The 72089-nt window shown below is 38.9% G+C and overlaps 2 protein-coding genes and 1 non-coding gene across 4 annotated transcripts in view; 1 reads left to right on the top strand and 2 right to left on the bottom strand.

The window, feature by feature from the left end:
- Positions 1-1733, top strand: part of LOC131002917 (2-C-methyl-D-erythritol 4-phosphate cytidylyltransferase, chloroplastic-like) — a 5605-nt gene extending 3872 nt beyond the window's left edge. For both annotated transcript variants that reach the window (XM_057929409.1, XM_057929410.1), the window contains 4 exons: positions 877-945; positions 1031-1077; positions 1331-1421; positions 1527-1733. In XM_057929409.1, coding sequence (XP_057785392.1) covers positions 877-945; positions 1031-1077; positions 1331-1421; positions 1527-1583 — 264 coding nt within the window. In that variant the 3' untranslated portion in view covers positions 1584-1733. The remainder of the gene's footprint in view (positions 1-876; positions 946-1030; positions 1078-1330; positions 1422-1526) is intronic.
- A 17189-nt stretch (positions 1734-18922) lies between these two features.
- Positions 18923-19540, bottom strand: LOC131002956 (amino acid transporter AVT3A-like). Its single transcript, XM_057929445.1, has one exon. It carries the CDS (start codon positions 19538-19540, stop codon positions 18923-18925), a length of 618 nt encoding a protein of 205 aa, XP_057785428.1.
- A 26922-nt stretch (positions 19541-46462) lies between these two features.
- On the bottom strand, positions 46463-46569 carry LOC131002973 (small nucleolar RNA R71). The gene has a single exon (XR_009094490.1). It is a non-coding gene; the product is annotated as a small nucleolar RNA R71 (small nucleolar RNA).
- Between the last annotated feature and the right edge of the window lie 25520 nt (positions 46570-72089).

Genomic DNA, 72089 nt, shown 5'->3' with positions numbered 1-72089 from the left:
ATTAAGAAATCAATAGTTGCTCATGGTTGGTTATTTATTTCTAATAGAATTTACACGGAGATTTGTTTTCTCGATAGTCTTAGCTCTTAGAAGTTTGACCTAAAGAGTTTCTACTCCTTTATTTTAGGCTCGACTATGGTGAAGGTTTTATCCTTTCTAATTGTATTTACTATACCAACTAAAAAGATGTTCAATTAGTATGGTAGCTAGATATTCAACTTCACCAGGAGACAATCATTGATATCAATGGAACAAGGATACTTGATTGGAGGGTTTTTCAAGATTATTTATAGTGTCAGGTCCACTATCAGATATTATATGTGTAAAACATATTACTGATTCCAACATTTTTTGTATATAAATATGAAGGAAACATGCTCTATTTGACTCTCGAGAAGTCTATATTTTGGTTAATTGGACTGTAGTCACCAGTTATTTTGCTTTCATGGCTGCCTGATATTTTTGTCAAGCATGATCTCTTAACATTAGGACAAGAGAATGATAATTAGACTTGTTTTTCTCTCTTTTCTGTTGTTGGTTTTCACTTGTACTGTCTCCATCTGCTTTGCTATTCAAATATGGATGGTATTTGTCCCGTCTTAGTATAGTACAACCTTGGAAAGATTTTGAGTGAAAGTAAAAATCAGGAATGACTACAGATAAAGGATTGTGGCCATTGTTGGTTGCTTCTTCTACCAAATGTAAAATGTTTGTATCCTATAATCAGTTGCTAAGATTCAATGATGTGGATTGATTAAAAAAAGTTTTAACAAATTGTACAATAGAAAGACAGATTTTAATCTCAAGTAAATCGTGTTGCTTTTGCATATTCTGAAGAAGAATATTTTTACGTTTCCCCTCGTTTGACTGATTCAGGCAAATAGTGAGTCTTTTGTGGTAAAAACACTGGACAGGAAGACGCTATGGGAAATGCAAACCCCACAGGTTCATAGCCTTGCATTAAAACATCATTCGAGCATGTGCAGAACATGGATTTTCTAAACTATTCTACATGTCTTTTTGTGTACAGGTTATCGAGCCAGACTTGCTTAAGAAAGGTTTCGAATATGTCAATAGGTGATTCTTTATCCTCGCTAAACTAATCTTCTATATTTCTATTTTATATGAAAATCCGTAAGGGATGTTAAAAATAAAAATAAAGATAAAAGTGAATGGAGATAATTCTAACTAAACCAATACCCAATTTTGTATAGCGATGCTTAAACACAACAGATAAATGTATGAATTGTTTGTCATTGTAAAGATGATTTCTGAATAGGCAAAATCACCCAAACTTGATAGTTTTCTTGGTCTCCTGTGATTTCTGCAGAGAAGGTCTCGAAGTTACCGATGACGTCTCGATAGTGGAGCACCTTAAACATCCGGTGTACATTACTGAGGGATCTTACACCAACATCAAGGTTTATGTTTAATTTTGTTTGAAATCTTTCTAACACTCATCTGCCTTTGGATCAATGAGCAAACCATAATCTCTGAAAGAGAAACTAATATGAATGACGTTGCAGGTTACGACCCCAGACGATTTATTGCTTGCTGAGAGAATATTGAACCCTGAAGATTAAGATTCTTACGGTGATTCCTTCGTTGGAGGTTAAATCATTTTTTTGCTATGTCAATGCTCTTGAGGTCATTACTAATAAATGCTACACATCTTGTTGTAAGGACAATCGTCGGTCGCAATTTTGGAAGAATAAAAATATGCATATAATTCACTAGGGTGAATTATATATAGTATCACTTATTGTCTCAACTGCAAATCAGCGAAAATGTTCCTACGTAACCATAGTTGCAAACAAAGTATTCAGCATTTAAAATAAAAATCAGATTTGTGTTCTAACAATTATTTTTTGGCGTTTGAAAGATGACGTGTCTTATTAGAAAGCACAATGAGGTGGATTTGTATATTTGATTTTTGATTTTTATACTTCCCCCGTTCCATTACAAATATTTCACTTTCTATAATGAGATGTTCTATTATAAATGTCAAATTATTTTTTTGGCAACATATTTTCTCTCTATACCTAATATTTAAATAATTTTCATCAATTTACTTTATTTACTAATTACACATTTTTTTAATTTTGTGCCCAAAGTAATGAGACATTTGTAATAGAACAAATGGAGTATACATGTTTCATATACAAAACGATGTCGTTTATAAGGGGATTAAGTTTATAATTTTTTTTTATTTTTTATTTTAATTATAAGACATCCACATTAAATTTTTAGGTCAAGTTAGATATGCCACATGTGTTACAGACCAAATGTGATGAGATATGCGAATGAATTTTGAAATGTTGAATATTCAAATTCCAAGGTTGATATTAATTTATTCAAATTTACCGTGTAAAAACATAACAAATAAGCCAATATAAATCTACGAATAAGATTTATCCATGCATTACAATCTAATGAAAATTTCACCATATTAATTGAATACGCTATTTGTGTATTACAATCAACTATTCGTAGATTTATATAGGGTTGGGTTTCGATAGTACCGTGTCCTTAGTTAGTATGTAATACCAAATCTAGACCATTAGATTAATAAAATCGGCTTAATAGGATGTTGCCACGTGTTTTTACGCGGACCCTGCTCTGGTTTGACGGGTCGACCTGTTTCATTTTTTTTAGTTAACTTGCAAGGGGTAGCGGTTTATTTCACGACATAGTAAATGATTGGATGTTCACTGTAAAAATTAATTACACCGTCAACCCTCTTCATTTTTATCCATTTTCATCGGGATACAAACAGTTTCTTGTCGAGATTCCAATTTTCTTCTCCGTCTCCCAATTTCTTCTTATTCTCTCACCGATTTTCTCTACATTTATCTACAATGACGTTGTGAATAAAAAAACCAGCAAAGAAGATATCATCTAAGCATGTTGATGGTTAGTTAATAGAGTTTCATCTACTAGGTTTTTCCATTTACTTCGGCATAATTATGCATTTAAGATTTTATACATGTAAATCACACAAAAAGCGTAGATCAACTAATTTCAGAGTTCAAAGAAGCATAACTTTGTTATTTATCCGATCAGGAAACCCTAATTTTACTATTTATGAAATCGAATAAAAAGAACACCCTCGTCGGGTGTCATTCATTGTCCCCGAGTTGCTGCGTCAATTAGTGGTGCCAAGGGCTAACCGGAACCGGCGGTTCGGCCCTGAACCGGCCCGCCGGTCAACGGTCCGGGCCCGGACCGTTGACCGGAGGGCCGGTTCAGGGCTGAACCGCCGGTAGTGCCGGTCCGGTTTAGGTTCACGAGAAAGCTGGCCCGCGGACCGCCGGTTCGGCCCTGAACCGCCGGGCCCGGCGTAGCAGCCAGCTGGGCAGCTGGTGGGTGGGGTGCTCAGCAGACAGCAGGGGGCAGGGGGCTAGGGGGTAGGAGTGATTGAATGAATTTGACCGGCTGAGCTCCCTCTCTCTTCTCTTTTGCTTTCAATTCAAAATTTCAAACATTTCAATTTTCTTTTTTATTTTATTTTGTCAAATTTTCAAAATTATAATTATACTTTTTCCCACATAATTTTATCTAATTCACATTTTCCCCCACCCAATTTTATCTATAAATACCCCCTTCTTCCACCTTCAAAATCACTCCATTGTATTAACAATTCTACACTCTCCTCTCTTCTACTTCTAATTCTCCTCCATTCTTTATGTGCTATTGCTCTTGTTAAATTGCTCTTGCTCTATAATTCTTTAGCTATTCTCTTGCTTATTCAATTGCTTTACTTTATTGTTCTTGCTTTACATTATACTCCCTCCGTCCACGAAATGAGTACCCATATTTCCTTTTTCGTCCGTCCACGAAATGAGTACCCATTTCCCTTTTTGGCAAGTGTACCCCACACATCTCTTTAATTAATACACTCAAAAAAGTGGGACCCTTAAACTATTCACACTATACTCCATACATTTCTTAAAACCCGTGCCGTCCACAAATGGGTACTCATTTCGTGGACGGAGGGAGTATTACTACTAGTACTACTACTAAGTACTAAATATTATACTATACTATATATTTCAATTACACTATCACTACACTCACTTGCTCATTTATTTTATTGTTCTTGCTTTACATTATATTACTACTAGTACTACTACTAAGTACTAAATACTATACTATACTATATATTTCAATTACACTATCACTACACTCACTTGCTCATTTACTTTATTGTTCTTGCTTTACATTATATTACTACTAGTACTACTACTAAGTACTAAATACTATACTATATTATATATTTCAATTACACTATCACTACACTCACTTGCTCATTTTCTTTATTGTTCTTGCTTATTATTCTCTAACCTCTATTATCTATATTATCTTCTGTACTTGTTTATTTGTTATCATGTCTCATGGTCGTGGTAACCATGGCAAGTCTATCAATGTCGACCCCGAAGAAGATATTGATAGCACTCCCACTTCTCACGAGTTTACTCAAAATGTTCAAGTTCCATCATCATCCTCTAGGAGAAGGGTGAAAATGCCAGTTGAACGAGGACCTTTTGGCGCACGCCGGGAGGCTGCCGATTTGGCGGGTGAAGCATATGCTAGACAACTTCAAGAAGCGGAGGATGAAGAATATGCACGTACTTTGCATAACGAAGAGGCGAAGGAGGAAGCTGAGCAAGCATGTCACAACGTTGAGGAGGAAATCCCTCCCACTAGAGGTAAGGGCAAGGGTAAGAGTAAATTACTTTCTTCTAATATTTTCACTAAACATTTTAGGAGGGAACCCGCTCCTAAAAATCCAAATGATGGTCCAAATGCTCCCGAGAGGTTCATTGCCTATTGCAACTATTGCAACGCTACTTATCAATGGAAAGCGGGAGGGGGTTATGGCACCCTCGCAAGGCACATGGAGAAACAACACACTGTCGAGTATGGAATCCATACAACTCAAACTCAACTACATCCCGAAGCTTTCCAACGCCAAGGTAATGAACAAGGTAATGTTTTATGGAAATTTGATCAACTAAATGCTCGAGATTACATGGCTCGTTATGTTTCAATGGAGCATTTGCCTTTTAGACATGCCGATAAATTTACTTTTGAACATACTATGAAAAATGCTTATAATCCGGCCGCCAAAAAAATTGGTCGAACTTCTATGTGCAAAAGTATTCGGCGACAAGCCGAAGAAAGAAAACGCGATTTACGAAAATATTTTAAGAATTTAAATCAAAATTTTTCTATATGTTCCGACATATGGATTGATTCTTTCCAAAGATATTCTTATATGGGTATTACTTGTCATTGGGTTGACGAATGTTGGTTAATTCAAAAACGTTTAATTGCATTTAGAGATTTTAATGAAATACATAATGCTACTAATATTGCTCAATTGATTATTTCTGTTTTAAATGAGTATCGCATTTTAAACAAGATATTTTCTGTTGGATTTGATAATGCATCCGCCAACACCGCCTCCATTCCCGAGTAAGTTGCCGCGTACGCACCCTCATTTGAAGGTAGGTATATTCATGCTCGTTGTATTTGTCATATTTTAAATAGATGTGTACAAGATGCTTATTCTCTTAGTAATAATGCTGTTGATCTCATTAGACAAGCCGTTAATATGTTGCATAGAAAAGCCGCTATTGGCAAAAAATGGCAAAAATATTGTCGTCACAAAAAAATTCGATATACAAATTTTGTTAATGATGTTTCTACACATTGGAATTCTACATTTGGCATGCTTGCATCTACCATGGAACATGTTGAACATTTATGTGATTTTTTAGAGCAACTCCCGAGGCTAACTTGCTTTTATTGCCCTCTTATTGGAAACAATGTGGTAGTTTATTTCAACTTTTAAAGGTTTTTCAAAATGCTACTACGGATTTATCCGGTGTTTATTATTGTACTAGTATTAAAGTTTTAGAACATTGCATGTTTATTGGTATTGCTTTAAATGATTGTTATAAAAAAATGATTTGAAGGATGTATCATATCAAATGATCATTAAGTGGCTTAAATATTTTCTTGAAATTCCCGATGTTTTTTTAATTGCTAAGATTTTAGATCCTACAATGAAAATTAGCGGTGTTTATCGTCTGTTAGAAATTTATTATGGTACCTTTAGAGATATTTATGAGTCAAGATTAAGAAATAATGAAATGCTAGAATGGTACCTTCCAAACTTAGATGATATTAAACATAGAATAGATAACACACTTAGAGCTTTGTTTAATGACTATGAACAAAAATATATGCTTGCAAACCCCTCATACTCTTCAAGTGGCACTACTAGTTCACAAGGTCAATATGGCTCCTCCACCTTAGGAAGTAGTTTTGATCAAAACGAATGGGCTCAAGCCGCTTATTCATTTATGAATACACAAAGGAGCTATACTACTAACGAGCTAGATATATATTTGTCTAGTACATTTGCTTTCAAAAATGTAGGTGGTATACAATTTGACGTCTTGAGATGGTGGTCCACGCATGAGAGGGAATATCCCATACTCGCCACCATGGCCAAGGAGTTATTCGCGGTCCCGGCCTCCACGGTCTCCGTCGAGCAAGCATTTAGCGTTGGTGGGCTTGTCTTGGACGAAAGAAGAAGCAACATGGATCCTCGAAACATGGAGGCCACCATGTTGCTTGATGATTGGTCCAAAGCCGAGTTGCGACAACAAGAGAATGAATGGGATCAAGTCGACGAGAGCCCAAACGATGAATTCACCGAGTCCGAATGATCCGAGCCCGACGAAGACTACGATTAGGTAAGTTAAGGTAAAAGAACTACGTGGGCTTTGATTCTTCATTATTCAATGAAGATACGTAGGCCACTCAATTTTAATATTTATATTAAAATTGAGCTCAAGCCCTTAATTTTTTTTCCCCTGTTAGACAACTCTCTTTCGGAATTTATTGTAAACTTGTAATGAATTAGTTATTTAGTTAGTGTTAGTTTGTTTACTTATTCAATTTTGAAGATTGTAATTTGTATCCTTATAATATTTTTTGTATACATAGAATAAATTCAATTTTTATGCATTATTTTGATTGTCAATGTGTTAGAATTATTGTACTTTTATTGTATTTCAATTTTCAACACAAGTCATTTAATAAATAAAAAAAAAAACACAAGCATTACTTAAGAATTAAGATGACATAACAAAATATTATGTTAAAAATATATTAATTGTCATGTTTATAAAATATAAATTTTCAACAAGTCATTTAATTTAAAAATATGACATAAAAGATATTACATGTTTATATTTTCGATTTCAACACATGTTTATATTTTATATTGTAAGTTGAATTAAAATTTTGAAATTTCATCACAAATCATTTAATTTCATAAAATATACATTTCAACACAAGTAATATAATTTAAAAATATGACATAAAAACTATTACATGTTTATATTTTTTCGATTTCAACACATGTTTATACTTTATATTTAAAATTGAATTAAAATTTGGAAATTTCATCACAAATTCACAATCATTTAATTTCATAAAATATAAATTTTCAACACAAGTCATTTAATTTTAAAATATGACAGAAAACATTTAATTGCGTAAAAGGAAAAAAAAAATGACATAAATCATTTAATTTCATCACAATCATTAAATTTTCTACACAAATCATTTATATTATATATTATAAGATTTAAGTTGAATTCGAATTTTAAAATTTCATCACGAATCATTTAATTTCATAAAAAAGAATACAAAAAAAAATTAAAAAAAAAGGAAAAAGCCCGGAACCGCCGGTTTTCGGCCCTTGAACCGCCGGTTCAGGGTCAGAAAACCGGCCCTTTACATTTCATCCGGGCCGGTTCAGGTTCGCCGGATTCCCGACCCTGAACCGCCGGTTCGGGCCCGGAACCGGCGGCAACACTAGCGTCAATCACACGTTGGGGTTTAGGGATTCGTTCGCCTAGATCATTTCGTGGATTAGATTTAGAGGTTTTGGGATATCCATCTTTTATCTTCGTTAATCTTTATTTACCCAGTTTCGTTCTTAAATCTTCCACATAGCGTGTTTGTTTGTGAACGGTCCGGCAAGGTTAATACCATTACTGGCGAGGTTCATATCAGAGTGTGAGTTAAGTTTTCAAGAATTGAAGACGAGACTTATTACTGCCCCGGTGCTAGCTATACCAAGGGTAGATAACGAGTATGCTGTCTATATGGATGCATTGAAAAAGAGTCTAAGATGTGTATTTATGCAAGATGGAAGAGTGCTAGCTTATGCTTCACGACAATTCAGAACGCGCGAGATGAGTTATCCGACATATGATTTAGAATTAGCAGCGGGAGTTCACGCTTGGAAAATCCAGAGACACCATTTCTACAGAGTACGGTGCGAGATATATACAAATCATAAGAGTCTCAAATATTTTTTTTGAGCAAAAAGATTATAATAAGTGACAGAGAAGATGGTCAAGTTAGTAAAATATTATGATCTAGAATAAATTACCACCTTGAGAAGGCCAATGTCGTAGCTGATGCGTTGAGTAGAAAGAATCAGTACAGTTAGGATTTCTCCTTAACCAAGATAAGGACCTGATCAGAGAATTCGAGTGGATGAACTTGGAGGTAGTAATATCGCCTCAAACGACGGAGATTATAATTGTTATGCTGAGCATCTCACCTAAATTGCGATTAAAGATTATCACAACGCAATGAGAGGATGAGAAGTTTGAGGAGATGCGATCGAAGATTCGAACCGAGAAGGTAGAATGTTACAAAGAAGCTTACGTGTACCTGATAGGGAAGATTATGTGTACCTGATAGGGAAGAGTTGAAGAATGAAATTATGAGCGAAGCTTATGATGCACCCTATACCGTACATCGACGAAGCACAATTAGAAAACGTTCTCATGAGAAGATATGAAGCGAAAAATAACGTCTTTAGTAGAAAGATGTTTGACGTATCAACAAGTGAATAAAAAGATGTTTGACGTATCAACAAGTGAAGGCGTTGTATCAACTACCTTATGGCAATTTACGTTCGCTAGAGATTTCAGAATGAAAGTGAGATCACATAGCTATAGACTTTGTCACCGGATTGCCAAAGTCGAGAAGTGGAAATACAGCTACTTGGGTAATTATTAATAGACTGACAAAGATAGACTTAGGAAGAGTGCATTTTTCATACCGATTTCAATTACCTATGGATCTGACAAGCTAGCTCAGATCTACGTTCACAAGATAGTGCGATGACATTGAGTATCAATGACGATTTCATCTGATAGAGATTCCAAATGAGTATGCAGAAGGAGTTAGGTACTAAATTGAATTTTAGTACAGTCTTTCATTCGTAGATAGAGAAATCGATAGTCCAAGAGGACTAAACAAGTTCTGGAAATTATGATCCGAACTATTGTGTTAGATAGAGAGAACCAATGGGAGCAAGTTTTGCCTCTAATTAAGTTTGCATATTTGATAGTTTTCGATCAACTATCAATATGAACCCATATAAAATCCTCTACAGAATGAAGTGCAGATCCTCGCTTGATTAGAATGAAGTTATAGAGAGAAAGTTACTTAGACCCGAAGTGGTAGAAGAGATGATCACTACTGTTCGACATATTCGACAAAGAATCAAAGAAGCATGAGACCACCAAAAATCTTGCGTGGATACCAGAAGGACGAAGATTCAATTCGATGTGGGAGATAAAAGTCTTTCTGAAAGTTTTCCCATCTCGAGGAGTGCATCGATTTGGAGTCAAAGGAAAGCTCAAACCGAGATACATAGAACTGTAAGGTATACTAGAGAAACTAGGCCCTGTTGCCTACAGACTTGCGTTGCCTTCGAGCCTTGCGAACGACCACGACGTTTTACACGTGTCTCAACTAAGAAAATACGTGTCTGATCCAAAACACGTCATTCACCAAGAAGAAGTATCCCTTGAACCAGACTTGAGCTATGAGAAGAGACCAGAAGTTATTCTGGACAGGAAGATACAACAATTGCGAAATAAATCAATTGCTTTGGTGAAGATCCAATGGAAACATCATGGCCAAGAAGAAGCAACTTGGGAACTTGAGAAAAAGATGAAAGAGAAGTACTTTGAGTTTTTTTTTTCCGAAGCTGAGTAACTCCAATTTCGGGACGATTTTTTTTAAGGGGGGTAGGATGTAACACCCCGTATTTTTACCCTATGATTGATAGGATTGAGACACTTTTATGAGTACTGAGTTTTTAGCAGCTCTGGAAACTGAGCAGTCTCTGCTCTGGTACCAGAGCTGAATCTGCTCTAGTTCCCGAGCTAAATCTGCTCTGGCATCCGAGTTATCTCTGCTCTGATAGCAGAGCTGAAATTCGAGTTGTCTCTGCTCTGGTAGCAGAGCTGAAATCTGAGTTATCTCTGCTCTGGTAGCAGAGCTGAAGCCGAGTTGTCTCTGCTCTGGTAGCAGAGCTGAAACCGAGTTGTCTCTGCTCTGGTAGTAGAGCTGAAGCTGAGTTGTCTCTGCTCTGGTAGCAGAGCTGAAAGCCGAGTTGTCTCTGCTCTGGTAGTAGAGCTGAAGTCGAGCTGTCTCTGCTCTGGACCCAGAACTGAATCAGAGTTGATTCTGCTCTGGCGTCCGGGCTGTCTCTGCTCTGGACCCAGAGCTGAATCAGAGTCGATTCTGCTCTGGAGTCCGAGATGTCTCTGCTCTGGTCCCAGAGCTGAACCAGAGCTGAAGTTGCTTTGGTATCCGAGATGTTTTTGGTCTGTTCCCAGAGCTAAACCAGAGCTGAAGTTGCTCTGCTATCTGAGATGTTTTTGCTTTGTTCCCAGAGCTGAACTAGAGCTGATGCTGCTCTGTCTACCGAGCTCATCCTGCTCTGGCGTCCGAGCTGAAGCTGCTCTGTCTGCCGAGCTTTCACAGCTCTGGCCACCAAGACTAGTGTGCGAGACTGACTTTAGAGAGGAGAGTCAATGCAAATGGATAAGATATTAGATTAAACTATAATATTTTTGTTTTACTTGGAGGCTAAGTTTACCACTTAATTAAAGCATGTAAGTCTTCATTCGTCCCCCCATAGTAGCCGGCACGCTCTCTCTCTTCTCTCCCAACCTTCGTCATCTCCGCCATTGTTGAGGAAGGAGAAGTTGCACAAGCTACTTCTACACCATAATCACCTTTTAGATCATGCTAAAAACATCCATAAATCCTTACAACAAAAGCTGGGTTAAGAGTTTGAGCTTGGAGTCGAGAAGATGAAGCTCTATTTTTCTCCACAAAAATCATAAGAGTAAGCTTCTAATCACATGAATCTACTTATGGCTGAGCTATATAAGCATGAATATGGATGATTAAAGCATGAAAACAACTTCTCCTTCAAGTTTGTAATTCTAAAAAATTTAGGGTTGGAAGCCTTAAAAAATTTTATCTTCTAATCTTTAAGTGAGGCCATATTTATGCTATTGGGAGTCTATTTAATCATCTTTTATATGCAAAGCATGAATTTATTTTGATATATGAATTTTTGAAGGTGTTAGTTTATATGATTTTGGGAAGTATGAAGTTCATGGATGGATTGATAATTTGATTATGGGTATGAGCTTGTGAGTTTGTTGGGATGATATTTGATCGACGAAAATGATGATTAAGAGGTGATTGATGAAGATTCCAATGAATTAGTTTGATGAGAAATAGGGTATAGTTGGCTATATGCTTAAGTTGGCAAATTGATGAGTTCATGTGACAACTTGGAAAAGCTACTGACTTCATAATTTTCGACGGGATTTTTTATACCCAAAAATCTTAAATGTTTTTTGGTGCGTATATAAAAGTGTTATGAACGTACTTGTAAAATTTCATGTCTTTTCGACATCGTTTACTACCATTTTAAAATGCAAAACACTAACTGCAACTTTCTACCGAAGATTTCGAAGAACAGACCTTAGAGTCACCCTTCTCAATAGTTTCCCCCTAGGTTTTGCTTTCCAAATTTTTATATTAAGGATATGAATATGTTATCTAGCTACCCACAAAATTTCAAGTCATTTCGGAAAGATTTACTATTTTTCAAAATTCAAAACTTCCAGTTGCACAAAACTGCCGAAAATGGTAGGCTGTGGGAGAATGGTCATATCTCTTAAACCACTTGGAGTTTTTCAACCTACTTTTTTTAAATGAAACTACACTCAAAGGGGTTTCCCGTGGTGTGAGTCTCGAACCCAGGAAAGGTCCAAAGAGAAACAATTTATTCTCTTAAGTGAAGGCAGTGCAGAAAGAAAGATTGAATAAGATTTTGATTTTGATTTTGAGATAAGATAGAAGTTAAATATCAATATATGTGGCTTTGTGATAATAAAATGAGTTGTGTATATGATTGCTATGTGCTTTTGGATTGTACATTTATGAGTTGTTCCTTAACAGAGTTTAGACCTAAATTAGGAGATAAGTCGATAGTAAAATAGTGATTCCTTAGAAAGTGTTTACGATATGAGATCGAGTGAGACGGAGTGTAGAAATGAGAAGTGATGGAATATTACTAAGCTAGAATGATATTCTTAGTAAGGAAGTTTCTGAACGATTCCTTTTGTTTTACCCCATGGACTTTATCCGACATTGATGATATCTGAAGATACGAGCAGAGGACGGAAGTGAGTCCACCCCGAGCGCTACGACAGTAAGCTAAGACATCAGGTTGATATTATTTTTACTACGTATATAGAGATCCCCTGCGTATCGTAGGCCTCTTATACGAAATGAAGTAAATGATGTGATTTAACTGTCAATTTCAGTTTGATGAAAATTATTACTGATGATGATGTTTGTGAGTTTGATAAATAATTTGAGATTTATTGATGTTGAACTAATTGACTTGCCAATTTTGATGATGATGAACCTGTATGTCACCCTCTATGATGAGATGAATCCGGATCCTGCCAAAAGAAGGATTGTGTACAAAGAGGTGACCGTGAGCTGTATACCGGGTTGGCCGGTCAGAAATGACTGTAAGCTGACTGTCGGGATGACCGGTTACGGTGCTTGAGAAGGAGGCCTACTTCTCAGTACCTTGACAATGATGAGTTGTAGATGTGGTACATACATGATGAGTATTTTGATAGCGCTATCGTTTATTTATGATGTTTATGATTTAGCTGCTTACACGGGTTCTTTTGAGTAAAATCCCCGTGTATTGCTTATGTGGCAAGTTCAATTTATAGCTCTAAGAGTGAGTTTTCACTGATTTTCGGTATATGTCCGCTGAGTATTTTATACTCAGCCCTGCATGTATTTCTAAACGTGCAGGATAAGCGAGGAGAGAGATTGGACTGGTGCTGGTGGGGATTTTGTTTCGGATGGTTTCTCTTTTACTGTATTCATATTTCTTGCGGTAACATCAAGATGTTGAACTTTAGTTTAGACTTAATCAAGAAATTTACTCTCGGTTATATGTCTTCATACATATAGTCTGTTCGCATTTTGTTGCGATACTCTGTATATACTGAGTCTTTGTGAGTAATTAATTATGGTCTCTTTGTAAATGTTGACGAGAATCCCGATATTTTTGAAGTTATGAAGCCAATAATATTTTTATTGATGATGATGTCATCTTTCTTGATTTTAGCACATTTCAATATTGCTTCCACTCGACGTTCAATCTAGTTTTCTCTTTTTACATTATTAATTTATTTAGTCGTATCGATACCCGGTCTACACTATCACTGGCTAGGCGTCAGGCTGCGACAGATATAGTTCAGAAGGTCAGAGCTGGAGTCTTTCAATTCAATCATCGACAGCCTCTACATACAATTCATAAGTAAGTGGTTCTAACTCCTATGTGTAGCACTTAAATTCATAGGAGCATGTTAGGAATTAATCGTTGTATGGTGAATTATGATATCCAAGAAACGATCCCTTCGGGGCTAAAATCCTTCAATTGGTATCAGAGCCTGGATTGCTTTTCTCGGCTCTGTGAGTTAATTCGCGTACAATTAATAATATGCGTTGAGTTTGGCTTGCTGCTGCTGCTGTTCTTCATGGTCTGTTGATTCGTGGGGTACGTCGTTTTGACGTTGTAATCGTTTTTTTACCACGAGAAAATTTGTGGTTAGATTAGAATTTCAAATTATTTTTTGTTTTTCGGCTGTAATCTGTAATTATGGTAAAACGAGATGAAGACGACGACGATCAGACGAAGAATAGAGAACAGGTTTTTGGAGTGGATGACCGGGCAGGGCTGCGCTGTGTAGTCGAGTGCTTTCGTGCAGGACTGCGCTGTTCCGTGTGCCTCAGGGCTGCTCTGCGCTGACCAGCGCTCTAGAGCAGAGCTGCACTGATCAGCGCTTCGTAGCAGAGCTGTGCTGAGCAGAGCTGCGCTAAGTAGAGCTGTGCTGAGCAGAGCTGTCCTAAGCAGAGCTGCGCTGAGCAGCGCTCCAGAGCAGAGCTTCGCTGAGCAGGGCTGCATTCCCAGACAGGGCTGCGCTCCCAGGCAGAGCTGCGCACTCCCAGGCAGGGCTACTCTGAGCAGAGCTTCCACGGCGGTGCACGTTTTTCGAGGCAAACCCTAGGGGTTCCAAACCCTAGTTTTCAAAGACGGGCCTGATGGAGCAGTTTCGGGCCGAGTTTTCATTTTTTTTTAGTATTTCTTTTCTATTTTAAATGTAATAGATTAGACTGGGGATTCCACGAATGGGTCACGAAGAGCTTTATTTCTTTTATTCTATTCTTTGCATGTCGTGGTGTTAATCCTTTATGCTCTTTGCATGCTGTTTTTGTTCTATGTGTGGCTAGAATCCCTTTTTCCCAGGGTTTAGGGAGTAGACATGATTTGAATTTCTGACTGCTTGATTCAATTAATTGAGATTGTTATTCCTTTTTATGTTCTTGATATAATTGTTTGCTTTATTGCTTGATCACCAATTTAGCATAATCATAGGTTTTAATTTGAGATCGGGAGATGATGATTATTACCTGAAATAAGAACATAGACCACATTTATTTTAATTCTAAAGGGAATTGATAATTGTGAGGGCATTAATCCTAGGAACTTTTAGGAGTTACATGTCAGAAGTGTGATCCAGGGATCGTAGCCTTGCATGTAATTAACGGTTTGTATGCCACGAGAGTGGGTATGAACTAGCTTAGAGATTGCCTTAGGAATCATCTTATTAATTGAGTTGAACATGTTAGTTAGGAGAATCTGTTGAAACCTTTGCCTTGGAAAATCTTCTCTTATCTGTTTCTCTGTTTCGCAGCTTGATTTATTTTGTTTCCTCTTATTTATTTATTTATTTAGTTTTAAAATCAAAACACTTAATTTCGTTTGTCCAGATAGAGTAGAATAATTTAGGATAGGAATTGGTTAATTCAGTCTCTGTGGAATACGACCTTGCTTGCTACTGTACACAAGTGCACCCGTACACTTGCGGCGTGTCAAATAAATTAGCGAACAGTCATCTTATATTTTTATGCGTTTCATATTTGGATGTATTCAACATTCGAAATGAGTATGGTAGGTGAGCTCAATTACTTTCTTGAATTGCTTAAACAAAGCAAGGATAAGATATTCATCAGCCAAAGCAAATATGTCAAGAACCTCGTCTAAAGGTTCGAGCTCGAAAATGCAAAGCATATGCGAACATCGATGGGGAAAACATAAAAAATGACCAAAGACAGTAATGGTGAAGACATTGATCCAACATTGTACTGATCAATAATTGACAGTTGTCTCTATCTCACCGCAAGTCGCCGGATATCATGTATAGTGTGTGTTTGTGCAAGATATCAAGCACAACCTAAAACCTCACACTTGAAGGTTGTCAAGAGGGTAATTCACTATGTGGCCGACATTATGTAAGTACTCTTAATGGAAAGAGAATTGTGAAGCTTGATTATGTAAGTATTCTTGATCAAATTTCTGATATCTTCACCAAACCTCTTGACTTTGAGAGATTTTCAAGCCCTCGAAAATCTCTTAGTTTTTGTTCTTTAGACTGATGTTGTCTGGAACAAGGAAATAGAAAAAAAAAACAATGTGATAGAACGTGTGTTTATGGTTAGATTTTGTGCAAGCTTTGTGTCTATATATACTTAGATCATTATCCATGTGACTTGTCCAATTTATTAATTCAATGTGTGATTAATCCATAAAAATTTAAAATGAATAAAAAAATATCAAAGTAGCTTGGGGGCTCGACGTTCATAGCGACGATGCTACCTTACAAAATGATATGAAATCATGATTGCTTCTGAACAATTCAGATTTTATGCGATTATGTATTAATTATTGTTATTAGTGGATTAACAGCAATGTTGAATCAAGATGTTGGAACATGTCACTGAACAATGAAAAAGATATATCTTATATCCTCAAATCTTTTCATCCCATTTTTCTTCTTAAGAGCTCCAACGGTTTTTAAAATTCTTTCCTTAAAATTTTAAGTTCTTGATGAAAAGTCTTTTTAATATCTTGGTCAAACTTTTTCCATATATTTCCTTCAAGATTTGATATTAAAAATATTATGTCTTTCATATCACAAAACCTTCTCACCTTCTCTTTTTCATGCACGTTTCCACATACTCTTCATCTAGAGCTAAACAGACACAGAAAATGAGCTCAAACATAGGCTCATCATGGTATTCTAGCGAGTACAACAAGAGGCAGTCAAGATGAACAAGGGCATTCTTCCATATCCCTCTCTCATTTACATGGCATTGGAGCACTAAGGCTTTATGATGGATAAGGATGACATTCTATCCCATCCTCAAAATGTGTTCAAGCTTTCAAGCATGCACCTTGTTGCGGCTTATGTGAAAGACCTTCCTTGTGTCGATCCCTGCAACACCTGTGGTACCAGATGTTCTCACATGCGGTCCAAACATTGCCAACCCTTGTTGCCTTCCTAATGCAGGAACTGAAGGAAAATGAACGCCAAGTGAGATTATTTGAATCTCATATTGCCAAGGCCAAGAAGAAGGTAGAGCTCTTAAAGATTTGACTTTCTTCTCAAAAAGGGAGAGATGGTGCTCGCACAATTGGTGGAGCTACCGAAGAGGAAGAGGAGGAAGATGACGTCTGAAAAATTTCTATGGGCATTTCTGATGGGTGCATATGTTGCGATGGATGCATTTTTGATTGAATCAAAATACCTAACCTTTTTCCAAAATTTGGTTTTTTGACAATCTTTTTAATTGTAGCAAAAATTTCAACGAGCTTTCAATTTATTGCAATGTCCGTCCGGGAAAAATTTTCGGCCAAATTAAATATGAGTTGGTAGTCAGAATGCCAACATGGCATCAGAAATGCCAAATTACACCCCCCTCTCCCTCCCATGTCACGCCCCACGTCGCCCTGTCTCTCTCTCTTCCCCCTCTTCCTCCTACGTCACCTTCTCTCTCTCTCTTCTCCATCCCCCTTCCCAGTTCTCCCTTAATTCCCCCTAATTCCCCCGGATCTCATCCCCCACCATGGCTACGATCATCTCCCCATCCCCCCCGACGACATCCCCACCACCACGCTAGCCTTCCCCCGCCGTGCTGGAGCTCCGAGGAGACCGTCGCCCTTATCGACGCCTACAAGGATAAGTGGTACTCCCTCCGCCGTGGCAACCACTGGCAGGAGGTCGCCGATGACGTGGAGTCGCGGTGCCCCGCCTTCCCGCCCAAGACCTCCGTCCAGTGCCTCCACAAGATGGAAAAGCTCTGCAAGCGGTACTGCGCCGAGATCTAGAGATCCAGCAGCGGCGCCCGCTGATCCGCCTCCTCTTGGGCCCACTTCCACAACATGCACTCCATGGAGAAGGGCTCCGACCCCACCCCCCCACCCTCCTCCGATGACGACGACGAAGATGAAAACACCAAGACCAACAGCGTCAAGCGCATCAACGATCTCTACAACCGCCACACCAACGGATCCGAATCCACATCCACGCCTGGGGTTCGGATCAAGATGCCCGGAGCAGCATCCGCCAAACCTAATCCTAACCCTAGAATTATTCCCCCCAATTCGAGCTCCGGTAGTAAGTCTGTGGTGGAAGCGATCCAGGCGCTGCGAGAAGGATTCATGAGAATGGAGAAGATGAAGATGGAGATGGCGCAAAAGATCGAGGAGATGCGGATGGAGATGGAGGAAGTGAGAGAGAGGGTGAGAGTCGACATGGAAAGGGGAAACTGGGAAGGCGGATTGAGAAGATAGAGAGAGAAGGTGACGTGGGAGGAGGAGGGGGAAAGAAAGATAGAAAGGGCGACGTGGGGGGTGACGTGGGAGGGGGAAGGGGTGTGATTTGGCATTTCTAATGCCACGTTGGCATTCTGACTGCCAACTCATATTTAATTGGGCCGGAAATTTTTTCCAGACGGACATTGCAATAAATTGAAAGCTCGTTGAAATTTTTGCTACAATTAAAAAGATTGTCAAAAAACTAAATTTTGGAAAAAGGTCAGGTATTTTGATGCAATTAACCAATTTTAGTATTGTATTACTTGGATAAATGCGGTCCAGAAGGAGTATTGGAACTATGGGTATTTTCTATAAGTTTGAGAGGGAGATATATTTCTTTGGGAAAAGGTACAAATTCACCCCTATAGTAGAGGCCCCTATAGCGTATTGCTCTCCATAGTCAACACTTGATCAAATAGGCCCCCGAAGTTCCAAAATTCAAGTAATTAAACCCACCTTACAAACAACCATTAACTTTCGTTATTTTTTAAATTTTTTTAAACCCAAATCTCCTATGCTGGACACTAATCTCCTTCTTCTTCGACCACAATTCCTCTTTCCCTTTCTCTCTCTACTTCTCCACCGAGACCGCAAAGCAGCCATTAAACGCCGCCGCAGTCTCCCAATTCCTAATAAAAGTGAGGACCACTTCTCCCCTGCCACCGCCGCACAGATCGCGTCCCTATCCGGCTCGAGAAGCCAACAAACCACCGACGTGGTCCTCTCATTCCTCAAGAAAACCGGTTTCTCCAACGCTCAATTGAGAGAAGATCCTGAAAACGACACTGCGGATAGTCTCGGCGAGGGGATCGAATTCAATGCCAATTCGAAGGGGAAGCATCTCCAAATGTATAAGCTCTTAGCTGAAATCCTCCAAATCATAGGGGTTGCGGCGAGCGCCGGGGAGGAGGTGAACAAATTGGCGAGGGTGTCACCGATGAATATTAGGTAACAGATGTAGAATCCGGCTTGGGAGAGGACGATCATCAGATCGACGGTGGATCTGCCGATGCATCCGCACATGATGAACCCTAAATCGCCGAAGGATGCAATTTTGGTGGAGGAGGAGCAGCGGGTGGATTCCTCGATCCTCCTGCGGGTGTGGATGAGAAACATCATGTCGTGGTAGGTGAGGATGGAGACGACGAAGACCATGATGAGGTTGGTGAGCCAGCTGATGTGCATGAATGTGTACGCGAGTCTGAGCGTGCCGGCGCCGACGATGGCGATGAAGACATTGGCGAATGTTTTCGGTTGAGATGAGAGGACGACGGGCTTGCCGCCGCTGCCGTGGCCAAACAAGAGCGGGGTCTCTACTCGCGGCAGTGAGTGCGAGGATGAACTGCCGTTGTCGTTCAACTTTTTGATCCCCATTTCAATGTGAGTGGATTTTTCCTTCTTCTCGAAATGGTCGATTAGGGTTACCTAATTGCACATAAAAAGAGAAAGCTGAAAATGATTTGGAGAAACCGGCTGGTTGAGTGAGGTGAGATGGGATGACTGTGTGGAGTTGGGATTCAAAACCTAGCGACCAGCCGGGAAAGCTTCAGCGAAGGGGGGCAGAATCGCCGGTAGAACGCTCCCATTTTTGAAATATTATTTTTTTAAATAGTAACAAAAGTTAACGACCGTTTGTGAGGAGGGGTTTAATTGCTTGAATTTTGGAACTTCGGGGACCTATTTGATCCAATGTTGACTATGGAGAGCAATACACTATAAGGGCCTCTACTATAGGGATGGATCTGTACCTTTTCGCTATTTCTTTAGATTATTGATTAAGGGGAAAATACATATATATAAATATTAATAAATTCTATTATTAAGAATATTTAATGAAGAAGATAAAACTAAGGTATTAATTCATAAATTGAATAAATAAATAAATAATTCGAGTTAAAATAACTCTAACGATCTCCCCATTTTTATCTTTCTTCATCAAAACCCAAACTCCCTTGTAGTAAAAAATCCCCTTAGGATAATCTCCCCCTCAAATAGAGATATCAATTAAGAATGAAAGAAATAAATCTTGTGGAGCTGCCAAAGAAGAAGAGGAGAAGAAGGACGTCTATAAAATTTCAAATGATGAAGTTGATGGAGGTTGCTGGAGGATGAAGTTTAAACATGATGGTTGTTGTGTTTAAATTTTGAACTCCATTTTAAATGATTTTTGTTGGTTAAAATGCTCAAACATTTCATGGAGCATTTCTGTTTTGTGATGATTTGCGATGAACATATAATTTTTGTTTTTCTCATATATATCATTTTGGCTTGCGATATTTTACTATCTTGGTATTATATTTGCCTATATGCAGTCTAGAGGGAGCATTTGATTTTTTTTTTTTTGGACAAAGGGATACATATTTTCTTCGTTTGATATTTGATTAAGGGGAATGTTTCTTTCTTTCTAGATGGATATCTCTATTCGAGGGGGAGATGATCCTTAAGGGGAATTTCTCATTAAGGGGGAGTCTAGTATTGATATTGATATTGAGTTATATATATTAATTCTCTTCGGCAATTTTAGTTTTGATGAAGAAAGATAAAAATGGGCAGATTGTTAGAGTTATTTTAATTATAATAATTATTTATTTACTTCTAAATAAATTTCTTGGTTTTATCTTCTTCATTAATTATTTTAAGAGAATTAATATGACCGTATATTTACGTATACTCAAATATCGTATAGTATGGAGGAAATAGAATTAAATCTACATTGATTTAATTGGGACATTTTGTATACTATAAAATATGAAGAAGAAGATTAAATTGATGACTTAGTCATGGAAGAATCGGCTACCAAAGAGTAGAAAAGAATAAAAAAGACTTAGTCTTCCTTAGTGTTGGGAACTTAAAGGAATATCATAATCCTTGTTTTGATGATACCAAAATCCATAGGCTTTGTTTGTAATAGATTAGAACTGTTCGAACTCAAATGTTAGAGTTCTTTTCTAGTTTAGTTCCGGTTCTGAAGACTGAAGACTGAAGTTGCCGACTGAAGCAACAGTCGAAGAATCAGTCTTGAACTGATTACTTAATCGTGCCATGTGGAATCAGCGGACTGATACTAAAGTCAAGTATCAGTTAAACATTCTTCCTCAGACTGAACCTCCAACGTACAAAGGAAGCCACGTACTCCAAAAGTACAACCGCATTAAATGCAGAGATCTCAGGATCATCCTTTCTCTGCGGAGGTCATTCCTATTTGGTGTTTACTTTATCAGAGCGTCGCATCTCCTGCTCTTCAACATAGCCGTTCTCACCAAACAAGGAACCTCGAAGATTGAAGCCTCAGCCCAAATTCAAAATACTCTCCAACTGAAGAAATCTTGAAGACCTTCTTCGCCAACAGATCTATTCAAGACTTCGCCTATAAATAGCGCTCAAGGATCACTTCAATCTTCACCGATTCAACAACATCAGCTGAAACTCTGCCAAAATTGTTTCTCAGCCAAAAGCTTAACCTCTCCAAAGCTTGAATCGAATAAGAGAATTCCAAAGCCAAAAATCAGTCACTGTTGATTACTTATATTCTCTTAGACCTTAGGCAAACCTTTGTTTACCCAAAAGCCTAGGTCAAACTAGCTCCAAAGAACTTGTTCTTTGAAGTTTAGTTGGCAAGATTTCAAACCTCCCTTCGACCGACAGAATCGAGTGTTTGAGTTGCAAAGGAGTTCAGGAAGGTACTCTGACTCCGTGAGATCCTAGTGCCAGTTCGTGCTAGGAGTGAGAAATCCAACAAGGTGTGTTGGTACTGAAGATTGGATCTTCAGTTGATTCGGTTGTGTGCACCCGCAAGCACACAGATTTGGTTTGCTGTGCACCCGTAAGAACTAGCATTGGTTTGCAGTGCACCCGTAAGCACTTACAGAGTGAAGTTGTTGGTTTGATTAACCGACCGTGGATGTAAGAAGTGTTTTTCGAACCACGTAAAAATCTCTGTGTTATTTACAGCTTTCAGCTTTACTTTCATACTTGTGTTCTTACATTTGATAAACTGAAAACTCACTAAGTGCAAAGAGAAACCTAAGACTAACAATGTGCTCAACAAAGGCTATTGCGAAACAAAAGTATTTCTGCTGCGCATGTTATCAGTCTGGCTGATCTATCATCTGATAGTCAGGAAGATTTATAACATCTCTGTTTTATCAAACTCGACTGAAGCCTTACGTGGATTAGTTAAGGACTCTGGACTTTACTGATAACTCCTTACTGAAGAGTCTTTCAGTATCAGTCATCAACCCTGTTTTGGTCAAAACTCTTTTCAGTAAACATGTGTCTGAGTTTGTGTGTAAACTTTCGTTTTCATTTAGATTGAAATAAAAAAATAGCTATAGGTGTATTCCCCCTCCCCCATACACCTATTCGAGACCCGCCTGCTCAAGACAATGCTCAACGAATCAGAACCATTCTGACTGAAGAACCTCCACCATCACCAGAAGAGATCAAGAAGTATCGAAGATGGTTTGAACTCCACTCAAAGGAGAACATCATTAGAGAACCATCAGACGGTGTAAAGACTCGAAGATCAATGTGCAACCTCATCTTTGATATCAACCAGAATTGCATCAACGAAGATAAGAATTTCAGTTGTTTCTTATCATCTACAGAGCCCAAGGATGTCGAAGAAGCTCTGAAGTGCACTCAATGGGTCATCGCAATGCAAGAAGAACTTAATGAATTCAACCGGAATTCAGTTTGGGAGCTTGTGGATCGACCAGACGATGCTAAGGTGATTGGTTTGACATGGATTTTCAAAAACAAGAAAGACGAAGAAGGAAATGTTGTGAGAAACAAAGCAAGGCTAGTAGCAAAAGGTTACAATCAAGAAGAAGGAATCGACTACGATGAAACTTTTGCTCTAGTTGCCAGATTGGAAACAGTCAGGCTCTTCTTAGCCTTCGCAGCTCACAAAGGATTCAAGGTACACCAAATAGACGTGAAATGTGCATTTCTCAATGGAGTGCTCGCAGTTGAAGTCTATGTGGAACAACCTCCAGGCTTTGAGGTTGCAGGACCAGAAAAGGTGTACAAGCTGAAGAAAGCGCTCTATGGATTGAAACAAGCACCTAGAGCATGGTATGATACTCTTTCTGAGTATCTTGTTGAACAAGGTTTCAAGAAAGGATCAGTGGACAGAACGTTGTTCACTCTTAAAGAAGAAGAAGATCTCCTACTTGTTCAGATTTATGTCGATGACATAATCTTCGGATTCAAATCCGAACGCATGTGCAAGAAGTTTGTAGATATCATGACTAACAAGTTTCAGATGTCCATGATGGGAGAAATGAATTTCTTTCTCGGATTACAAGTCAAGTAGACCAGCGAAGGAATACTGATCAATCAGTCAAAGTTTGCCAAAGAACTGATCTCCAAGTTCAGTATTCAGCACATGAAATCAGTCAAGATCCCAATGAACACAAACTGGAAAGTTGATCCAGGATCAGAAGGAAAATCTGTATCTTCAACTAAATACAGAGAAATCATTGGATCATTGCTGTATTTGACTGAGAGCAGACCAGACATCGCGTATGCAGTTGGGGTTTGTGCAAGATATCAATCGAATCCAAAAGAAGCTCATATGGATGCTGCAAAATGAATTTTGCGATATCTCAAAGGCACACCCAACTTAGGCTTGTGGTACCCAACAAACGATGACTTCAAGCTCACCGGATATTCACACTCAGATTTTGCAGGATGCAAAATTGATCGCAAATCAACCTCCGGAACCTGTCAATTCCTAGGCAACAAGCTCATCTCATGGTTTTCAAATAAGCAGACTTCAGTTGCCACCTCCACAATTGAAGCTGAATATGTTGCTGCGAGAAGCTGATGTTCACAACTCCTATGGTTAGTCCAACAACTGAAGGACTATGGGATCGAAGAAAAGGATGTCCCAATCTATTGCGACAGCTCCAGTGCTATTGCAATCTCGCATAATCCAGTTCATCACACCAGAGTCAAGCATATTGCTATTCGACATCACTTCATTCGTGATCACGTCGAAAAGAAGGATATCTCTGTTGAATGGATTCCGACCGTAGTTCAGAGAGCAGACTTGCTGACTAAAGCTCTTTCTGAAGAAAGGTTCAACGATTTGTGTGGAAGGATCAGCCTTATCAACCCAGAATAGTGATGCTGCGTTTGAAGATCTCCTCGAATAGTCATGATGACTGATGGTCAACCAACTGATGCTCTACGACCGTTGACGTGGAAAGCAATGAAGACAAGTCTTCCTCTGAAGAAAACTCATCCTGATAAGTCAACCAGGATCAGTGGTATCGACTGACTACGATGATCAGTCGATCAGTAAGTATTTTCAACTTACTATTTAAAAATTAGTTATTTCAGTTATGAGTATTCATGTTAGATTTCAAAAGTTTTCTCTAACTGATCAGTTTGTTTCAAAATCTTTAACTGATTGTTGGAAAATGGAATATCCAAGAAGGACAAATACTTTTAAAAGGGAAAATCTCATTTGATTTAACTTGTCCTGATCTTTTCTCAAAATCTTTCCAACCTTTTGCCTCTGAAAATGGAAATCTTGAGAATCTCATTGATTTGACAAAATGCAATGATCTTTCTCACCTTTTGTAGCTTCTATCCTCTGCAGTGACGGCGGACGTGAAATATTCCTTCAAAAACATTTTTAGGCACAATTTTCGAAAAACTTTTTCATCTCCTTACTTGGTTAAATTGTTTATTTATACCTTGATGTCTTCACTAGTTTTCTGCATCAACTAACAACTCTCCACAACCTTCACTGTGAGAAAAATCTCAATTCTTTCAAAGATTGCAGCGAATTTTTTTTCCGACAAAAGGAGAAATCAATGACTGCAAAGTCAAGAAGTGGGAGAATGACACTCACATACTTGGTCTTCACTGGACCCTTCCACTGGATCTCAACGCCTCTCCAACGTCAAGCTTGCGTCTACCCTCACTTGTATTCAGCGAAGTGAGTGTCTTCCATCCTCATGCCTGGCGCCAAGAAGCTTCAAATCTTCCGGAGGATATCTACTTTATTTCAAATATCTTGTACACCTCAGTGGCATGCAACAACAATGAGCAGGACCTCGTTGTGAGCCGGCGCAACATAGACAGTGTCTGTCCTCACGACTGTCACTGGTTCGATTTTCCTTTCCTACATACTTCTCAACCTACTCTCCTCTATCTCCTTTGGTTTGCATGATGGCCGTTCTTTCTTTCTATCTCTCAGAGCCATGCAAACCAACCCCTGCCCCTTTCTTCGTCTCCCCCATTCACTTTCATCACTCTCTTATTTCACTTTCTTTTTCTAAACCTTCATATTCTCCACCTCCATCACACCCTCGACATCTTTCTCTGGACCCTCCTGCGAGCTACCTTCGCATGGTCTTAGCTTCATCCTTCAGTCAATTCTACCTTTTTGATGTTGCCAAAAAGGGGGAAAGTCAAAAGACTGAAGCTGATTAAGCAAAATGATCATCAAGATGATCATGAGGAAGATTAACCAGGCAGACCTCAACTCAACGGAAAATAAGTGTGAGTGGAACAAGCTTAGGAACATGAAGACTGAAGATGAAGATCAAGAAGTTCAAGGCGCAGCCAAGCAGACTGCTGGAGTCCATGGGTTTCCCCATGTGTTTTGTTTTGTTATTTTGCAACTCCCTTGTAAGTCTTGCTCTGTACCTCGACTGATGTCTCATCAGTCTTTTAAATGAAAAAGAACTTCTTTTGATCTCAACCTGAAGACAATGACTCTTTGTCCAGGCTCTGATTAATGTTTTTCTGTCTTCATCTCGTTCTATGTTTGAACTGTTATGTTCTTTCTCTAAGTACAAGTTTTTAGGTTCTATTGTTAAGGGGAAATAGTATTCACCCTGTTTTAGAACTTGTACTCTGAGTTCAGTCTTGTTTTTGCCTAGAACTGTTGTGTGGTTTCGGCATCATCAAAAAGGGGAAAATTGTTGGGAACTTAATGGAATATCCTAATCCTTGTTTTGATGATATCAAAATCCATAGGCTTTGTTTGTAATAGATGAGAACTGTTCAAACTCAAATGTTAGAGTTCTTTTCTAGTTTAGTTTCGGTTCTGAAGACTGAATACTGAAGAATGAAGGACTGAAGACTGAAGACTGAAGTTGCCGACTGAAGCAACAGTCGAAGAATTAGTCTTGAACTGATTACTTAATGCGTGCCACGTGGAATCAGCGGATTGATACTAAAGTCAAGTATCAGTTAAACATTCTTCCTCAGACTGAACCTCCAACGTTCAAAGGAAGCCACGTACTCCAAAAGTACAGCTGCATTAAATGCAGAGATCTCAGGATCATACTTTCTCTGTAGAGATCATTCCTATTTGGTGTCTACTTTATCAGAGACGTCGCATCTCCTACTCTTCAACATAGCCGTTCTCACCAAACAAGGAACCTCGAAGATTGAAGCCTCAGCCCAAATTCAAAATACTCTCCAACGGAAGAAATCTTGAAGACCTTCTCCGCCAACGGATCTATTCAAGACTTCGCCTATAAATAGCGCTCGAGGATCACTTCAATCTTCACCGATTCAACAACATAAGCTGAAACTCTGCCAAAATTATTTCTTAGCCAAAAGCTTAACCTCTCCAAAGCTTGAATCGAAGAATAGAATTCCAAAGCCAAAAATCAGTCACTGCTGATTACTTATATTCTCTTAGACCTTAGGCAAACATCCGTTTACCCAGAAGCCTAGGTCAAACTAGCTCCAAAGAACTTGTTCTTTGAAGTTTAGTTGGCAAGATTTCAAACCTCCCTTCGACCGACAGAATCGAGTGTTTGAGTTGCAAAGGAGTTCAGGAAGGTACTCTGACTCCGTGAGATCCTAGTTCCAGTTCGTGCTAGGAGTGAGAAATCCAACAAGGTATGTTGGTACTGAAGATTGGATCTTCAGTTGATTCGGTTGTGTGCATCCGCGAGCACATGGATTCGATTTGCTGTGCACCCGTAAGTACTAGCATCGGTTTGCAGTACACCCGTAAGCACTTGCAGAGTGAAGTTGTTGGTTTGATCAACCGACCGTGGATGTAGGAAGTGTTTTCCGAACCACGTAAAAATCTCTGTGTTATATACCGCTTTCAGCTTTACTTTCATACTTGTGTTCTTACCTTTGATAAACTGAAAACTGACTAAGTGCAAAGAGAAACCTAAGACTAATAACGTGCTCAACAAAGGCTATTGCGAAACAAAAGTATTTCCGCTGCGTATGTTATCAGTCTGACTGATCTATCCTCTGATAGTCAAGAAGATTTATAACATCTCTGTTTTATCAAACTCGACTGAAGCCTTACGTGGATCAGTTAAGGACTCTGGACTTAACTGATAACTCCTTACTGAAGAGTCTTTCAGTATCAGTCGTCAACCCTGTTTTGGTCAAAACTCTTTTCAATAAACATGTGTCTGAGTTTGTGTGTAAAGTTTCGTTTTGATTTAGATTGAAATTGAAAAATAGCCATAGGTGTATTCCCGCCTCCCCATACACCTATTCGAGACCCTCCGGACCTAACCCTTAGGTTTAGGGATGTTGGTTAAATCATTTAACCAACACCTAAACTTTGGCTCCAAGTTTGACCTAGTAGCCACGTCCATATCCCATTTTCTCAGCCACGATTTTTTTACCCATCAAGCATATATTGGATCTATAAATAGGGGCAAAGCTCATTGCATTCGGTACCAATTCAAACACGAAGAAACACAAGTGTAGGAGCTCGAAGTTAATGTTCAAACATCTAACACGACATCTAGTTCAAAACACACCTTGAGTGGAAGACTCGTGTGTCCAAGAATCCTTGAGTTGGAGACTCGTTTGTTTGGGCTAGTCGGTAGGTTTGTATGTTTGACAATTATAGATTAGCTTCATTAAAGTCTAGTTGTTGCTAGTATAGTTGATAGGATTAGAAGAGAGATTTCTTTTTTTTTTTCAACTCCACTAAATTAGAGAGATTCTATTGAGTAGTTTAAGTATCTTCATTGTAAAAGAGATTTTTACAGTGAACATACACTGTAATTAATTAACATTGCAATATAAAAACTATTCATTGTGCGTACTTATTTTATGTTATTTTTCTATTTTTCATACGGAATGTTGGATTGATTGTTCCATCATTCTATTTAATATTTCTATGTTTGCAAAAGCAATAGATTTTCACTAATTTTCTTATCCAACATTAGTTTGATGTTGAAATTCAATCTCTAATAACTACATAATTGTATCTCTACATTATCATTGCTCCACGGACATACATCAATGATAAAATTTAAAACTTGGACGAACAACCTAGATCCGGGCTTCAAATTTTCTTAACCATCTTTTTCTATTAACTGTAAAATAAAACTCCTTATATACAGCTTTGCACCACCCTAACTTCGTCGGCTAAATACTCTAATGTTCGGTGTTTGACTGACAATATATATGAAAGTATCATTGAAAATCTCCCTTCATTAACTATGATTTTGTTATGGCAGAAGATATACTAATATGTAGTTTCATATACGTTACAATTATAAAAAAGTTCGGACATTTTAGAGTATAAATCGTATTTATTTTTTTATGTTTTAAATCAAACTGGAAACTCATTATTCTAGTTCACATTATTCTTTAAACCCCATTTCATCTCATTCTTTTTCGTGTACAATTGTAGCAAATAAAACAACGCAAAAACTTGTGTGCGGGTGGCCGCATACCATGTGGTCACCCGCTTATTTAATGTATGTATATATATATATGTTTTGAAAGGAAATGAACAAAATCATGTGGTGGTGCAGTGGTTATACAACCACTTTCTATTCCTGAGGTCAAGAGTTTGACCTCCATTATATCAATTTTCTACCTTTTTTCTTGTTCTTTTTCTTTTTTACATTTTTTTTTGGTTTTATTTCTTTCTGTTTTTACGTTTTTTTCCCTTTTCCTCTTTTCTTTATTTTATTTATTTTAATATATATATATATATATATTTCTTTACAATATTTTCTTTTGTATTTTTTAATATATTTTGGTTTTTTTATCCTTTTGGTATTTTCTTTATTTTTCATTTGTTTTTTTATTTGTTGTTTTTCTTTTGTATTTTTTATATATTTTTGTGAAAAATGTAATATTTTAAAATATTACATTTCTTCCTATTACATTTCTTCAAAAACGTTACATTTCTTCATGTCAATAATTATTTTTTATTATAAGAATAATTATTTTGAATAATGTATAAATAAATACTAGAATAAAGAAAAAAATAATCAAATAATTATTCAAGTAATCATTGTTATAAGGAAAAGTAAGTATTGATATGATGTAATGTAATTTTTCTAAATTATTACATTTGTTCATGATAATTGTTACTTTTATTTATGAAAATATTTGCTTTTAGTTATTTGTTCGAATAAATATTTTTGTAAGTAAGTAGTTATTGATGCGAAGAAAAGTATTATTTTCACTCGTTAATACTTTTATTCTTAACTATTTGGCCAAGTAATTATTGTCGTAACAAAAAATAATTATGGTTACAAGTAATCATTGTAATCATTACTTTTGTTTCTAAATTATTTTCTAAAAATACATTTGTTCATGATAATTCTTACTTTTATTCAAGTAATCATTGTCGTAAGAAAAAGCAACTATTGATATGATGTAACGTAATATTTCTAAATTATTACATTTGTTCACGATAATTGTTACTTTTATTTATGAGAATTTGTACTTTTACGTATTTGTTCAAATAAGTATTTTTGTAAGTAAAAGTAGTTATTGATGTAAAGAAAAGTAATGTTATTTTCCTTAATTAAATTTCAAATTTATTAGTATTTTGCACTTTTTAATAATATTTGTATCATGATTTAGTATTCAGGGTCTAGTGTTCAGGATTTTAAGGTTTAGTGTTCATGGTTTAGGATTTAGTTTTTAGGGTTTAGACTTTAGAAAATATAATACATTATATTGAATGATATGAAATACTTATATTGACATAAGTATACATTTGTGCAAAGAAATGTATATATCAGACTAAATAAAAGTAGATATTCCCATTAGGGTTTAGTATTCTATGGTTAGGGTTTAGTATTCAAGGTTTAGGGTTCAGTATTCACTATTTAGGGTTTATTATTCAGTGTTTAGGGTTTACAAAATATTGAATGATAGGAAACATATACTTATATTGACATAAGTATACATTTATGCAAATAAATATATATCTTAAGCTAAATAAAAGTATAAAAGTAATGTTATTTTTACTCGTTAGAACATGTAATTTTGTATATTTGGTCAAGTAATTATTAATGTAATTAAAAGTAATTATTATTATGAAGAAATGTAATGTTTCGAAACATTACATTTCTACATAATAATGTTTATTTTTATCCTCATACTATTAAAAGTAAATATTCCTATTATGATTCATGATTTAGTGCTCAGGGTTTAGTGTTCAGGTTTTTAGGGTTTAGTGTTCATGGGTTAGAGTTTAGTTTTCAGGGTTTAAAGTTTAGAAAATATAATACTCCTTCCGTCCCGGTCAAAGTGGTGCACCAATTTTGGGCACGGGATTTAAGGAGAATAAGATTGTAGTGTAAAGGTGTGTAAATGTATATGGGGCAACATTGTTTGTAGTGTAAAATTATAACCAAAAAAGAAAATGTACCACTTTCGGTGGGACAGCCCAAAAAGGAATACGCACCACTTTCGATGGGACGGAGGGAATACTTTATATTGAATGAAAGGTATAAATATTATAATACTTTTGAATGAATTAACTGCTTATATTAACATATGTATACATTTATGCGAACAAATGTATATCATATGGTGATTAAAAGTAAATATTCCTATTAGGGTTCATGATTGAGTGTTTAGTGTTCAGGGTTTAGGTTTAATTTTCAATGTTTAGGATTTAGAAAATATAATACTTTATATTGAATGAGGTAAATATTTCTATTAATATAAATAATACATTTGTGCAAACATGTATAGTTTATACTTATTAAAAGTAAATATTGTCGTAACAAAAAGTAATTATTATTACATGAAATGTAATATTTCTAAATTATTACATTTGTTCACGATAATTGTTACTTTATTTCATAGAATTTGTACTTTTAGTTATTTGATCAAATAATATTATTGTAAGAAAAAGTAATTATTGATATGTATAAAAGTAATGTTATTTTTACTCGTTAGAACTTGTAATTTTGTAAATTTGGTCAAGTAATCATTGTCGTAAGGAAAAATAATTATTGTTATGATAAAATGTACTAATATTTATAAATTATTAAATTTATTTACGATAATTGTTATTTTCATTCATAGGAACAAATGTATATCTTTTCTTTATTAAAAGTAAATATTCCTATAAGAGTTTAGGGTTTAATTTTCAGGGTTTAGAAAATATAATACTTTACATTGACGAAAAAATTAAACAGAATAATAGAAGAAAATAAAAGAGCTAACAAAAAGAAAAAAAATGAAAAGGACAAAAAAAGTTGAATGAAAAGCAAAAAGAAACAAAAAAAAAACGAAAAAATAGAAACAAAGGAACAAAAAAGTTGCAAAAAATAGAAACAAAGACAAAAAGTTGAAACAAGAAAAAAAGGAAAAAAAAAAAGAACAAAAAAAGAAGAAAATGGAAAAATCGAAAAAAAAAGAACAAAAAAAGGAAAAAATATACAAGAAAATAAAAGAGCTAACAAAAAGAAAAAAAAAATGAAAAGGACAAAAAAAGTTGAAAGAAAAGCAAAAAGAAACAAAAAAAACGAAAAAATAGAAACAAAGGAACAAAAAAGTTGCAAAAAATAGAAACAAAGACAAAAAAGTTGAAACAAGAAAAAAAGGAAAAAAAAAAGAACAAAAAAAAAGAAGAAAATGAAAAAATCGGAAAAAAAAAACAAAAAAAAGGAAAAAATAGAAAGAAATAAACACTTAGCCTTTGAAAGCATGGGATTGCACTTTAACCACTACAGCAAACAATACTTTTGGAATTAATTAAGAAAACTTTTAATATATAGAGATGTGTCCGGGTGGACCGCATACTATGCGGCCACCCGCACACAAGACCAACTCATAAAAAAAGTAATACCCCCAAGCCCGTATCCTTTAGAGGTAAAGAAGTTTCTGCTCTCCTGTATTAACCAATCTTAAACTATCTAATATCTTGATAGGGCTTTGCGGTTAATATCATACAGGAGTTGTACTCTATTTCTTATGAATTCATATCTATATAGGGTGATCATCAGTGATCAACTCAGCTATACCTGGCCCAAGAATATGCACTTTGCGCAGTGCCTATGCACAGAATGCAAGTGAACTTTAAGTATTTATAGTTTAGTTCATGCTCACTTTTAAAGGAGAGGTGCCTCTAACGTCTTGAGGTTTCTACTATTGCAGGTATATATTATAGATAGAGGGGATAAAACTACGCTTAAGCTATCGCTTTCACTACTCTTACTCTATTCTTATAGTTGATTTTACGACTCTTAGAATACGATATGTATATACAAATACTACTCTTAAACTATCGAATATCTTCATAGGGCTTTCTATAGACTTACAGTTGCTGATAAAGAGCTAGAAGAGCGGCAGCTAGGTGAAAGAAGAGAAAGAATAGATGCTTGTTCCTTCTTGCTTTATTAAAGACAGATGTAACTCTAAGTCTCCCTCCGGCTAGTGAGTGATGCACCAAAGTGTATCACGAGCGTAACTAGAGGAGTAAAGCCAAAAGCTAGTTAGAAAACTCCTAAAATACTCTAGCTAACTTCTGATTAAATATAGGAAATATAGACTTTTCAGTCTTAGTTTTCAGAGTCTTAGAATAGCGTAGTTCCCCTTTTCAGAAAGAAAATAGAGTACAGGGTACAGATTTCAAATAAATCCTATTCTTTACTTTTAAATAGAATAAGAAATTCCATTATGAATAATCGTTCTGTTCTCCTCCGTTCTCTTTCTACTATCAATAAAAGTGATGTTAAATCACTCACTGACCAAATTGCTAATCTTAAAATTTCAGATATTCCAGCTTCTTCCTCTGATTCTGTTAATATATTAGATATTCCATCTTCTTCCTCTGATTCTTCTGATTCTGATGATTCTGATTCTGATTCTAATCAAGAAAAATTAAAATTCAAAAAATCTATTAAGTTTTTTCTTAATGATAATGAAGCTCTCAGGAGCTCATTGATTAAATTTATTAAGCCACATGGTAAAATCAATGATAAGGCTAAGGCTGTGCTATTAGACTTCTGGTTTCAATTTTTTATGAAAATACTACAGGATGGAAATGTATTTATTAATAATAATGAAGCTCCTTCTTCAGATAATTTACTTCAGGAAAATGGTATTACTATGAATAAAGATGTACGGAAATCTATATTTATTAATACATATAAAGATAAAGTTTTCAAATTACTAGAAAATAATAAGTCAAGAGAATCTCAAAAATTATTAGAGCTTCAGTTAGCTATTGAATCTCAGACTATGGAATTTACTGAAGAAAGTATGTTTAGTAGTTGCCCAACTCTGATTAAGGATATGAATCCTGGAAATGAGATGAGTGCAAAGGAATATCTTAAGTGTAAATATAAATTGGATCAATTTAAACGACTAAATGTAGTCACAGAGGAAGAAGATGGAATATTATATAATATATTAACAGAAGAGGAAAAGAGACTTTTAGAAGTATTTGGTCCTCATACAATTGAAGCTTTATTAATTCATATTATGTGTACTCTATTTAGCACTGAAAATTATGTGAAAGTTGCTACTTTAGTAGAACGAATAGAAAATGCTGTTCGAGAAAATGTGAAAATATTATCTAATATTAAGGGCGATACTAACGTTATTAAAACAAGCTGATGCATAGAAAATGCAAAATGCTTCTGTAACTCCATGTGCTTACTTTCTAAGAAACATTATTTAATTAAGAGTTATTGATCAGTTAAGAAAAAAAAAAAAAAAGCTGAAGATGATTGTGAACATACAATTAAATTAAGGCATGCGCCTAATTTAATGCGCCTTCTCTTTAATTTCTTTATGTGCTAATGCTGATAATAATTGCTCCTGTACAACAAAATGCTTCCCACCACTCCTTTAGTGGTGGGCTGGGAATGCTTTTCTCATATCTTTTAGACGAAAAATCATTAAAAGCCTAACCACTACAATAAGTACTAGTTAACCACGAATTATTGAAATCATGAGACATAATTAGTGATACTTTTATGTAGATTCGATCAACGAGATACAATTGCTTTTTACTATCATCCAAATTGTGAGTTTCACTGATAGCTAAGAATTCGCCACATTGAAGCATTTACGAGGAGAGAGAGAGAATGTGTACAGAATGAGAGAGACCGACTAGACATAATAGATTTGGTGTGGGTAATTTTTTAATTTTAATCTTAGAGGGAGTTTAGTTATTTAATACAAAAATTGGGCAACTTTTTTAAGTTTTTAGAGTGGATAAATTTTCAATTTACTATAAAAAATAGACTAGTTTGATATATTGACTCTTATAAGAATACCTATCTATTTATAATTTATATAGTATTTTTGTACTAGATATATAAAGTTTATATATAATAATAATCAATAAAGGTTTTGTGCCCCAATGGAAGATGTCAATTTATGAATTTAGAAAATTTAGTTCGATTTCTAGTTGACGTGACTCTATTTTTATTTTTTTTGGAAAAATATACAATATCTTTCGTAAAATTAAATAATACTTTAAGAAATTTATAATCAATAAGGACTTTTTGATTTAATGGATAAGTTGTTAGTGTATGAATGTCACACCCCAATTCTTGAAGGAATAAACTATAATCGAGGTGCGACTAAAATCATAGAAATAAACAAGGGAAGAACCTTGTGAAATTCAGATAATAGAATAAAAAGGTCGGGCAACGCCCTTTGAATGAAGAAAGATAGAAATCAAGTGATACTAATCAATCAACAACATTCTAAACTTCAGGATCACAAGTTTGGTTTCATGCTTCTGATAACCAACGTTAAATATCATAGAGCTAGAAGTTGAGAGTCTACACTCGATAAGAAACATAATTCAGAATTTAACATAAAGGTCGTAAGTTAGAGAAACATAAGACAAATGAGAGCTAGTGCAACAGCGGAAGACAAAATACGGAGTTGAACCCTAGCCTCAGCTCTGCCCCGTCAGCACCGACCAATCAACCTGAAAACATTTGAAAGTAATTTTGGGCTAAGTACTAATGTACTTAGTGGGCTAGCATTTTATAAACATTTCATAATCATAAGAGCAGTTTATCCAATTATACTTGACATGACTTAGAAGGTTTTAAATTGAAATAACTTCTAAGCATGTTAAAACATTTTATTATATTGCGCGCAATTGTCACACTCCCTTTCCGTTACTCGCTGTGATCCCGGACCTTTTAGCCACCGACGGATCTATTACTCCTGCTTTACTTGAACTGAGGGCGTAACCCAGTCAAGTTCCCATTTGGGACCCAATGCTCCGGAACACATCCCGTCGAGCACCCTTATAACGCCTCATACATGATTAGTGCCCGATGGAGATCAACCCACCAGGTCAGCTAATAGGTGTACACAATTCTCAAATAACGTGTTAGGTCAAGAGAGAACCTCGATCGATTCATTGTTGCGAGCCTTAAACAGAGCAGAGTGCACAAAATATTTTATCGGATAAACAGTTTTCATTTCATTGAAACATTTAAGCTCAATAGCTAAACCATACATTTGGAAAATAAGCCCACCTGATTAGGCAATGCCTGTCGTTTAATCTTAACTCTGAATCGGTATAGCAGTGCTAATCCTCACGATCCACAAAGCCTACAAGAAATCTATAATCTTAATAGGTCTCCTGAATCTAATCTTAAGTTATAGTGTAGTGCTTATCATCCTATGATTCACTTAGCCGGGTTTTCAAAATTTAATAAATATTTGAAAACTAAATTCTTGAGTCAAGGACACCAACAATATCCTTGCTCGATTTTACTTAAATAATTGAAATCATAATTAAGAACCAATTTAATCAAAATGATTTTATTTGCAAAAATGTATAATGCAAAATTAATCCATGCTTTAACTCACATAATTAAATAAATATATTTAACATATGCACATAATAAGAAAATACTATTATGCAAACTTTTTCAAAAATTAATTAATTAAACTCAAATAAAGAGTCAATTAATAAATCAATTAAACAAGTCCAACAATTAAATGGAAGCACATATTTTATTTCAAAAATTTGCAGCCCAAACAAAAGTAAATAGCAGTCCACCATTTAAACTAAAATTTCGGCCCAGAGTTTAATTAAAAACGGCCCATGTTTAAAAGGAGGCCCAATGGCCCAAAATTCTTTCTTCCTCTTCTTTAAAACACACGCACACACACACAACTCACACATCACACACACACCAGCGCACGCCCAGCTCCCCCCTTTTCCCACTTCCGGCGGACGACAGCAGCCGGCCTCCGGCCGCCGCCGCCTCCGCCCACGCCGCCGCCTCCCTCATCTCTCTCGACTACCCTCTGTTTCCCATTCCAACCGCCTCCTGGAATCCCCCCTAGCTTCATCTCTCTCCCTCTCCACTCGGCCCTTAAATCCCCAAATACCAGATGCCACCCCTTCGATTCCGGCGACTGCACAGCCATAGGCTGCCGCCGCCGAGCTCCAGATCCACGTCTCTGTCTCACTCTCTCCTCTACTCACCCCAGCCGACGACAACAGTGGCGCCGAGCCACCGCCGACCGTACCGCCCCCATCTCCCTCTGACTTTCGGCGAACAACAGCGAGAAGCCGTCGCTGCCCTCTCCTCTACTCTCGATCCCTGCCGACTCCACACACTCACCACCCTCTCGTTCCCTCACCAAACTCCGGCCGCCGTGCCGCCTCCTTCCCCGGCGAGACAGCCACCGGTCAACCATCTCCCTCGTCCCTATTTCTCTCGACTCCGCAGTCGACAGTAGCAGCAGCGAAGAGCCGACCACCACTGCCTCTTCTCTCATCTTCTCCGCCGCCGGCCACTGACTCGACTCTCATCACAGCAAGCATACACTCAACATATACATGTAAAAGATAGCTTATTCCCTTTAAAAAGCTTTGATTAGCAATTTGCAGAAAATGCATATGTGTATGATATGCAAATCAAATTATGTCTATGTCTATGTCATCGGTGATTATCTTCTTTGTGAAATGAATGACTGATTATTGAGTGTGTGTGAGTTGGTTTACATAGTTGAGAAAAAAATGAGTTGAAGAGAGAACTTTACCGTATGAATTCTTGCAGCTGGGTAAAGATGATTGTGAATGAGGAAAGATCATTTAAAGAAAAAAAATGAGTTAACAGTTGAATGGATTGATGAGTAGTGTAGCAGCATGGGTTGTGAATAGGGCAGCTGGGCTGAAATATTTGACGGGATGAGATTTGATGGAGATTTGATGGAGATTTGCCTGCAATATTTGACTTGGGGATGAGATTGGAGGCTGAAAATGGGGCATTTAATTGCCTCTGCCAAGCATGGCATAAAGCCTGAATTTTGGACTGCTTGAATAGGTGTAGGGCGGCTGATGGAAGGTATGAGTGTAAGTGAGTTGAATGAGGATTGATAATTAAAATCCCTCAGAACTGAATTATTGGAACTGTAATAATTCCTCAGGGTGTGCTAATTAAAAGCTCGTGAAAAATGCTTGAATGCTAAATTAAATAAATATGCAATACATATAAATTTAATAACTAAATTTATAAGTGCTTTTGTAAATCATTTTTGTTGGAATTAAAATAAATTCATTTTATCTTCCGGCATAAATCATTTAATCTACTCTTAAAATAAATTCTAAACTTAATATAAATAGGCGGAGTGTTACAATGAACAAAGAGATTTAGGTTCAATTCCTAGTTAAAATATTTATATTTATATTTATAGCTTTTATTTTTTTGTATTTTTTTACAAAAAAATATGATATTTTTCATAAAATCAAATAAGACTTAGCTAAAGTAAATAAGACATTTCAAAAAATCAAATTATGATATTTCTTTCGTAAATATGACTTTTTATGAAACATTTTTATTCGTAAATGAAACTTTATTTAATGTAAATCAAATAAAACTTATCTTAGTAGCAAACATATAGAATTATTTAATAGACAATATTATTTTTTATAATAGATAATATGACTTTTGATAATAATAGACTTTTCATAATAGCAGCATATATTGAATTACTTAATAGGAAATATGATTTCTTCTAATAGAAAATATAACTTTTAATAATAGTAAATATGACTTTTCATAATAGCAAACATAATGAATTACTCCCTCCGTCCGCCAAAATTATGTAAAATTGCATGGGTACGTGATTTAATAAAATTGGTGATGATTTTGATGTAGTGGAGAAATGGCCCCACCACTTTATGAGATGTATGGTTGAGATTGAATTTTGAGTGGGTTTTTTGTAAATAAAGAGTGTTAGTAAGGATAAAATATTAAAGAGGATGGTGGGACCATTGCCATAAAAGGAAAGTGACATAATCTTGGCGGACGCCAAATATAGTAATTTTTACATAATCTTGGCGGACGAAGGGAGTATTTAATAGGAAATATGACTTTTTCTAGAAAATGTAACCTTTTCTAATAATAAATATGATATTACTTGTATGAGATTGCACTTAACAATAATATGACTCTTCGGGATAAGACTTGTGTTCATATCAAATAAGAATTTTGTTCATCGTATATAAGATTTATCTTACAGTAAATATAATTTTTTCTAATCATAAAGATGCCGAAAATGCACTCGGCGCTCTCCCTCTCACGGCCGTGACTTCTTCGCCGTTTAGGCAAGCTTCCCTCGTCGGAGCTTCTGCTCTTTGGCCGATCGGCTTTTAGTTTTCTCCGGCCGACACCATGCTTGTCTTCTGTACTGCTAATTTCCTTTCGCTCGTCCCTCGTGCGCCGCAGTTGGGCGCTTCTTCGACTGTCTCAAATGCAGATCCTTTGCCGCTGCTGGGCTTTTCTCCGACTTCGCCTCCCTCCGACGATGAGTTTGCGATCGATGACAGCCTCCTCAGAGACGGTTTTCTCTTTCCCGAAGTGTCGGGCTCCGATTTCCTTCACGTGGCGGCTAGGGTTCCTTCCTCTAGCGGTGTTTTGCCCTCAGCGTCTGCTCCTCATGTCATCGACACTATTGCTGCGACGTCTGCTCCTTTGGTCGCCGGCAGTCCGTCCGCGACTGTCCCTTTTTTCTCAAGTAATGCTGCGGGAAGGGATTCTAGGGTTCAAGAGCTCACGTTTCCTACTATGGCGACTAGGGTTTTTGTTCATGGATTCTTTAGTTGCTGCGACTGCCAGGGATCAAGGTATTCCTTTGGCTTCGGATTCGTCGCTCCTTTCGTCCGGGATCCCGCTGTCTACAGCCACCGGTACTCTGATTGATTCGATATCTCATGTACATGCTTCGACTCCAGCCGGTTTTGGGAGTTTTTCTACTGTAAATTTGGTTAACTCGACCTCCTATTCATCGGTGAACTTGTTTACTACCTTGGCGGCCGCCTCTTCGACTGAGATTTTCGGCTCACGCGCTGTTCACCCAAGTAACTGTACGCACCAGCTGCCGTCCCATAGCAGCATTGCTGCTGTTGGTTTCGCGGGAATAGTTTCTGCCTGGAGCGTCGAGTTGGTTCAGCCGACTGCGTTGGATTTGCTTGTTTCGAAGGCGGAAGTTCGGTAGCCGGTCACTCTTTCCGGGGGGTAGATTCCTCCTCCTTTGAAATCCTTTGCGGAGATGCTCATCCGTACTTCGGGACGTCCTACTTACGTCCCAGCTCATGACTTTACAGTTTTGAAGCCATCTATTGAGAATGATAGACCGGTTCTTTCAGTTTCTTCTGCCTTTCGACAACGACAAGTCCATTCTTTTCAGCATGCTATTCATGTTCGGGTTCTCTTTTGGAAGGGTGAGTCGCCCCGTTTTGCTGCTGACCTATATTTAGAGCTTTCTGGATTATGGAAGCCATCTTCTCCTTGGGAGGTTATCCCTCTTGGCAAAGGATATTTCACTCTGAATTCTCTTATCAAGAGGATTATGTTGTTGCTTTTACGAAGTCTGCCTGGCTTCTGCATGTCGGGATTATCTATCTTCAGGCATGGACTCCTAATTTCAATCCTAACAAGATGGCTTCCTCCACAGCTCAGGTATGTGTTCGAATTTTTAATCTCCCGCATGAGTTTTGACACCCTGAAGTTCTTACTGGTATTGCTAGGCATGTTGGCACCCCTATTATGATAGATGGCATGTCTGCTAGGGCTAGCTTTTGTTGGCTATTTTGCTAGAGTGTTGGTTGAGATGAATGTGGCGATTGATATCCCTGAATTTCTTGACTTTAAATGTGATGATGATATCTTTGAAATTGAATTTGGATATGAAAATTTGCCATATTTTTGTTGTCTTTGTTCTGCGATTGACCATGCTTCTGACGATTGCAGGAAACTAAGTTCGGAGAAGGACCCTACTTCTCCGACTAAGCAGACTGAGCAGGATAATAATTTGCGTGGTCGGAAGCATCGCAACAGGTCTCAAAAGAGGAATAATTCCAGGGACCGTTCTGTTGGGTGGCAACCTCAATCTGTTGATGCTCGGATGCCCCATAGTGATGAGAGTTTGGATACGCCATTGGCTGACCCTAAGGGGAAGGAGATTGTTGGAATTCCTTCATCTGGCTTAGGCGATGGTAACTCCAGTGACGTTTTCAAAACTCCTGTTGGTGAAATTGTTGGGAACTTAATAGAATATCCTAATCCTTGTTTTGATGATACCAAAATCCATAGGCTTTGTTTGTAATAGACTAGAACTGTTCGAACTCAAGTGTTGGAGTTCTTCTCTAGTTTAGTTGCTGTTCTGAAGACTGAAGACTGGAGGACGAAGGACTGAAGACTGAAGACTGAAGTTGCCGCCTGAAGCAACAGTCGAAGAATCAGTCTTTAACTGATTACTTAATGCGTGCCATGTGGAATTAGCGGAGTGATACTAAAGTCAAGTATCAATAAAACATTTTTTCTCGGACTGAACCTCCAACGTTCAAAGGAAGCCACGTACTCCAAAAGTACAACCGCATTAAATGCAGAGATCTCAGGATCATCTTTTCTCTGCAGAGGTCATTCCTATTTGGTGACTACTTTATCAGAGACGTCGCATCTCCTGCTCATCAACATAGCCGTTCTCACCAAACAAGGAACCTCGAAGATTGAAGCTCAGCCGAAATTCAAATTACTCTCTAACGGAAGAAATCTTGAAGACCTTCTCCGCCAACGGATCTATTCAAGACTTCTCCTATAAATAGCACTCGAGAATCACTTCAATCTTCACCGATTCAACGACATTAGCTAAAACTCTGCCAAAATTGTTTCTCAGCCAAAAGCTTAACCTCTCCAAAGCTTGAATCGAAGAAGACAACACCAAAGCCAAAAATCAGTCACTACTGATTACATATATTCTCTTAGACCTTAGGCAAACCTCTGTTTACCCATAGCCTAGGTCAAAACTAACTCCAAAGAACTTGTTCTTTGAAGTTTAGTTGGCAAGATTTCAAACCTCCCTTCGACCGATAGAATCGAGTGTTTGAGTTGCAAAGGAGTTCAGGAAGGTACTCTGTCTCCGTGAGATCCTAGTGCCAGTTCATGCTAGGAATGAGAAATCCAACAAAGTGTGTTGGTACTGAAGATTGGATCTTCAGTTGTTTCGGTTGTGTGCACCCGCAAGCACACGGTTCGGTTTGCTGTGCACCCGTAAGCACTAGCATCGGTTTGCAGTGCACCCGTAAGCACTTGCAGAGTGAAGTTGTTAGTCTGATCAACCGACCGTGGATGTAGGAAGTGTTTTCCGAACCATGTAAAAATCTCTGTGTTATTTACAGCTTTCAGTTTTACTTTCCTACTTGTGCTCTTACCTTTCATAAACTGAAAACTGATTAATTGCAACGAGGAACTAAAGACTAACAACGTGCTCAACCCAAATGGCTATTGTGAAACAAAAGATTTCCGCTGCGTGTGTTATCAGTCTGACTGATCTATCTTCTGGTAGTCAGTGAGATTTATAACATCTCTGTTTATCAAACTTGACTGAAGCCTTACGTGCATGAGTTAAGTTCTTGTGACTTAACTGATAACTCCTTACTGAAGAGTCTTTCAATATCAGTCGTCAACTCTGTTTTGGTCAAATCTCTTTTCAATAAACAGGTGTTTGTGTTTGTGATTAAAGTTTCGCTTTGATCTCTGTATTGAGATCTCTTCTGGTTTAAAAATAGCCTATAGGTGTATTCCCCCCCCCATACACCTATTCAAGACCCCTCCGGACCTAACAATTGGTATTAGAGCAGGTTGTTCGCAAGAACAATTCTGTTTCTGATTAGGTTCTAATTGAACTAGATCCTTTTTCTTAAAGGTCTCGGAAAAACTTTTCTCTTTCAAAAAGTGCTTGCTATTTGCCCTATCTGTTGTTACCTGTTCTCTTTTTTGATGGAGACTAACCACAGCAGAATATCCTCTATACCTATGTTTAGTATTGAAAAATATGACATATGGAAGTTTCGACTTGAAAGCTTCCTCACCGCTCAGCATTGCCGAATGTGGGAAGTCATCACCGACGGACCAATCATCATCACCGAAATTGTCAAAAGAGTTCCAATTGACCCAGCTCGGGATCCATACGATGAGGTCCAGATCAAGCAGAAGGCAGACTTCACCACAAAAGAAAGGAAGCAAGATGAGCTAGACAACCTCGCTAAAAGCATCATCTCCGGCACAGATCCAGACAAGCATGTCACCAAGATCATTGATTTATGCTTAATTGTTCTAAATTTAGGGGTTTGCATGTGCATATTTTAAGTTAAATCTTCTGGAAATTGGTGCGTTTTATGTGTTGTTTTATGCTTTGCATGAGATTTAGGTTTTATAGATGGAAGAGTGCAATTTTGGAGATTTTTGCTTAAGAATGGTGTTTTTAGGCGTAGTCCGGACTGCAGAGCTGAAAAGCCCGCTGCAGAGCTGAAAAGCCCGCGCCAGAGTAGAAAAGCCCGTGTTGCAAAGCAGAGCAAAGAAGCTCGTCAGAGCAGAGCTACGAGGATAGCTCTGTAGCAGAGTTAGAGCCGAAGTCTTCAGAGCTGAACTTCCCTATCAGAGATGAAAACTCCAGAGCAGAACAAACGTATCAGAGCAGAGCTAACTTACGCGCCAGAGTATAACTTGACAGAGCAGAGTAAAGATTGACAGAGCAGAGCTAAGGACCTTCAGAGTCAACTTATGCAGAGCTGACTTTTCAGCTCTGCACCTTTCAGAGCTTGCTACTGTCAGAGCTGACTTTTAGCTCTGCACTATGCCGTAGCAGAGCCGACTCCCCAGAGTTCGCGTATGCTGCTAGAGCTGTAATTGTCGCCAGAGTGGAGGTGTTTTGTAGAGTGCGATGCCAGCTGGAGTTGCCTTATCTTACACGATTCTATTGCCTTTAGAGTTCTACTTAGCATGGCAACTTTCATGGTGATCAAGAGTATTTTGAAGTCTATAAATAAGGCTTAGTTTTCATTGTAAAAATCATCCTTTGCCCTAGTTTTTGACGCCTTTGAGATCTTCTTTCGTTGGCAGCCGAAACTTAGGAGTTTACTTACTTTCTTAGTGCTTCATAGCTTTTGAATTTCATTGTTCTTAGATAGGTTTCGATCCAGTTTTTATTTTAGTTTATTCTTAGATTATGATTGAGTGACACAATTACACATTCAAGATGATTACGGTATTTAGTATTTTAATTCAATTTAATTCGTTTCATTATGTTCTTACCGTGCCTTTACGTTTATGCTTTCTTTTCAATCATGCAATTTAAATTATGCACTTTAGTTTCATGCCTAGTTTAGTCTTTAATTTTCATAGTTTAATCGTGTTTAGTTTCTTAAGTTCGAGTTTTACTTTAAGTTATTTAAATTATTGTCTAGGATTTCTATAGTTTCTTGCCTAGTTTAATTTATAAGTTTAATTTTACTTTTCAAGTTAAGTTTAATTTACGAAGTTCTAGTTTTTAATTCAAACGTTTATTGTTTTTCCTATGATACAATTAGAAGCCCTTAAAGACTTTCCTTGAGAGACGACTTGGGTTAACTTACACGTTATAATAGATCTCGTACTATTGCGAGTCAATCTAGAGTAGTGTTTAGGTTGAGTCAATTTTTGTACAGGAGCAGGTGATTTATGCTTATTTGTTCTAAATTTTGGGGTTTGCATGAGCTTTAGTTTAAAAGAATCTTCTGGAAATTGGTGCGTTTTATGGTGTATTTCATGCTTTGCAGGAGATTTAGGTTGTCGAGATGAAGAGTGCAAATTTTGGAAAATATGGGCTAAGAATTACGTTTTTGTGCATACTCTGGCATTTCAGAGAAATGCCCCAGAATCAGAGCAGCGGAACCAACCCAGGAAGCGCCAGAGGAATCGAAGTGCCAGAGGAATCGGAAGCGCAAGAGAAATCACTTCGCTACTGGAAACATAAGTGCCAGAGAAATCACCTTTCCTCTGCCGATAGCAGAGAAATCACCATTCCGCTGGCGACCCATTCCGCTGGCGATAGCCAGAGCGGAAGCCATTCCGCTGGCGAGAGCCCCGAATTCGGCCAGGGAGGAGATTATTTCTAAAGCACGCGTCACAGCTGTAGAGTTGCCTTATTTTGCACGATTCTATTGCCTTAAGAGTTCTACTTTGCATGGCAACTTCCATAGTGATCCAGAGGGATTTGAAGTCTATAAATAGGGCCATACTTTTCATTGTAATATCATCTTTTGCCCTAGTTTTAGACGCCATCTTTGAGATCTGTTGGCATCCGAAGCTTAGGATTTACTTGCTTTCATAGTTCCTCATAGTTTTCGAATTCATTATTTTAAGTTAGATTTCAATTCAGTTTTTAGTTTATTCTTGGATTGTGATTGAGTGACACAATTACACGTTCAAGACATTTACGGTATTTCGTATTTCAATTCAAGTTATTTTCGTTTAATCATGTTTACGTTTTTCGTTCATGTTTATGCTTTCGTTTTAATTATGCAATTTAAATTATGCACTTTAGTTTCACGCCTAGATTAGTTGGTTTTTAATTTACAAGTATTTAATTTCTTAAGTTAGGTTTAATTTGAGTTGTTTAGATTCTTGCCTAGGTTAAGTTTAAATTCAAATTTAATTTAAGTTTAAGTTTAAGTTTCAGTTTTTAAATTCAAACTTTTTACTGCTTTCTTTACTGTTTTTCCTGCGATACAATTAGAAGCCCTTTAAGACTTTCCTTGAGAGATGACACTGGGTCAACTTACCATCACTATGATGTCCTTGTTCTATTACAAGTCAAACTAGAGGTGTTCTAGGTTGAGTCAAATTTTGGCGCCGTTGCCGGGGGAAGTTTTAGGCGTTTTAATTGTGTCGTTTTTACTAGCTTTATTTAAATTCCTGTTATTTTCGTTTTTACGTTTCTTCCCCTCGGTACGTTTAATCCGTTTGTTTAGTGTTGTGCATGCAGGGACGCCGTAGTCTTAAAGGCAAACTTGTGTCCCCGTTGCATAGTACGAGCGAAGGGATTTTAAGGAAGTATAGCTGCAAAGGAGTGTTCGCTGAAGACAGCGCTGCCAGCTCCGCCAATTCCAGCTCTGACTCTGAACCTGAAGTTCCAGAGCAGACCGTAGAAGAGGAGGAAGCCAGCTCTGCCAAGTCCAACTCTGATTCTGAACTACCAGAGCAGAGCGCATGAGAGGAGGAACAAGATTCGCCAGCCAGCTCTGACTCTGAGCCTTCAAAGCAGCCAACGAAGGAGGACGCCAGCTCTGCCGATACAGAGCCTACGACAGAAACGGCAAAACAAGCTAAGGAGGAAGAGGCCAGCTCCGCCAATTTCAGCCCTAAGCAGAATTTAAATGAGGAAAAGAAGGAGATGGCCCAGAACATGGAATACATGGGAGACTTCACCAGACCTGTGATTGGAGATACCAACACGTCGGCAATCGTGCTCCCCACTGCTGTGAGAAATTACAATCTCAAACCCAATGACTCAAGTTTACTGCTGGTGTTTCATGGGATGCCAAGCGAGGATGCGCTGCAATTCATCCGAGATTTTTGCACCCCAGTGCAAACTATACCACTGCTTAGCCTCACGGAGGACCAACTCAAGCTCAAGTGCTTTCCCTATGCACTTAAAGACCGGGCGAGGACATGGATGCTATCTCTGCCACCCAATTCTATCACTACATGGGGAGAAGCTTGTGAAAAATTCATGCTGAAATACTACCCAAGCCACAAAACATAGGAGTTGAGAACAAAAATAATGGAGTTCACCCAAGGAGCGGATGAGCCTTTGCATGAAGCTTGGGAGAGATATGAAGAACTCCTCCGTCAATGCCCTCAACATCAATTCACTAATGTTATGTTGATGCAGTTCTTCTATGATGGGTTAGTTCAAACTGCCCAATTTATGGTGGATAGCACGGCAGGAGGCAACATAGCTCGGAAGACGGTAACAGAGCTAAAAGAGATTTTCAAGACTGATTTATGCTTAATTGTTCTAATTTTAGGGGTTTGCATGTGCACATTTTAAGTTAAATCTTCTGGAAATTGGTGCGTTTTATGGTGTATTTTATGCTTTGCAGGAGATTTAGGTTTTCAAGATGAAGAGTGCAAATGTTGGAGAGTTTGGGCTAAGAATCGTGTTTTTGTGCATACTCTAGCATGTAAGAGAAGCAAAGCCTCGCTTGCCAGAGCAGCGAAATGGGAAGCACCAGAGGAATCGAAGCGAGTGCGGAAGCGCCAGAGGAATCAAAGCAAGCGCCTAAGCGCCAGAGGAATCAAAGCGAGCGCGGAAGCGCCAGAGGAATCAAAGCGAGCGCGGAAGCGCCAGAGGAATCGGAAGCCAGAGAAATCACCGCTCCTCTGGCGATAGCCAGAGAAATCACCATTCCGCTGGCGACCCATTCCGCTGGAGAGAGCCAGTGCGGAAGCCATTCTGCTGGCGAGAGCCGCGATTTCCGCTAGGGTGGAGATGACTTGTAGAGCGCGCGTCACAGCTGGACTTACCTTCCTTTGCACGATTCTATTCCTTTTAGAGTCCGGCTTTGCATGGCAACTTCCATGGTGATCTAGGGAAATTTGAGGTCTATAAATAGGGCTTAGTTTTCATTGTAAAATCAATCCTCTTGCCTCCGGCACTTAGTTAGATCATCCCTTGCCCTAATCTTTAGTTCCGCCAAGTTAGCTAAAGCTTAGGTTTATTGCTTTCATAATTTTAGTTTCGATTTCCGTTCTAGTTAGTTTATAGTTCTTTAAATTCATGTTTTAGATTAGTTCCCGTTTAAAGTTGTAATTACGTGACAGATTACTTCTCGAGACGAATTTACGGTATTTATTTAATCCAGTTTATTTATTTGCTTTTACTTATGCTTTCTTTAAATTCTGCAAATTTACTTATGCGTTTTTATGATGCTTTCTTTAAATTATGCAATTTAGTTTCTGCCTAGTTAGATTAGATTAGAAGTTTTAATTAAAGTTATTTAAATTTAATTTGTCTAGTTAATTCTTTAATTTAAGTTCTTTAAATTCTTGCCTAGGGTTTAATAGTTTAATTCGCCTAGATAATTTTAAGATTAAGTTTTTAGTTAAGTTTAAATTACAAGCATTAGTTAATAATTTCTTTTTGCCTAGTTAAGTTTAATTTCACGTAAATTTACTTTCCAAGTTTTAGTTAATAATCCCAACCTTTACTGCTTTCTTGTGACATAATTAAAAGCCCTTAAAGATCTTCCTTGAGAGATGACACTGGGTCAACTTACCATCACTAGGATGTCCTTGTTCTATTGCAATTCAAACTAGAGGTGTTCTAGGTTGAGTCAAATTTTGGCGCCGTTGCCGGGGAAGGTTTTAGGCGTTTAGTTGTGTCACTTTTCTTTTAAGTTTTTAATTGCTTTCTTTACTTTACGTTTTGTTTTTACTTTTCTTTCCCGCCGGTATGGTTGATCCGTTTGTTAGTGTTTGTTCAGACGAGTTCAGCGCTGCCGCTGCCAGATTACAAACGAGGAGAAGAAGGAGATGGCACAAAATATGGAGTACATGGGAGATATCACCCTGCCCGTCATCGGAGACACCAACACATCGGCTATTGTGCTTCCACCCGCCGTCAGAGATTACAATCTAAAGCCGAATGATTCAAGTCTTCTACCTCTGTTCCATGGGATGCCGAGTGAAGATACCCTACAATTCATCCGTGATTTTTGCACACAAGTTCAAACCATTCCATTGCTGAAGCTCACGGAGGACCAACTTAAGCTCAAGTGCTTCCCCTATGCACTTAAAGATCGGGCGAGAACATGGATGCTAACTCTGCCGCCCAACTCTATCACTACGTGGGGAGAAGCGTGTGAAAAGTTCATGCTCAAGTACTATCCCAGCCACAAGACACAGGAGCTCAGGATGCAAATCATGGAATTTACCCAAGGAGTGGACGAGCCCCTACATGAAGCATGGGATAGATTCCAAGAACTCCTCCGCCAGTGCCCGTAACATCAACTCCCCAACGTGATGTTGATGCAAGTTTTCTACGATGGGTTAGTGCAAACTGCCCAATTTATGGTGGACAGCACCGCAGGAGGGAACATAGCTTGGAAGACTGCTGCAAAGCTGAAGGAGATATTCAAAACATTAGCGGAGAGCTCTCAACAAAAGTCGGTCCGTGGAAAGAGAGTTGAGGCCAGCGCTGTGACGAACCAGTTTGAGATGCAGAAACAATTGGCCTCAATCATGCGCGAAGTACAACAGCTCAAGATGAGCCATACGGAAGCTGCACCTGTCCCTGCGCAGAGCATAAATTATAATCAAAGCAATGGTGAATGGAGAGGTCAGCACCAAGGGAATTTTCAGCGCAATCAATTCCAGAGTTCACCGCCAACACATCCGCAAAAACAGTCCCTGGAGGAGACTATGCAGGCCTTTATGGAGGTCAGTAAGCAAAGCTTTGAGATGACCATGCAAAGTATGGAGTCTCAGGCTGCCACTATCAAACGCCTCGAGACAACTGTGGGGCAACTGTCGGGCGCGCTGGACCAGCTACAGCAGCAGCAGAGCCAAACTCATCAAGCGCTAGCTCTGGCGAGGATGCCAGAGCAGACTAGGCTGCCAGCTCTGACTCGACAGCCAGAGCAGAGGAGAAGGACGCCAGAGCAGAGGAGAGCGCCAGAGTTGATAAGGCCAGAGCAGAAACTTCACAAATCAAGTACGCCATATCAACCACAGAAGCCCAGCCCACCTCTGCCACCATCAAGTGTTGATCCAACCCAACCTTTACCGAAGCAAGAAGATCCAGGGAGTTTCATTATTGGTATTGGTTTGGGTCGAGCTGGAGAATTCACGGGCATGTTAGACTTGGGTGCGGCAGTCAATTTGATGCCGTATGCTATTTTTCAGAAATTGGGCAGGAAGGAAGAGGAGCTTAAAAGCACGAAAATAAGACTTCAACTAGCTGATGGGGCATATTGTAGCACTCGTGGTATTTTAAAAGATGTTGAAGTCATGGTGAGAGGAATCACGGTGCTAGCCGATTTCGTGGTGCTCGAGGCAGGGCATGGCATTATAGGAAAGAATGGGCAACTTGTTCTACTTGGTCGGCCTTTTATGGCTACTACCCAGACGCGCATTGATGTGGGTTCTGGAACTTTGAGCATGGCCGGGTCTGGTAGATCGGTAACATTCTCTGTTTTTAATAAAAAACATGTTATTTCTAACTCTTCTATGCATATTTGTTCTCTTGTTGAGATTTCTAATCATAAGGGAGAAGTGGAAAATGTTAGTGCTAACGGTCTTCCGCCAGCTCTGACCACCGCACCAGCTCTGCCAAGTGCAGCGCTGCCCAGTTCAGCGCTGCCCAGTCCAGCGCTGCTTAGTCCAGTCATGCCAAGTTCCGCGCTGCCCAGTCAGCCAGCCCTGACCAGTTCGCCAGTGCTGGAGAGCACTAGCCCGGAAGAGGACATAATTATACATGATTTTCTTGATAATTTGCAGGATGAGGAGGCCATTGAAGATCAATTTTTGGCCAAGCTTCCACTCGACCTTAATGCCGTTCATGAGGTACCAACTACCGTGAAAGAGGATGCAACCGTTGAGGAAGAACGGGCTGATGTGCTGCCATGCAAGGATGGTACCGTGGTAAGAGTGCAGAGTGCACCACCTTTGGAAGAGAAGAAAGATGAGAGATCTCGACATAACTCTTGGTTCGAGAGAATGATGAATGTGATGAGCTCTGCTTGCTCACTAAGAGGACCCGCAGCTGAACTTGTCACAGCCCCCTATCCCAGTGACGGGTTAACCGGGGTTATGACTTGGGGTGAACAATAAGAAACGGAAATTAAAGGGGATTTGTTAAGTAACCAACATTTATAACAATAAACTAGTGATATATATATAACCGCTTGGGTAATTTACAAACGAGCCTGCCATAGCGACTAGACCCCAAATGAAAGTTAATCAAAATGAAAGAGTAATAAGTTCCACAATACGATAATAATTTCAGAGTGTTTGCAGCGGAAAAACGTGTGAGTTATACATATGGAGATGCATACTCAAGGTTTCATTATATAACCATCAAAAGGGAAATCCGCTCAACACCAATCCATTCCATCGCGTGCTCAAACTTGGATTTTTGAAAAATAGTAAACGTTGTCAAACTGGGCTCAACTTTGGTGGATATCTATATAACACAATAAGGTTAATACCATAAAAATTTGGAAAGCTAGATCACACAGGAAGCCACTGAGAAGAATGACTCTTTACCCTGTTCTCTGAAATTCTCGGTAGTAATGTGCAGTTTAGGTTTTGCATTTTAAAGAAATATCAAACGAAGTTTGAATGGCTTGAAATTTTACCGGTGTGCTCAGGACTCTCAAATATACTTACCATAAAAGTTTCATGGTGTTTAGGTAACTAAACCCCCTCGAAAACAGTAGGTCAGTGCGTCATAAAAAAATGACTCCGAATTCAATCACACAAGCAAACATGCTCAACTCAACATTCATTCAAAGAAAACTCATCAAAGCTCATTTTAAACACTTATAGGACTAAAAAAAAAAACATTCAAGTACAACATAATACTCATAATACTCAATCTCAACTCTCCTCTTACATCATAAACTCAAATCTCAAGGAAAACGTTTCAACGAACGCATCAATTCAATTCTCTTTTCATTTTCATGCTCAAAATTACTCAATTATTCAAACATGATCTCATACACCACATAACTCATTATACACATATAGATTCCCTTTTATCATGTAAACTAAACTCTAATGAAACTTCATGTATCAACATAAAACTCTTAATGAAACATGACAAACTCTCACATAATGGTCATAAAGCAATTAGAGCTCATTTTACCAAGCATCAACCTCACATCATATGAGAACTCAAAAACTCATATAAACTAAACTAAGTCAAAATTTTACTTAGCCAACAAAAGATTTAATCAAACATAATAAGACACTAAAATCATGCTCAATTACATATATCTTAAGCCAATTCACTTAATAAACACATAGACAAGAAAGTCCTAATTTTTATTAAACTAAACTCTTTGAAATTTTATAAACACACATGACACTTTGATCCAATCATTGATCTACCAATTTTAACCTTTTAAACTCACATATAAACCATCAATTAACAATTTAGGGCATAAATACACATATCCCTAATTTTATTAAACTAACTCATCTCAAAATCATCAATTGACATCATATACTCAATTTACTCCATCAATCATCATCATATACATCTCATAGACTCATCTTCATCAACAATCCATCATTTTAATCATCAACTCACAATTTCCCAATTTTTGGGTAAACTAAACTCAATCGACTTTCACATCTCAAAGCATATACTTTCACAACACACATCAATTATCAACAAACACCACATAGATCTCATTTTTCACCCCAAATCAAGGAAAGAAAAAGAAAATTTTTGAAGGGTAAAGACCCATTTTTTTCGAAAATTTTAAGAACAAGGGAGGGGTGATTTTCTTTCTTCAATCTTTCGAGAATACTCACATACCACATCATTCAAGCAAGATTTATGGAATACATGGTCACTTACCCAAATTTCTTACCAAGATTCACACTTTCTCACTCTAGCTTTGAAGCCCTTCTTCAATGATTCTCTTGAATTCAAGTAGCTAGGATGTGTTTATGTGTGAATTAAGAGTGGATTGAGGTGTTTGGTGAAATTTTTGGAAGCTCCGAAGGTCTCTTCAATGGAGGAAAATGGAGGAAAGTGAGAGATGAGGGAGAGGGAGAGAGAGCCGAAAATGGGGTGGAGGGAGAGAGAGAATTGCCTTGCAAGATTTGTGAGGATTTGGTAATCTTAGGAAAGATTTGGCAATCTTAAAGAATATTGGGCATTAAAGCCTTGACCTCTCTCTCTCTAATCTCTACACTCTCTCTCTAATCTCTACACTCTCTCAATTAATACACTAATCCACTTGGCAATTGGGTATTTAGGCACATGCTTGAGAAATTAAAAAATAATAGTGTGAGAAGGGTGATTAAATAATAACCACAATAATTATGGAAATATTTACTCATTAATAAAATATCATAGCATAATTATTCATGTAACCAAATAAAATAATTATAGCACTAATATTAGTGCACTCACTCAATTATAATATTCCTCATCATAGGAAAAATAATTTTAAAAATATTTTGTTTGGAAAAAATTTCATAAACCGGCATTCTTTGATTTCTCGGTAAAAATAAACTGCACTTGCTTTGGAAACTTAATTAAAATTCCAAGTGCTATAATCCTCAAATAAAAATCATAATAACTTGCTCATATAAATACACTTAACTCACCAATTAAAACTTATGCACCGTATTTATAAAAATTTTCTTTAACTAAGCACATTAAAACACATATATAACGATTAAATCACACCAGATAAATCAAACCAGTTTTATTATTAATGGATGCCGAACCCTAATTATTAATAATTAAGCCCTTAATCAGGGATTAAAAGTCGGGGTATGACAGAACTAGAGGATGATGTGCTTTCACGAGGACTAAGTCAGCTGACGTTTCATAGCGATTTTGGTTAAGGGATCCTCTACGTCGGGCTGGCGACTTTAACTCTAGCGCTTGGTGGGAGGCAACCCACCGTGGTTTGGTTTTTAGTTTTTTTTGTTTTTCTTGTTCTTTGTTTTCCGTTTTTGTATTGTCTTTCCTAAGTTTTGGTTGCTTGCGCGGATACTTTGATGTGGTGTTCATGTTTTGACTTCAGCGCTGCAGTTTCCCTCTGCCATCAGTGCAGCCTCGCCAACGCGTCTCTGCATTTTTCCGTGCTGCACTTCTCCAGCGCGGTACTTCTCCGCGCTGTACCTTTCCGCGCTGCACTTTTCCGCGCTCGCTGCAACTCTCCACTCTGCAACAGATCGCAAAGCCCCTTCTTCACCACCTTGCACGATGCTTCAGTTTCTCAATGCCGATAATCAGGGACGTTTTCTTAACTCTTCTTATTTCTTTTGTTCCCTGAGGACATGGCATGCTTTATTTGTGGGGGGGTGTTTTATTGTGCTTATATTTTCAATTGGGCGAGATTAGTCTTTCTATGCTTAGTTTTTGGTCTCGAATCTTGCTAATTTTTATGAATTTGTGGAAGAGTAGATGGTTTTCGATGCGAATTTCGGGTTTGTGAATGAATGGTGGTTATTCTTGTTTTACTCTTGATATATGTTTCTTGTTTGTGCAAAGAATTTGAGTTTTGTTGCAACATGATTGTAAGTTAGTAAAACGTGATTTGTCCGGTAGATGCTAGAAGGAGTGTTGTCATTGTGATTGCCTACGATCGTATCTTATCTGTGAAAATGATGGACGAATTGCCAACTTCAAAATTGCCAGCTCTGAAACATCTGGCCTGTTCTGAAATGTGATAGCTCTGAGTCTCTGCTCCTCTAGTCTAACTATGAGCATGGGAAACCACGTGAAAAGACTTTGGAGTACATCCAAATGGTTTTTATTTCATGAATTATGGCTAAACTGTCGAAAATCTCAAGCACACAAAGTGTGAAAAATGGTGATATTGATTATAAAGGCGATCACACTAGGGAATTCACTTCTAGCGGAGAATTGGGTCTGATCGAATTACTTACATTACTCTTTTGTTGTTTCTTAAACTTAGAATTACTTGCATGATCGAGAGATGTGTGTTGATTGTAAAATTTTGAATTAACTTTGTGAATGTTTGGATGGAAATTAACATTGTTGAAATCAATCTCTTCCTAGGATTCATACGGATTTTGCTTGAGGACAAGCAAAAGGCTAAGTGTGGGGGGGTTGGTTTATGCTTAATTGTTCTAATTTTAGGGGTTTGTATGTGCACATTTTAAGTTAAATCTTCTGGAAATTGGTGCGTTTTATGGTGTATTTTATGCTTTGCAGGAGATTTAGGTTTTCGAGATGAAGAGTGCAAATGTTGGAGAGTTTGGGCTAAGAATCGTCTTTTTGTGCATACTCTGGCATGTAAGAGAAGAAAAGCCTCGCTTGCCAGAGCAGCGAAATGGGAAGCGCCAGAGGAATCGAAGCGAGCGCGGAAGCGCCAGAGGAATCGAAGCGAGCGCGGAAGCGCCAGAGGAATCGAGGCGAGCGCGGAAGCGCTAGAGGAATCAAAGCGAGCGCCGAAGCGCCAGAGGAATCAAAGCGAGCGCGGAAGTGCCAGAGGAATCGAAGCGCCAGAGGAATCGGAAGCCAGAGAAATCACCGCTCCTCTGGCGATAGCCAGAGAAATCACCATTCCGCTGGCGACCTATTCCGCTGGAGAGAGCCAATGCGGAAGCCATTCTGCTGGCGAGAGCCGCGATTTCCGCCAGGGTGGAGATGACTTGTAGAGCGCGCGTCACAGCTTGACTTACCTTCCTTTGCACGATTCTATTCCTTTTAGAGTCCGGCTTTGCATGGCAACTTCCATGGTGATCTAGGAAAATTTGAGGTCTATAAATAGGGCTTAGTTTTCATTGTAAAATCAATCCTCTTGCCTCCGGCACTTAGTTAGATCATCCCTTGCCCTAATCTTTAGTTCCGCCAAGTTAGCTAAAGCTTAGGTTTATTGCTTTCATAATTTTAGTTTCGATTTCTGTTCTAGTTAGTTTATAGTTCTTTAAATTCATGTTTTAGATTAGTTCCCGTTTAGAGTTGTAATTACGTGAAAGATTACTTCTCGAGACGAATTTACGGTATTTCCTTAATCAAGTTTATTTATTTGCTTTTACTTATGCTTTCTTTAAATTTTGCAAATTTACTTATGCGTTTTTATGATGCTTTCTTTAAATTATGCAATTTAGTTTCTGCCTAGTTAGATTAGATTAGAAGTTTTAATTAAAGTTATTTAAATTTGATTTGTCTAGTTAATTCTTTAATTTAAGTTCTTTAAATTCTTGCCTAGGGTTTAATAGTTTAATTCACCTAGATAATTTTAAGATTAAGTTTTTAGTTAAGTTTAAATTACAAGCATTAGTTAATAATTTCTTTTTGCCTAGTTAAGTTTAATTTCACGTAAATTTACTTTCCAAGTTTTAGTTAATAATCCCAACCTTTACTGCTTTCTTGTGACATAATTAAAAGCCCTTAAAGATCTTCCTTGAGAGATGATACTGGGTCAACTTACCATCACTAGGATGTCCTTGTTCTATTTCAAGTCAAACTAGAGGTGTTCTAGGTTGAGTCAAAGACCTTGGCCGAGAGCTCCCAACAAAAGTCAGTCCGTGGACGGAGAGTGGAGGCTAGTGCCGTGACAAATCAGTTCGAGATGCAGCAGCAATTGGCCTCGATCATGCGAGAAGTCCAACAGCTCAAGATGGAAAAGATGGAAAATTCTCCAGTTTAGAGCTCAGCGCCGCCGATGACAACTCAGCCAAATCCAGCTCTGCCAATGTCAACCCCGCCGAACCCAGCCATGCAGTACGTTGAGCCGTGTGGTATTTGTGGAGATTTCAGCCATGGAGCTAATGAGTGCCATAGAATGGGAGAGTTTACTCCGGAAGGACAAGCCGAGGTCTATGCTGCACAAGGATTTCAGAGCTATAATCAAATGCAGAGCAGACCTGGCTTCGTGCAAAACTACAATCAAGGACAGAGCTATAATCAAGTACAGAGCTATAATCAAGGGCAGAGCAGACCACAATTCGGGCAGCACGATAATCAAGGGCAGAGCAGACCGCAGAATTATAATCAAGGGCAGAACGTCAATAATGGATGGAGAGGTCAGCAGCCTTGCCCACCGCAACAAAATTTTCCCCAACAATATCCACCGAGGTATCAACAGCAAGGGAATTTTCAGCCTTCGCAACAACACACTCAGCACCAGAAGTCATCTCTCGAGGATACCTTGCAAGCCTTCATGGAGATCAGCAAGCAGAACATGGAGATGACTAAGCAAAATTTTGAGTCTCAATCCGCCACAATAAAAAGACTTGAGACCACCGTAGGGCAACTGTCGAGCACCTTGAACCAATTGCAGCAGCAGCAGCAGCCCGGAAAATTTCATGGTCAACCTCTGCAAACTCACTAAGCTTTAGCTATCACTGCTCTCGAAGAGCAGACTTGGATACCGGAACAAACATGGATTCCGAAGCAGACCAGGGTACCAGAGCTGACGTGGATGCCTGAACCGACTCCGGTACTAGAGCAGAAGAAGGTAGTAGCACTACCCAGTCCAGCTCTGCCGAGTGCCGCGCTGCCCAGTCCAGCCCTGCCGAGTGCAGCGCTGCCCAGTCCAGCCTTGCCGAGTGCCGCGCTGCCCAGCTCAGCACTGCCAGATCCAGTCCCGCAGAAGTCAGCCTTGCTGAATCCAACCTTGTAGACTCCAGCTATGCAAAACCCAGCTCTGCAGATTTCAGCCTTGCAAAATTCAGCTATGGAAAGTCCAGCTCTGCAGAATCCAGCTCTGCAGAGCCCAACCTTGCCGAAACCAACTATGCAGAATTCAGCTATGCAACCTTCAGCACTGCAGATTCCAGCACTGCAGAATCTAACACTTCAGAATCCAGCTCTGCAGGAGCCAGCTATGCCAAGTCTAGCTCTGCAGCATCCTGCCATGCGTAGTTCAGCTATGCAGAATCCGGCCCCGCAGAGTGCAGCCGTGCCAAGTGCAGCATTGCAATGGTCAGTCATGCCAAATCCAGTTCTGCAAAACTATGGCATGAGAAAGGCACCTAAGCTGATAAGGACGCCGGAGCTAAGAAGAGCACCAGAGCTGAGACGAGCGCCAGAGTTGATAAGGCGGCAAGAGCGAACTCTCCACAAGTCCACTACGCCGTATCGACCACCGAAAGTTGTCCAACATTCCTGGCCACCTCTGCCACCACCGATTGTTGATCCAACCCAACCATTACCGAAGCAAGGAGATCCTGGCAGTTTTATTCTTAGTATTGGTTTGGGTAGAGCTGGAGAGTTCTCGGGAATGTTAGACTTAGGTGCGGCAATCAATGTAATGCCGTTTGCTATTTTTCAAAAATTGGGCAGGAAGGAAGATGAGCTTAAAAGCACGAGAACAAGACTTCAACTAGCTGATGGAGCATATTGTAGCACTCGTGGTCTTTTAAAAGATGTTGAGGTCAAGGTGAGAGGAATCACAGTGCTAGCCGATTTCGTGGTGCTTGATGCAGGGCAGGGCGTTATAGGAAAGAATGGACATCTTGTTCTACTCGGACGGCCTTTTATGGCTACTACCCAGACTTACATTGATGTGGGATCTGGAACTGTGAGTATGGCGGGGTCCGGTAGATCGGTAACTTTCTCGGTTTTCGATAAGAAGCCTGTTATTCCTACCTCTCTAATGCATTTCTGTTCTTTTGTGGAGATTTCTGACCATGTGGAAGAAGTGGGAATTTTCAGCGCTAACAGTCTTCTGCCAGCTCTATCCAGCACTCCAGCTCTGACGAGCCCAGCGCTGCCCATCCAGCCTGCTATGATGAGCACTTGCCAGAATTTTACTAAGGAGAATTTGATGAGCACTGGCCCGGAAGAAGAAAATGAGACGCCGGTTCTCAGATCGGCAGAGCTGTCTCGAGAGAAAGAGGGTGTGTTGCAAAAGAATGTGTTTGACCCTGGTGTAGCCCAGTCTAAGAATAATTTCAGAGGAGAGGGTCATCGCATCAAATCTGATTATGGGCAGATGAGTACTCCAATGGTGGTGGAGTCTCACACTCTGCACGATCCTCACTAAGGGTCAGATCTGAAGTCGGGCTGGAGACTTTAACTCTAGCGCTTGGTGGGAGGCAACCCACCGTTGGTTTATTTTTAGTTTTTGTTATTCGTTGTTTTTAGTTGTGTGTTTCGTGTTTTTCCTAAGTTTCGGGTGTTGTGCGGATGCTTTGATGCTTGGTGCGCTTGTCTTATTTTTCAGCGCTGCAATTCTCATAATGCCGCCAGTGCTGACTTTCTCAGCGCTGCTTTGGCAGCGATATCCTTCTCCGCGCTGCACTTCTCCGCGCTGCTCTGGCAGCGCTATCCTGATGCAGCGTGGCCACTCTTCCCTCTGCAAGGCCACAAACCTCAATTTTTGCCGCCTCTCACGATGGTTCAGCTTTTCCATGCCGATAATCAGGGATGCTTTCTACACTTTTCTTCTTTCTTTTATGCCCTGAGGACATGGCATGCTTTAAGTGTGGGGGGAGTTTTGTGGTTATATTGAAAATTGGGCGAAATTGTTTTTTCTATGCTTAGTTTTTGGACTCGAATCTTGCTAAGTTTGTATGAATTTGTGGAAGAGTAGATGGTTTTCAATGCGCATTTCGGGTTTGTGAATGAATGGTGGTTATTCTTGTTTTATTCTTGATATATGTTTCTTGATTGTGCAAAGAATTAAGAGTTTTGTTACAACACGATTGTAAGTTAGTAAAACGTGATTTGTCCGGTAGATGCTAAAAGGAGTGTTGTCATTGTGATTGCCTACGATCGTATCTTATATGTGAAATGTGAAAATGTTGGACGAATTGCCAACTTCAAAATTGCCAGCTCTGAAATATCAGGCCTGTTCTAAAATGTGACAGCTCTGAGTCTCTCCTCCTCTAGTCTAACTATGAGCATGGGAAACCACGTGAAAAGACTTTGGATTATATCCAAATGGTTTTATTTCATGAATTATGGCTCAACTGTCGAAAATCTTAAAGTACAAAAAGTGTGAAAAATGGTGATATTGATTATAAAGGCGATCACATTAGGGAATTCACTTCTAGCGGAGAATTGGGTCTGATCGAATTACTTACATTACTCTTTTGTTATTTCTTAAACTTAGAATTACTTGCATGATCGAGAGATGTGTGTTGATTATAAGATTCTGAATTGACTTTGAGAATGTTTGGATGGAAATTAGCATTGTTGAAATCAATCTCTTCATAGGATTCATATGGATTTTGCTTGAGGACAAGTAAAAGGCTAAGTGTGGGGGGGTTGATTTATGCTTAATTGTTCTAAATTTTGGGGTTTGCATGAGCTTTAGTTTAAAAGAATCTTCTGGAAATTGGTGCGTTTTATGGTATTTTTCATGCTTTGCAGGAGATTTAGGTTGTCGAGATGAAGAGTGCAAATTTTGGAGAATATGGGCTAAGAATTACGTTTTTGTGCATACTCTGGCATTTCAGAGAAATGCCCCAGAATCAGAGCAGCGGAACCAACCCAGGAAGCGCCAGAGGAATCGAAAGCGCCAGAGAAATCACTTCGCTACTGGAAACATAAGTGCCAAAGAAATCACCGTTCCTCTGGCGATAGCAGAGAAATCACCATTCCGCTGGCGATAGCCAGAGCGGAAGCCATTCCGCTGGCGAGAGCCCCGAATTCGGCCAGGGAGGAGATTATTTCTAAAGCGCGCGTCACAGCTGGAGAGTTGCCTTATTTTGCACGATTCTATTGCCTTAAGAGTTCTACTTTGCATGGCAACTTCCATAGTGATCCAGAGGGATTTGAAGTCTATAAATAGGGCCATACTTTTCATTGTAATATCATCTTTTGCCCTAGTTTTAGACGCCATCTTTGAGATCTGTTGGCATCCGAAGCTTAGGATTTACTTGCTTTCATAGTTCCTCATAGTTTTCGAATTCATTGTTTTAAGTAAGATTTCAATTCAGTTTTTAGTTTATTCTTGGATTGTGATTGAGTGACACAATTACACGTTCAAGATATTTACGGTATTTCGTATTTCAATTCAAGTTATTTTCGTTTAATCATGTTTACGTTTTTCGTTCATGTTTATGCTTTCGTTTTAATTATGCACTTTAGTTTCACGCCTAGATTAGTTGGTTTTTAATTTACAAGTATTTAATCTCTTAAGTTAGGTTTAATTTGAGTTGTTTAGATTTTTGCCTAGGTTAAGTTTAAATTCAAGTTTAATTTAAGTTTAAGTTTAAGTTTCAGTTTTTAAATTCAAACTTTTTACTGCTTTCTTTACTGTTTTTCCTGCGATACAATTAGAAGCCCTTTAAGACTTTCCTTGAGAGATGACACTGGGTCAACTTACCATCACTAGGATGTCCTTGTTCTATTGCAAGTCACACTAGAGGTGTTCTAGGTTGAGTCAGCAGGAGTGTGTGGAAGTCTGTGCTGGATCGGCAGACATGGAAGAGCTAGCCCGGGAAGTGAAGAGTTCAGCTCTGTGCTCGCCAACTCTGCACCCTTCAGCTCTGCACTCGCCAGCTTTGCACCCTTCAGCTCTGCACTCGCCAGCTCTGCACCCTTTAGCTCTGCACTGCCCAGCTCAGAGAAGGCGTGCCATACAGAGCTGCCGTTGGATGAACCTGTGGGAGCCAGGAAGCCAGCGCTTGAACTGAAGGAACTCCTAGCCAATCTCAAGTACGTATTCTTAGAAGAGAAAATGGTGAAGCCGAGGTTCAGATCGGCAGTGCTGTCCCAGGATAAAGAAGGTGTGTTTCCAAAGGACGTGTTTGACCCTAGTGCAACCGAGCTGTACACTAAGATTGCTAAGGAGAATTTCAGAGGAGACGGTCATAGCATGAAATCCTATTATGGGCATTTGAGTACTCCAATGGTGGTGGAGTCTCACACTCTACACGATCCTCACTAAGGGTTAGATCTGAAGTCGGGTTGGAGACTTTAAATCTAGCGCTTGGTGGGAGGCAACCCACCGTTGGTTTGCTTTTTATGTTTTTATCTTTCTTGTTCTTTCTTTGTTTTTAGTTTTTGTTTTGTGTTTGTCCTAAGTTTTGGTTGCTATGTGGATACTTTGATTTTCTGGGTGTTCATGACTTTGCTTTCAGCGCTGCATTTTCCACTCTGCAGACGCCAGCGTTGAACAGCCCAGCTCTGCACTGGGCAGAGCTAAAATCCACTCTGCATGATGACAGCGCTGCATTTTCTACTCTGACTCTGCCGTGCAGAGTCAGAGCTGACTTTCTACTCTGCAGTTGCCAGCGCTGCCACTCTCCACTCTGTAGATCACAAATTCCACTTTTCACCACCTCTCACAATGCTTCTACTCTTCAATGCCGATAATCAGGGACGTTCTTCTAACTCTTCTTACTTCTTTTGTGCCCTGAGGACATGGCATGCTTTAAGTGTGTGGGGGGGGTGTTTTGTTGTACTTATGCTTTCAATTGGGCGAAATTGATCTTTCTATGCTTAGTTTTTTTTTTCTTTGATACTTGCTAATTTTTATGAATTTACGGAAGAAAAGATGGTTTTCGATGTGATTTTCGGGTTTGTGTTTGTTTGGTGGTTATTCTTGTTTTACTCTTGATATATGTTGCTTGATTATGCAAAGAATTATGAGTTTTGTTGCAACATGATTGTAAGTAAGTAAAACGTGATTTGTCCGGTAGATGCTAGAAGGAGAGTTGTCATTGTGATTGCCTACGATTGTATCTTATCTGTGAAAAATTCTGGAAACCAGCTCTGAAATTGCCATCTCTGAAACATCTGGCCTGTTCTGAAAACATGACAGCTCTGAGTCTCTGCTCCTCTAGTCCATCTATGAGCATGGGAAACCACGTGAAAAGACTTTGGATTACATCCAAATGGTTTTTATTTCACGAATTATGGCTCAACTGTCGAAACTTTAAGCACACAAAGTGTGAAAAATGGTGATATTGATTATAAAGGCGATCACATTAGGGAATTCACTTCTAGCGGAGAATTGGGTCTGATCGAATTACTTGCATTACCCTTTTGTTGCTTCTTAAACTTTGAGTTACTTGTATGATTGAGAGATGTGTGTTGATTGTAAACTTTTGAATTGACTTCGTGAATGTTTAGATGAAAATTAGCATTGTTGAAACTAATCTCTTCCTAGGATTCATAAGGATTTTGCTTGAGGACAAGCAAAAGGCTAAGTGTGGGGGGTTTGATTTATGCTTAATTGTTCTAAATTTAGGGGTTTGCATGTGCATATTTTAAGTTAAATCTTCTGGAAATTGGTGCGTTTTATGTGTTGTTTTATGCTTTGCAGGAGATTTAGGTTTTATAGATAGAAGAGTGCAATTTTGGAGATTTTTGGTTAAGAATGGTGTTGGCAACCTTGTGGAATATCCTAATACTTGTTTTGATGATACCAAAACTCATAGGTCTTAATTGTAATAGACTAGAACAGTTTTGAACTCAAATGTTAGAGTTCGTTTCTAGTTTAGTATGCGGTTCGGAAGAATGAAGACTGAAGGACGAAGGACTGAAGACTGAAGACTGAAGATAACAACTGAAATATCAGTTGAAGAATCAGTTTGGAACTGATTACTTAATGCGTGCCACAGACTGATACTAAAGTCAAGTATCAGTTGATCATTCTTCCTCGGACCGATCTTCCAACGTTCAAAGGAAGCCACGTACTCACAAGAGTACAACCGCATTAAATGCAGAGATCTCAGGATCTTATCTCTGCAGAGTTCATTCCTATTTGGTGGTTACTTTATCAGAGACGTCACATCTCCTGTTCCTCAAGAGAGCCGTTTCCACCAGACAAGGAACCTCGAAGATGCTCTCAGCCCAAATTTGAATTGCTCTCCAACGGAAGAAATCTTGAGGACGTTCTACGCCAATGGATCTATTCAAGAGTTCTCCTACAAATAGCGCTCGAGGATCACTTCAACCTTCACCGATTCAACGACATAAGCTGAAGCTCTGCCGAAATTGCTACTCAGCCTAAAGCTTAACCTCCCCAAAGCTTGAATCGAAGAAGAGAATTCCAAAGCCAAAATCAGTCAGTGCTGATTACATACATTCTCTTAGACCTTAGGCAAACCTCTGTTTACCCAGAAGCCAAGGTCAGACTTGCTACAAAGAACTTATTCTTTGTAGTATAGTTGGCACTCGTTCAAACCTCCTTTCCAAAAGAAAGATTTGAGTGTTTTGAGTGATTCGGAGTTCAGAAGGGTTATCTGACTCTGAGAGTCTTAGCGCGGGTTGTCTAAGCAAGAGAAATCCGACCCGAGTGAAGCGTGGGTACTGAAGAAGGGTTTTCTTCAGCGGTACGGTTGTGTGCACCCGGCAAGCACACGGTTTGGTTTGCAGTGCACCTGTTAAGCACTTGCGGAGTGGATTGTTGGTCTGATCAACCGACCGTGGATGTAGGAAAGGGTTTTTCCAAACCACGTAAAAGTCTCTGTGTTGTTTACAGCTTTCAGTTTTACATTCCTACTTGTGTTGTTTCAATTGATAAACTGAATACTGATTAACGGCAAAGAGAAACCTAAGACCAACAACGTGCTCAATCGAGGCTATTGCGAAACTAAGTTTAATTTCCGCTGCGTATGATATCAGTCTGACTGACCTATCTTTTGATAAGTCAGGAAGAGTGTTATCATCTCTGTTTTAGCAAACTCGACTGAAGCCCATAAGTGCATCAGTTAAGTTCCAGTAACTTAACTGATAACTCCTTGCTGAAGAGCGTTCAGTATCAATCGTCAACCCTGTTTGGTCAAAACTGTTTTCAGTCAACAGGTGTCTTTGTTTGTGTGTAAAGTTTCATTTAGATCTCTATCTTGAGATCCCTCTGATTGAGCAGGTTGTTCGCAAGAACACTCTGTATCTGATTAGGTTCTGATTAAACTAGATCCTTTTTCTCAAAGGTCTCGAAAAAGTTTTCTCTTTCATTTTGTGCTTGATGTTTGTTCTATCTATTGTTATCTGTTCTTTCTTTTTAGATGGAGACTAACCACAGCAGATTATCTTCTTTACCTTTGTTTAGTATTGAAAAATACGACATATGGAAGTTTCGGCTTGAAAGCTTCCTCATCGCCCAACATTGCCGAATGTGGGAAGTCATCACCAAAAGACCAATCATCATCACCGAAACCGTCAAACGGATCCCTGTTGATCCACATCAGGATCCTTACGATGAGGTCCGACCAAAGCAAAATGCAGACTTCACCACCGAAGAAAGGAAGCAAGATGAGCTAGACAACGTCGCCAAAAGTATCATCTCCGGCACCGTTCCCGACAAGCATGTCATGAAAATCATCAAGTGCGGAACTGCAAAGGAGATGTGGGACATTCTTGAAAGAATGTGCGTAGGTTCCGAGGAAATCAAGGAGAATAAGCTATCCATAGCTTGCCAGAAGTTCGACTCCTTCCTCATGCTCAAGAATGAATCTGTCGAAAAAATGAAACTTAGATTCAATCAAATCTTGAATGAAGTTCAATCCATTTCTAAAGATAAATACACTCAACGAGAAATCAACCTGAAGATTCTTCGAGCACTGCCACGAGGAGAATGGCAGATCTACTCAGTCGCTCATCAACATAAGCCAGGATTCAGTCAGCTCCCGACAAACAAGCTTTTCTCTGACCTCATGGCAAATGAGTTCGACCTTCAGAGAAATCTTGTAATCAAGAAGGCTGGAGGATCAGACGAAGATGGTCCATCAACCTCAAGAGGAGCAGCACTGAAAGCTTCAGCAAGAGAAGGCAAGAAGCAAATCAAGGAACCAGCGGAACTCAACCCTGAGGACTTCTTCAGTCAATATGCTTTGTTGACTGAAAGATTCAACAAAATGGAGTCCAAATTCCGGAAGTACAGAAGGTTCCACAAGCATCACTTCAAAGGAAAGGAAAGAGAAAGCAACTCCAGACATTCCACTGATCGAAGCAGAGAAAGGAAGTCGGCTGCTTACGACATCAAAGATATGGAATGCTTTGGATGCAGAAAGAAATGGCAATTTTGAAATGAATGTCCTGAACTGACTCAATCTGAGCGCAAAGAGCTGAAAGCCAAGAAAGATCGCAGATTCTCAAGGAAGAAAGCGATGGTTGCTGACGATGCTGATTCTTCCAAAGACACATCAGAATCATCCGACTTCGACAGCACCAGCTCAGACGATGAGAGTCAAGCCCTGATGGCCAGTGGATCTGAAAGCGTGGCTGACACCAGCTACGACAATGGAATGAATGGCTCAGAGGTCAAAATAAGGAAACACAAAAAGAAGGAAGAAGTTAAGGCTTCAATCAGAACATGGTATCTGGATAGCGGCTGCTCCAAGCACATGACGAGCTACAAAGAATATCTATCTCAGTATGTTGAGAAAGCTGGATCCAAAGTTGCATTCGGAGACAACTCAATCGGAGAAACAAAAGGCTATGGTGTGCTCAACATGGGTAACGCCAGTATCAGTAATGTTAGCTTTGTTTCTGGTCTTAAACATAATCTGTTGTCTGTGAGTCAATTTTGTGACAGCGGTTTCACAGTGAAGATAAAAAAGGATGAATTCACTGTTAGAAACAATCAAAAGAAGGTGGTTCTGAAAGGTTTCAGACAAGGAAGTCTCTACGTCGTTCATGGGAAGACAGCCCACCAGAAACATGCCTCATCAGCAAAAGCAGCTCGGAGCTCAATTGGCTGTGGCACAGGAGACTCAACCATCTTAACTTCAAGATGATCAACAAGCTTGCTAAACATCAACTGGTAGAAGATCTGCCTTCTATTTTGTTCCAGAAGAAGCAAGAATGTGAAGCATGTCAAAGAGGAAAGTAGACGCGAATGTCATTCAAGTCAAAGTCAGGACACTCCTCTGGAAGAATTCTTCAACTACTTCACATGGATCTGTTTGGCCCAATCTCTCCAAGAAGCTACAACGATAGGAAGTACACCTTAGTAGTTGTGGATGATTATTCACGATATACTTGGGTTATCTTTCTCTTCAAGAAGGAAGAGACACTGAAGGAACTGCCAAAGCTGCTGAAAAGACTGAGCGTGGAAAAGGAAGTCAACATCATCAGATCAGATCGTGGGATTGAGTTCCTCAATACTGTCATTCGTGAGTATTGCGATGAATAAGGAATCAGTCATCAAACTTCTGCAGCAAGAACTCCTCAACATAATGGAGTTGCAGAAAGAAGAAACAGGTCTTTAAAGGAAGCAGCAAGGACGATGCTAGCCGAATCAAAACTCCCCTTGAAGTTTTGGACTGAAGCAGTCAACAACGCATGTTACACGCAGAATCGCTCCTTCCTCACTCAAAGACATGGAAAAACTCCTTACGAGTTATGGAAGAACAGAAAGCCCTCAATTGCCTATTTTCATGCTTTCGGTTCTAAGTGTTTCATCCACAACAATAAAAAGAAGAGGTTAAACACGTTTGATAGCAAGGCTGATCCAGGAGTCTTTCTTGGATACTCTGGAACAGAATGTTCGAGCAAAGCCTATCGAGTGTTTAACTCTCAAACTCTTTGTGTTGAAGAAACACCTCATGTGGTCTTTGATGAGTCTACAGTGTTGGATTTGTATACTGAAAGCAAGAACATTTTATGCTTGTATACAATGATTCCTGTGTTCAATGTTTTATCTCCTATCTGTTTGTGTTCATGATTGCATATGTATGTTCTCTATCTCTAATATAAGTAGATTATATGGTGTGTTGTAGATCACAGAAGACCATATAATTGGATTAACCTTAAGAGATATAATATAATCACAGCCGAGATGACTTTAGGACGAGTCATCGTTTTAGGCTGCGGTATAGATGGAAGTAGTTTGTCTTGACTACTTATCTATACTGGTACGTCATAACGTATTGATAGGACCACAGTGAGATGTATTCTTCTATCTGACTTAAGTGAAGAATCAAGATCTCGGAGACTTAATAAAATCTTAATACTAATAAGATTTCGAATATATATGTTAATTCGTGTATCACTTTGATTTACTATGCGTGAGAGTTATATAGTAACTTGAGTACTCTGTAGCTTGGGTGATAGCGGTTAATATATGATATTTGATTATCTGTATTAGTACTCGTATCCGATAGAGGATAATGACATCCCCTTAAGGAGCTCAATAATGTTTATTGCGTTAAACCCTGCAGGTTGATTAAGTTCATGCGCAATAATAAGTTTTGAGTGGTACTGCTTAAGGATTATAAAGAGATTAATTAATTAAAGCTGTCAGAGCTTTAATTAATTAATGGATGTCGGATATTTTAAATACGGGGATTTAATAAGTCTAAATACAAGCCCTGACTCATCACCGGCAATAAAGGGGTAAGTCAATATTAGTTCTCTAGTGGAATGAACTAATATTTATAAATTAATTATGGTCTGGGCTGACCATAGATAATTTATTTATTTGAGGCCCATCTTTATTCCTTGTATTTGGTCCCTGGACTGGCCCAAAGTCTCCTAGCCCAAGAAGGGCTAGAAATCGCCCAACACCCTAAATTTGCGCCCCCTCCCTGTGTTTTATTATAAAATACAGCTGTCAGCTCTCAGGAAATACACACTGACAAAATTAGGGTTTTGAGAGAGCTATGGGAGGCGCAGAAACGTGTGGGAGTTTTCTAGCTTGGGACTTTCATAGTTCGTTATCCATCCAACGGTGAAAGCTGAGCGGGATACAGCTCAAAAGATCAGAACTGGAGTCATTCGATTCAATCATCGACAGCCTCTGCATACACTTTTCAAGTAAGTATTTCTAACACCAACGTGCAGCTGTTAAATTCATAGGAGCATGTTAGGGATTAATCGTTTTATGATGAATTAATAATAATCCAAGAAACGATCATCGGGCATTAGAGTATTAATTCAGTTTAATATTCCATCAATTGGTATCAGAGCCCAGGATTAATTTCTTGGCTCTATTATTAATTTATGTACGATTAATAATGTGCGTGTTTTTACTGCTGTTGTTCTTCATGGTCTGTTGATTCGTGGGATACGTCGTTTTGACGTTGTAATCGTTTTTCACCGCGAGAAAATCCGTGGTTAGATTAGGTTTTCAAATTGTTTTTGTTTTTCCTTTGTAATCTGTAAAACTGAGGAACGAGGCAAGAACGACGACGAATAAACGACGAAAGAATGGTGGTTGGAGGAGGCGTGCCGGGTGCGATGCGGCAAGGCTGCCGGCGCCGAGGGCAGCGCGCGCACGAGCGCTTGCGTGCCGTGCACCGCGCGCGCATGGTCTGGCGTCGTGCACGCTGCTGCTGCTGGCTGGGCGAGCCAGCGAGGAGGCAGCCGGCAGGGGCGGTGCGCACCCGGGGCCGCGCCTGCGCGCTCTGCGCGCTGCGCGCCCAGCGGGCGACGCGCTGCCGCTGCTGCCGATGTTGTTGCCGTGCGCCGGAGCTGTTGCAGGTGTTGCCGCTGCTGCTACAGGTGCCGAGGGCTGCTGCTGCCGCTGCTGCTGCTGCTGGACGCCGCTGGAGGGCTGCCGACCGGGCTGCTGCTCGCGCTGGAGGCTGGCACGCCAGGCTACCGCGGCGCCGGGCTACTGCCGAGCGACGGGGCGACTGCCATGGGAGGTGGCGGCGGCAGTTAGGGTTTCCAAACCCTAGCTGCGTGTCTCAAACCCTAGGGGGCCAAAACCCTAATTCTAAAGACGGGCCTAAAGTGTTCGGGCCAAGTTTATGTTTTTGGGCTTTCTTTTCTGTTTTTAATTTAATAGATTAGAAATTGGGATTCAACGAATGGGTCACGAAGAATTTAATTCTTTTAATTCTGTTCTTTTCATGCCGTGGTGTTTATCCCTTATGCTCTTGCCTGCTTTTCTATGTCTTTGCTTGTTAATATGTTTTATTAACTGCGCTTAGACAAGCATGATAGTAGGTTTATCATTTTCTTAAGCATGTTTTAGAATTCTGCGAGCATGTTTTACATGTTGCGTTCTAGAAGAGCATGTTTAGGATTATGTGCTTGAGCATGTACAAACCTTTTGAAATTAAAAAGACTAAACAGTTTTAATAATTTTTAAGCAATTAAAAATTATTATAAGACCTCCACATGCGACCTCAAGACAAAGTGATTGAGAATATGAGTAAACGTCTACACGAACGTGGCTTACTTCGTATTTGATTTCACAAGTTTGTTAAGTTGAGGTTTCTATTAAAAATATTTAAATCCATTTAAGTAGTGGGAGCTATGCGGTAAACGTCCACACGAATGTGGCTTACTCGTGTAATTCTCATAAGTACTTTAGAGGATGAATTTTAAATAAGATAACCAAGAGATTAAATTGAAAGCGGTATGGTCCTTGTGAGTATGCTAATTTCAAGAATTTAATCATCAAAGTTAAATTGTGGTTATTGTTTAGATATCATTTCAAGTACAATGTACAACTCCCCAACGGAGTCCCTTCTTGAATATGATATGGTCTGGTTTAAGTCCAACTATTAATTTCCTTTGTCAAAAGGTTAAGTTGACATGGATGGAAATTAAATGACTAGGTAAATAGTCTGGTTGAGGGATTCATGTGTAAACGTCCATACGAACGTGGCTTACATATGGAATTTTTTGAGCGGTTGGAGGTTTCATTAATATTGTTTTATCAAAAGGTTACAATATTATTGTTACGAATTATGTGCTTCATGTTCTTACATATTTAAATTGTTTACTTTCAGATATGTCTATGTCTCCAATCATCTCTATTCTTGCAAACAATCCTCTCACCGGTCCTAACTATACCGAATGGAAACACCACATTATGTACATTCTTGACGCTAAGGAGCACAGTTTTGTGCTTACTACTCCACGTCCTGCTGCCCTAACTGACGCGTCAACCGATGCGGAACGTGAGGCGCATAAAAGGTGGCACAAGTCTAATAATATGGCCAAGTGCTATATTATGATGACTATGTCACAAACTTTGCAACTCCAGCATCAGGTCATGGTTGACGCGGCTGGCATCATGCTAAACCTCTCTGAGGTATATGGGGAGTCCGAGAGATCTGCTCGCTGATTTATGCTTAATTGTTCTATTTTTTAAGGGTTTGCATGAGCATGTATTGACTTAAATCTTCTAGAAATTGGTGCATTTTATGGTTTATTTTATGCTTTGCAGGAGATTTAGGTTTTATGGAGGGAAGAGTGCAATTTTGGAGAATTTGGATGAATTTGGCATTTTTTTGGCTGTTCTGGTGTGCAGAGCTGAGCTGCGAGCCCAGCACTGTAATGCAGAGCTGAGCTTCGAGCCCATCACCGTACCGCAGAGCTGAGCTGCGAGCCTAGCACCGTACCGCAAAGCTGAGCTGCGAGCCCAACACTGTACTGCAAAGCTGAGCTGCGAGCGCACTGTAGCAGAGCATAGCTCTGTCGCCAGAGCTGAGCTGCGAGCATAGCTCTGTCGCCAGAGCTGAGCTTCGAGCATAGCTCTTTCGCAAGAGTTGAGCTGCGAGCGTAGCTCTGTCTTCAAAGCTGAGCTGCGAGCTCTGCTCAACTCGCCAGAGCTGAGCTGCGAGCTCTGCTCAACTCGCCAGAGCTGACTTTTCAGCTCTGCCCTTCTTGCCAGAGCTGAGTTTCCAGCTCTGCCCATCTCGCCAGAGCTGACTACCTTTACCGAGCATAAACAGCAGAGTTCGCCTTCCAGTGCAGAGTTACTTTCGCCAGAGCTAAATTTCCAGAGCTGACTTCCAGCTCTGCCCTGACGCCAGAGCTGACTTTCAGCTCTGCACTGCCCTTTTCAGAGCTGAACGTGCAGAATTGTTAATTCTCGCTAGGAGGAGATTTCTTGAAGAACACGCCAGCTGGAGTTACCTTATCATACATGATTCTATTACCTTTAGGAGTCCAGCTTTGGATGGCAACTTTGAGGAGAAGTCTATAAATAAGGGCTTTGTTTTGCATCAAAGAACTAACGTCTTTAGCCCTAATTTTGCGTTCTGCCAGGAGAGAGTTATTCTAGCGCTGCAACCTAGATTAGGCATTTTATTGCTTTCTTAAGTTTCTTCATAATTTCGATTTTATTGCTCTAGTTAGTTTAATATAGTTCTTTCAATTCATGTTTTAGATTAGTTCTTCGTTTAGAGTAGTAATTACGTGACAAATTACTTCTCAAGACGTTTTACGGTATTTCGGTATTTAATTTAATTTACTTTCTTTCATGTTTGTGTTTTCCTTTAGATTTTGCACTTTTAAATTATGCACTTTAAATTCTGCAATTTCGTTTCTGCCTAGTTAGATTAGATTATAAGATTTTAATTAAAGTTGTTTAAATTTAATTTGCCTAGTTAATTCTTTACTTTAAGTTCATTTAATTCTTGCCTAGGGTTTAATAGTTTCACGCCTAGATAATTTTAAGATTAAATTTTTAGTTAAGTTTAAATTACAAGCATTAGTTAATAATTCCTTTTTGCCTAGTTAAGTTTAATTCACGTTAATTTACTTTCCATGTTTTAGTTTAATAATCCCCAGTTTACAGTTTTTCTCGTGACATAATTAATTGCCCTTAAAGATCTTCCTTGAGAGACGACATTGGGTTAGCTTACCACTGCTAGAATGTCCTTGTTCTATTGCAAGTCAATCTAGAGGTGTTCTAGTTGAGTCACTCGCTTTAACATGATGAGAGAAATCTTAGCATGTAAGATGAGCGAGGGCAGTTCTGTGCACGAGCATGTCATGAACATGATAAATCTGTTTGACAGGCTCGACTTACTCGGAGGAGGTATCGAAGGCGAAGCCAAGATCGATATCATCCTGAACACTC

The sequence above is a fragment of the Salvia miltiorrhiza genome, unplaced genomic scaffold (genome assembly GCF_028751815.1).
Source record: "Salvia miltiorrhiza cultivar Shanhuang (shh) unplaced genomic scaffold, IMPLAD_Smil_shh fragScaff_scaffold_39, whole genome shotgun sequence".
NCBI lineage: Eukaryota > Viridiplantae > Streptophyta > Magnoliopsida > Lamiales > Lamiaceae > Salvia > Salvia miltiorrhiza.
Note: the sequence above shows the minus strand (reverse complement) of the source record. Positions and strands in the feature narration are given on the sequence as shown.

Bases quoted from the DNA above. Each gene is read 5' to 3' on its own strand.
- LOC131002956 (XM_057929445.1), bottom strand. From the start codon at position 19,540: ATGGGGATCAAAAAGTTGAACGACAACGGCAGTTCATCCTCGCACTCA.